This window comes from Gopherus evgoodei, chromosome 9, assembly GCF_007399415.2.
Source record: "Gopherus evgoodei ecotype Sinaloan lineage chromosome 9, rGopEvg1_v1.p, whole genome shotgun sequence".
NCBI classification, from domain to species: Eukaryota; Metazoa; Chordata; order Testudines; family Testudinidae; genus Gopherus; species Gopherus evgoodei.
In genome coordinates this window covers 81,771,869-81,843,957 of record NC_044330.1, presented here as the reverse complement: position 1 = coordinate 81,843,957, position 72,089 = coordinate 81,771,869, and the positions used below count along the sequence as shown (strand labels likewise).

Genomic DNA, 72,089 nt, shown 5'->3' with positions numbered 1-72,089 from the left:
TAAATGCAAACCAGGAAATAACTTATCAATATTGCAAATAAAAAATGAAATTGAAATAGGAAATTCTAACATCCAGCATATAGGCCACATCTGCTGGCATTCAAGTGAATAAGAATTCTGCCATTGGCTTTGCAAGGAGCCAGGATAGGCTATTGCTTAATAGCTGGCCCAGTCCCCCTCTGCACTCGCTAACACTTCCTTATGAGGTGTAGCAGCTGGTATGCTCCCCCTATGCTCTAGGAAGCTCACAATGCAGCTTCCTGCTGATCCTGCTGGGGCAGTACAGCCAGGGCCGGCTCCAGGCACCAGCGAAGGAAGCAGGTGCTTGGGGCGGCCAATGGAAAGGAGAATCATGTCCGGGTCTTTGGCGGCGGGTCCCTCAGTCCCTTCCTCTTTAAGCTGCTGCCGAAGTGCCACCAAAGAGGAAGAAAAGGAGTGAAGGACCTGCTGCTGAATTGCCACAGAAGAATGAAACGACGCGATTGAGCTGCCACCGAAGTGCCACCTATTGGCTTTATCGTTGTTTTTTTTTCCGCTTCTCCACTTGGGGTGGGAAAAAAGCTGGAGCCGGCCCTAGGTACAGATCTCCACCTCCTCTAGCACAGGGCTGTGGGTTTCAAGGCCTTCTTTCAGAAGGCAGAGTGGATTGTAACATCTGTGCTCCAGACAGATAACATTTCCCTCCTTAGTGCTAGCAACTATTTTTCTTCACCATACCCTCTGTGAGGAGAGAGGCCCCAGATTATGCACTGTTTGTATGCTGCCTCAGGCCCTGCAATAAGCCCAGAGACCTTCTGCTTCTGACCAATAAAGCTAAGGCACTCGGCATTGTGAGACTGAGCCTTCTTCTCCTCACATCCTTGTCACAAACTAGATGTTTTTCCAGAACTGTGCACAAGCCATGGCTCTTTCCATCAGTGCAGTGAGGTCTTTCTTCGTACAGGTCTCCCCAAGGAGTCGTCAAGTGACCAGATGCTCCATGGTCTGCACTTCACCACACTAGCGTCTATTTTTGTCATTAGAGTAGACCCATTTGATCTTATTAGTCTTTGATCTACCAGTTTGTATGTAGGCAAAGGACTGAGCCAAGATTTTTAAAAAATGAGTGCCTACAGCTGGTGTCATAAATCCATTTCAAATGTACTCTGACCTCAGTGACGTCTATGGGGCACCCAACACCCCCGAGAATCCAGGCACTCTTTTTAGCACCTACATATTGTAGTTCCTTTTGACCAGAGAAGCTAGCCAAAAATTTAGGATCTTGTAGATTTTTCCAGTTAGGAAGAGAAAGAGAAATTTAGTGATAGGTATTTCTATGAAGCAGTTTGGTTTATTTACATGCAAAAAGTCCTGTTGCCCTAAACACAGTAGGAAGCAAGCAGCAGGAAATGGTTCCTTTGCTCACTGTTCCCAGCCTCTTTCAGCCAGAACTCGATATCAAAAAAGCTTTCTCTCCTAGCTCTGTCTCAGGGTCACATTAACAGCCTTCTGTTACTGTCTGCTTGTCATTTCCTCACTGCCTCTGTCTCTCTGTGGGACTTCAGCTCGTGTTCTCTCTCTTCCACATGCACACATAGACCAAAATGGTTCCACCAATCAAAACTGCAGCTGCCCCTGCAACTGAAACCCCTTGGACCACATAATCCAATTTCTATTCAGCTTTTCCATCTGCCTCTGTTTGACTGCTACAGCCAGCATTTCAGCCACCTGATTACAATGGCTTCTCTACCCAAAACAAGTTATAATTCAATCCATAATAAAACATATTTAGGTGTCTAATTTTGGGTTCCTATCTTTGCAAGTTTTGGCCTTGGCCTTTAGCACACTGTCTTGTGGTCCATCTGATCCAGCAGTGGGTGAACAAAGCTACTTAACATGGAGACGTTCTTCAGTGGTGTATTTAACATGTGTGCTGCTCTTTTGGAATGAAAGAATCAGGTGCTCTTTTGGGGATCCTCACTCTTCTAGCCACTCCCACCTCTTTTTGAAACACAGTTGGTTTCAGCAGAACATCCTCCCAGAATTTTCTAGGACAATATTTCTTTGTATTTCCCTGCTTATTACCTAGGTTTTCCAGCCTTGCTTAAGTCTTTTTTCCTTGAACCACTTCCCATACAAACATTTGGCCTTCAAATTTTCCCCTGCATATTCTCTCCTTACAGAATCAGAAAGAAAAATCCTAGCAGCAGGATAGCATGGAGATTAAATCCTGAGCACAAGGGGGCTTGAAACATTTTTCTTTGATAGGCAGAAGAGGTTTGGTAATAATGATTCATTTTCTAATCACAGGAAAGAAATTTGGAGGCCTCATGACCAAGAGGTTGAAAATGGATTTGCCTTGAAGCAGGTGAAAACATGAAAGAATGATTTGAAAGTAATTTGTACTCTAAAAAAAATCAAAACATACATGGAGTGAAAGTAAAGCATTTTGCCTGCTTTATTTCCAGTAATTGTACTCGGTCACTTTCAATCTAATGGTTTTTATTTTGACAGCCACATGCCAACATTAGATGCCTGTTCAGCCTATAGATTTTAATCCCGTCTACTTTCTTAAAATAGAATACACCTGTGTGAAAAGCATTTTTCTAAAAGACATTCCTAATCTGGACTGTATTTTTGATTGTTTGTGCTAGTGATTACACAATGGCATGACATGTTGCCTGGGATTGATTAAAGCATTTCTTTTGATCAGTGTAGTGGACTGAAACAGCTATTTATTACTGAAAAAATCTTCAAGAGCTTTGGGATTGTTGTTGAGTCTGAATTTGCCCAGATTATTTCATCCACTTTTAGAGACTGAGAAAAAATTTAAATTTCCCTTGGTGTCTATTCTTTGCCATTGCAATACTGTTTTAAAACTACCATACCAATGATATTAACCTCACAATCAGATTATGCAGGCTGGTTTACAAATATATTGACCTCAAAACTGCCACCAAGAAAGATTTCATTGATTAAATATAAGGTCACCAAGTTTGAACCCATGGGACCAGATCATCAGGTGATCTAAATTAGCATTGCACTGGAGCTGTCAGTTTCCTTCAGTTGAGGAATTGGGTACAGAATCAGGCCCAACCTGATTAGTAGCACAAATATATGTAATTATTTTAATAAATGGAATTCCTTTGAATATCTTGTACAAAAAGTTCTTAAACTTAGCTGGGTGTGACACAAAGAAAGAAAAATGCTGTTGTCTAACTCTCACATAGAAGATACAATTCCTCACAACCAACTGAAAAGGGATTACATTACTTATTTGCTTTCAGTGTGCCATGTTTATGGTATGTAACAAAGTATTTTTTCAGTATTCCAGCACAGACTTTTATCCCAAAATTACGACATCAATGAATTTTTATAACCAAATTCAATTGTACAGAGATTATAAACTGTGTTATTTTCCAGAAACATATTCTTATTAAATGGTTCAAAACCACTGCATATTTCAAACTTGCTATATTTTAAATATGTAAGACACCAGCTAAGAACAGTTTATTAGTTTTATAATTTGACACCAACATTATCTTGTTACAAAAACTGGCAACCTTTGAATACAATTTTTTTTATTCTTGTTTAGTCTCTTACTAAAAAGGCTTTCCAATATAGATATTTTAATTGCACGAATATTTTTTAATAAAATCCTATAATTAAGTGTTGGCAAGATTGTACGGGAAAACATTGACAGCATAATTCTTTAGGTTACATTCGGCACATTCACACAGCTGTGACCAATAACTCTGCTGTCTTTATTATTCTCCTATGATATGAAATTAAAATGAACTGGAAATGTTTATGCCTTAAATGGCATGCAACAAATTAAACAGATAATGCAAGCTAAGGTTTTACTTTAAAACATACAGTTTCCCATCCAGCAGAGCTGAACTGTAACTTAATACAAGCTTTTCCCAGTCAGCAGAGATCGCTGTTCTGTCGAAAGCTTCAGACCCGCAACAATATCTTCATTAAAGGGGAATTACTTCCATCTTACCATTCCCAGGTGCCACTGAAAATAAAGCTTTGTTTCATGTGGCCAGTTTCAATCACTAAGTTTACATCAGCAGATTCTTTTGCTCCCTGAAACTTTATGGATAAATCTATTTTGGTTCTTGTTTGCTTCCTTTTAGAATTTTCCCTGCAGCATGTTTATAAGCTGCATATTAATTCTTTGGTCATGGCTTTGGTATATTTTACTGCTTTAAAAAAAGACCCCATCACATTTAATCATCTCAACGCAACATTCTTTTTGCTTGTTTGCACCAATCGATAAATTGAACTAAATCAAATTATCTAAGGTTGTTAATTCTGCAGCATATAAGTGCTCTATTTCCAACATGTGCACCTGACATATATTTTCCTTGAAATCGGATACTTCTCCTTCAACAGACACATGCCAATCAACACAGCTACATGAGGAAATACCATAACTGCATCAAGAAGACTTGCTGACATGTGTCTGCAAATTGATCTTCAAGATGTACTAAGTCTCTGGGGTGAAGCCATGTGGAAAAAAGAACAAGAATGGCAGGAGTTAAAATTTGTTAAATTTTATTTCAAACATCCCTAACAGATCAAACTAGCACAGCCCATGCACACTATTCTAGTTAGGGGGTCAGGAGTATAAAGAACTAGTATACAGTGAATGTATTAAATGTAGGTTTCAAAGTAGCAGCCGTGTTAGTCTGTATCCGCAAAAAGAACAGGAGTACTTGTGGCACCTTAGAGACTAACAAATTTATTTGAGCATAAGCTTTCGTGGGCTACAGCAGTCTCTAAGGTGCCACAAGTACTCCTGTTCTTTTTGTATTAAATGTAATAAGTTTGCAATAAAAAGCATTAATGAACTACCTCCTCAGCTGGTGTAAATCAGCATGACACCATTGACTTTAGTGGACCGGTCCGTTAGCATTGCTATTTAACTATATGCCTGAACTAGACGAATTAACACTTCCTTGTCCTGTGGTGTTCACTGAATCTCTTGTACAGGAGAAGAGAGCATTAAAAAGGGTTAGGGTAGCCATAACATGTAGGACGCTCAGACAAAACACATAGATCAGCTATATAATACCTGTAATTTAATTTGTATTGTATTTTATTGACCAAAATCACTGACACTTAATTTCCAACAACACTTGGTGGGTGCTAAACAGTTTTGTGTATATTCCCAGCATTAACTAATTAGTCCTGCACTCCAAAATTGAAATGTAGAATGTACTATGCCAATCTCAGTAAAGTAGAATTTTTACTATCATTGTATTCTAATCTCTTACCCAGTCCTGCAGTCCACTCTCTAGTTTACTGAAGTTTTGCCTGAGTAGTCCCAAGGGCTTTCTGGTTCCTTACTGCAGTTTGCCATTGTTATGTGATTTTTACCACATGCTGCTCTTTGACTGTCACCATCAATACTTAGAAAAACCTGTCCTTTTTGTCCTTTTCCATTTGGCAAACTGTTTTTCCTCACCCCTGCTCTGGTGTCTAATGAAGCTGGAACTAATAAGACTTTGTTCACTAGTACGATTTAAAATATATTAGCATGAGTCCAAGAACAGTGCTTGTTAAGTAGCTGGTACAGAAGAACCAGCAATGGGCTTAAATAACAGGGTTTCTGTAATAATTTTACAAAACTGCCAACAATGGGCCAATGCTCTCATCTCTGGATGGGGCTGTAGTGGAGTAAAAATAGATACAACACAGGCTGGAGGAACAGGGACTCTGCTGACAGCTCCTTCCTCCCCAGAACCAAACAGATGCCCCTTCTTTTATTGTTGTTTGTATTACAATGGTGTCAAACAGCCCAACCAGGTCTGGCCTCCCCTGTGCAGTGTGACATACATACACATAGTTAGAGACAACTCTTCAGTCACTCTGCACAATCAGAGCTTTAAGGGATTTAGAGGGCCTGATTCTCTACTACCATACTCCTAGCATAGTTATTTACAACTGTGTAAAGTGAGTGCAAAGCTTAGAGGAAAGATCCAGGTAGCAATATTAACAACATGTAGATTAGAAGAAAAGATGATTTTATTTTGAAATTAAGCCACAAAACAGTGTAGAGTTAAAAAATTTTAAAGATCTGCTGGCTATATCATATCTCTTTATGCACATGTAGATAAATGACCAGTGGAATTGCCTGTTACTGGCAAAAACATGGACCATAGGAAACATCATTCTACATGCTTTAAGAGTGCTTCAGATTGTTTTCTGGGGGATAAAAGATGTCCCTTTTCCTAATAATAATAATAAATATAAAGAATCCCAACAGATTTCTATAACAAATGGCTGGAGGGCCTGATGAAAACAGCTGTGTATTAAAGACTCAGACATAGGAAGAAGTCTGAAAAATTTAATTCCATTTGGGAACTCTAAAAAAAACACCCAACCAAACCCAAAAACCTATAGTCATCTAGAATGAAATACACTCCCATTAGTGGCAGGTGAACTACTCCTCAGCCTGACTCAGGAGACTACCAATCTTGAGACAATGTGTTTTTATTCCCCTACACAAAGCTAACCTCTCATTGGCCTTTCAGCAAACTTCACATGAAAAAATAAAACCGTGTAAGGACTTGGGAAGGAGGAAGAGATATAGAAGAAAAAACAAGAACCAGCTATGTTAGAAAAGAAAGAAAGAGCTGGCTAGCTGCCCACCCTCAAGCACCCCACAACTCATCAGAAATGCTAAATTACAGCCAGCCTCCAAAGGCTGCTTTTATACAACTGTACTGGAATCACCTGATCCCTAGTCCCTTAAAGTAACCAGGCCACAGGTGGATGCGTTTGTGAAAATCCTTTTTCTCAGAGCTCTCTGCGTTCCCTCATAAAGCTCCATCAAGTGAGTGAATTCAAAACACTAGCTAAAGTACCCTACACATCTGAGAATTATATGTCTCTAACAAAATGACCATGGATACTGACTGTGGCAAACGCAGGTGAACCTCTCCACCCCCCCGGAAAACAATTAAAATACAGCTACTGAAATATGCACAATTTTATTATGTAAATAGCTGGAAGGACCTAATACTTATGGCCTTTCAAGAGTACTGCTTGAAATGGACTTTTGTGTCATTTGCAGAGTTTTGTCTCATGCTAAAATTAAAAAAAAAAACACATTAAATGTGTTTGCATAGCTAACCTCTGGGGTTTTTTTTGTTTGGTTGGGTTTTTTTGCTACTATTCCTTCAAAAAGAGATGTACACCTGGTATTCTGACTAAATTAATGTAAAGCTAAAAAAAAAAATTATAGGGCCAGACTGTGTATCTTCTCCCCCTTATTAGTTGATTAAGTAACTCTCACAAGTCCCATTGAAACTGGTGGCTCCCCCATACAATCTGGCCCCATGGTGTATTAATATCTAATATATATTTATCTTATGAATAAAATAAATATTTTTTGATCATAAGCACTTTTTTTTTTTCTCAACTAAGTTAGGCATTTGTTATTAAAGTTTTCTGAAGATAAACATTGAAGTAAATTATCACTAAAATATTGCATGTATCAGAGAATAATGATGATTAACAGTGATGGATAATAAGTATGGTATCATCTAACTACATCTGAGAAGTTATACAACAGCAAAATTCAATGTGTTTGTTAAAAGAGTTTAACTGGGATCTCAAGATTTGTAACTATTTTCCTTGATCTTGAATAAAAAGCTTGAAATAGCCGTCTATTGATTTAGCATAAAAATGTTGAATTTCTTTGCAGGGTTGTCACTTTTCATAACACAAAAAGCCAAAGATGTATAGTTCTCTGATTTTGAATGCTTTTCAAATACAGATCTTGAGGCAGTTGGTAAGAAACACAATAGTCTCAAATTATCATTATGGTGAAAGTAAGGATTGCCTGAAGCTGACATGTAATAGGGTTGGAACTTTCACCAGTGGATTTTGTTTATGTTTTTCACAGCTTGTATTTTGGGATATTAGGCTAAGAAATATCAGAAAAATAATTAATATCAGATGTGCAAGCATAAAAACCCAAATGAATGCTTAGAGTGTATTTCTCTGAGCTGTCTTTCATTTCTTTTATATAGTAGCTTGTGTATGATTAGAAAGGGGAACCCTCTACACTGTCTTGATAAGGCATCTTTGTGTGTAGCTTTTAGATCTGGAATTGAGATTTAAGCAAGAATTTTGTTTCCCTCTGTGCAGCAGGATTGCCACCTGCTTGTTCAGTCTCTAACCAAACAGTGTGGGTTTCAGGACTGCTCCTTTGGAGGTCAATGACCTACAGTAAAGGATTGCCATTTGTTCCGTTTGTTTTTCCAGTAACCTATAGACACTGATAACGGGGGATCTCATTTTAAAAATGTTATCCAACATTTTCAGTGTAACAATTTGTCTCTCTCTCTTTTTTTTAATCTTGGCAATGGGATGCAGTTCTGCGGCAACAGAAGCAACTAGGGTAGATACAATTAATACAGAAGAGCAGATATGGAGGGGGCAATCAAAATTCTAATAAATTACAGTTCCTTTATAAATCAGATCATCTCGTTTACCCTCATGAGCATGTGTCTGGTTTGGAAATAGCCATGGGCAATGCAGATGGTTTGATTTGAGCTAGGGTAACCAGATGTCCCAATTTTATAGGGACAGTCCCAATTTTGGGGTCTTTTTCTTACATAGGCTCCTATTACCTCCCATGCCCTGTCCGGATTTTTCACATTTGCTGTCTGGTCACCCTAATTTCAGCCTGTCACCCAAATACACATACATTTTCTGGTAATCTTACCTCACCAGCACCTGAATAACAAGTTAGGCATTCAGTATCACCACTAAATACCTATAAGTAGCTCTCCAGGACATTCTTTTACTGTTCCAACTATGTTGCCAAAGTCACTGATAAATAATTGTATGAATAGCAACTACTCTTTACTGTTTGTACTATGTTTACACAATAAATCTAGGGCTTGGGCCATTCTTAACTAGTGCCTGCGGTAGGCTAAGTCCAGTACTGTCAGAGTATGTAAGGCACAGTGTGATGCAGGGCTTGTTTCAGAGCCATGGAGGAGAAATGTTTCAGACAGGACTATTGCTCAATATGCTATGTCAGGCATGTGACTGAAAATGTTGACAACCTGTCCAAAATATTTTTAATGATGTGGACATGACAGGCTTCCTCCTCTTTGTTTTTCTCCTTTCCACTTCTTTCCTTTGTGATAAACAATATCTAACACAATAAGTCCCCAGTCTAGCTGGCTTATAGGCACGCCTGTATCATAAATGTTAACTAATAAGCAGCATAACTTTCTTCTACAGGCAGGATGCTTCAGCACTTTCTCCTACTCTTCCTGAAGCTGAGGAGTGCAATCTGATTCTATCCTGTGTTTCCCTCAGTTATGAGAGAGAAAAAGGAAAATATATGGTGGCAATAATAAAAAAATATCATTACCCTTCTCCACAATAGGTTCAGTACTTGAATCAAGGCCACGCCCTTTATCTTCCCTTTGATTGTCTATCTTTCCTTGATTGTCTATTGGTCCTGCTTCACGTGTTATAAAGGGTTATGTTTCAGCAGGTTTAAAGTTGCCACATGGCCTGCAGGCTCTTTTCAGGGCCACACTACCTCCTGAGTCTCAAAGAGGCAGGAAGAAGTTTCAGAGACTGAGAATACAGCCAGGCTAGGTTACAGCAGCATCAGTACTGTGCTTAATTTCGACTACATCTTTCATAGTTAAATAGATTATCCCCAACCCTGCCTTACTCCTCAATTAAATACTCCACTCCACAGCCATGTAAAAGCTAGCTTTGGCTGGAAGTAGGCAGTCAAGTAAAACATCCGTGGAAGTGCTTTGTTTTTTGTTATATCTGAACCATCTTTCTGGTGTTTCAGTAGTTTGGTGGAGCAGGAAGAATGGTCTTTAATATATTGGTGGGGGGTTTTTAGACTGGTGATCATCAACATTTTCCAAAAGAGGTTCTGCTTGTAAAAGGTATCTTAAAAAAATGTGCTACAATTCAGGTATATTATCCCAAAGTCCAGGAAATCCTTGCTATGTTAGACATATTAGTGACTTTGGGGCTATATATTAATGACTTTGGGGCTTTTCCAGCTAGGAATAAATAGTCTTCTACATGGAACAGTGTACACACACAAACACACACACCTCTTTCAGGAGAGTCCATCAGCATGCTCTTCCTTCTCGCACTCACCTCTCCAGATTTCAGATACTTCTCCTTGCTTCTCCCATAGCAAAAGAGGCCAAGTTTTTAATCAAACAAAAACCATCATCTTCGCTGAATAACCTATTTAGGTTAATGTACACGGAGAGCTGAAATAGATGGACATGCTCATTAAAAAACAAAACTCTGCCCTGTTTGACTCTGAGAAGCCCAGACCTGTGGAACAGAAAGAACTTTTCATGGCTTTAGAGATAACAGGCCTGATTTTCTGTTCTGTCCTTGTCCATTTATGCTGCCAGGAAAGATGGTTGGAAAGAGTCTCCAGGGAATGCTATGTAAGAAGGATTTCCCCCCACTGCCACAGAGCTGGTGGAGTAGCTCCTACCACCACTTTCATTCTCAATCTCCCTAGAACATGTCAAATGCTTTGTAGGCCATTTCATGCAGATTACTTGGGAAACAATCAAACAATGGATACCTGCCACAAAGCACACTAAATACTGTACTGACAACAGCAACAAAGCAGGACGTTGTTTCTGAGGGGGCTCAGTGGGTTCCTAACTTAGTGATGAATGCATAAAAGCTTAAAGTATGTAGGACACACAAAGATAGAACTGAGGCCAGATTTCCTTCTAGAGGAAAATCTCAATATGTGTTTTGGTGGCTAAATTGCTGTTCTTTAAAGCCATCCCCTCTCTCATGTGAATGAATTAGGAATAAAGTTATAATGTTCCTGGTTAGAAATTCTTCTGTTAATGAGGCTTTGTATCGATTAGATCAGGTCCCCATTATGAGCCTGGTTCTGTCAAGTGCTGCACGCTCTCAACAGGGATTCATCTCAGACCCCTTTTCTCTTCCTTGCAGAAGATATTGTGGTTCATTTTCTGGGAAGAGAAGGCCTGAAAAATGGCTGACACTCCACATCATACTGGCTGCCAACTGAGCTTTGAAAGCATTAGCATTTCAGTAGACTATTATTAAATAGTCACCACCATACTCTGACATTTGGGAGCAAAAGTCTCAAGGACTTCATCTGTTCTTTGGCCTACTCTTGTAGTGGATTAAAGTAGCAGTAACAACACACCTTATTTAGCTCGTGGATTTGTAACATGTACCACACAGAACTGAATTCAGAAAATAGGAACAGGACAGATCAGTGAACAGATTTGAGTATCAAATGTTAAAAGTGCAGCAGAGGCTAAGCTGTACATTTGCCTAATGATTTTATGATTGTCTTTGTTCTATTCTCTATAGTAGTGAGGATCTAGCCAGTAGTCTATTTTTATATAGCTTAGAATTTTTTTTAGCTGGCTTTATTTACTTTACAGTTGAAATACATCCTAAATGTGAAATGCTAGATGAACAATTCAAACTGCACTCTCTCTGTGTTAAATACAAATGATCCAGGACTGGTCTGGAGAATGCAATTCCTCTCTTTTGGCCGGACAGCAACAGGATACAATGGCAAGGCACAAACACTCTTGGCTTGATAGGCTGCTGTTATATTTTGACTAGGACAAAGTCAAAAAGTTTTTTTGACAAGTCTAAAAGTTCTCACTTGTTAACTGCCTGAAATATCAGCTGAAACCCCAGAGATTTGGTCAGTTTGAGGCAGACAGGATCTCCTAAATGGAATCCACATTGGAACCATCAGCCTTTTGGTAATGCTCTGCCCCTATGAGATCTGTTGAAAATCTGCTAACAAATTAATGGTCTGAAAGGTTAAGTGACAGTTTGGCAAACATGTGTCAGGGAGGGGAGGCACATGGCCAATGAATGCCCTTCTGACACACAGCCTGCGGGGGGCAAGTAGGGCAGCATCAAATTGCAGGCTTTGGGGCCCGTTCAAGTAACCAGAAGAAAAACAGCTTAACATGTGGTAGACTATCTACAGGGAGGGAAACAGCTAATAAAAAGTCTGTAGAGAATCAGCTGAAACACCTTTTCTGGTCAGATCTCGATACGGTTACGATAATAAACACATTCTGTACTTGGTTTGCTGCTCATGCTACTTGAATTGCTGATGATACACAGACATTTTTTGAGGAAAATCATTATGGAAGACGTCATTAGGAATAAAGTGTAATTTCAAAAAGTGCTTCCTGGAAAAGATTTCCTCTGAAATTTCCTGTTCAGAACTCTGCTCTGTGTTCATCTGTGCTTAGCCATGCCCTCTGCCAAAGATGGAGAATTTACAGTTCTCACAACTCACATAAGATATTTGACTTCCTGCTCAAATGAAAACATCTAGCTGTTTACATGACATCCTTTCGTTTAGAAAGCATTTACACTGATTTGTATGAAGGTTTTGGAAGACTGAGACTACTGCATAGAAGATATGAACAGAGAGAGAGGCAGGTTCTGCAAGGATGTTTTCTCTGAAGTAAGGACTTTAGGATTTGAGCTATACATAATATTGGCCCTGATCCTGTTCCCATTTAAGTAAATGGCAAAATTCCCAATAACTTCAGTGAAAAAGCAAGATTTGATTTGACTGATCTTACTTTAACTGAAACATAGATGAACAGAATACAAACTACAATTTACTCTAAGCTATTTAATGTAAAAATATATCGAATTTCATGGTTTGGAACAAAGAAAACCATAGTAATTATCTAACTTGAGCTTTGAGAACATTCATTCTTTTTATGGGGATGCAGGAAAATGCTGTTATCACTTAATCTCATAAAAGCAGGACAACTTCCCAAAGCCATTTTCGCTAATGATTTTCATATTTTATTATTAGAAACACTCTATCCAATAATTTTATCTAAACCCCTGGACAATGGACAAGACTAAAACCATAATGGGGGGCTTTTGAAAGGCTCTGATCTTCCTTACTTCCTCTAAATTGGAGGCTATTCAACAGCCAGAACCAAAAGGTCCCAATCTGAGCTACAGGAAATGGTTCCTTCTGAAACTGGAAAGAGCTCTGTACAGCCTGCCAAATGTCCACAGCATGTTTTGAAGGCAAATTCTGTCTTGGCTACCTTCCATTTTTGGAACTAGCAGTGGGGCTGAACTTTACCAAAGGGATTAGATGCATTCACTTCACAGAGGTGTCCAGACATGAAAAAGGGGAGTGATGAAAACTGATTGTCACTGTTTGAATCCTTATCTTTTTTCAGTTTGGCTTTCATTCATTCTGTAACTTCTTTCATCTTAGGAAGAGAGACGAAAGGTTGACTCACCAAAGAAGAAAGGCCTCTGCACTACTCTACACTGTGATTTAAGTTTGAGATATTTATAACATTTGGTTAATTTTATTGCCAATGAATCTGATTTTGTTTTAAAATAGAAGTAAGTTTGTTTTGATCTCAGTGTTCGTTAGTGATGTCTGAGCACTGATGTTCTCCATTTATTCACTGTAAAGATGGCAGCAGTGCAGGCTTCCCTCATGTTGCCCAATTACTAGGCCTCAACTCTGACCTGGAGATGTCACCACTAGTGGTGAAGTGAGACACAACGCATTAGCTATGCATGTTCAGTCCTTGGCTTGTATGTGACCTGAACCAAGAGAATCAACACATATCACACTTCAGGTGGTAATGTTGACGTTCAGTTACTATCAACCTGGGTCAAATTTAAAGCAGTATCCTAGTGGTAAGAGCCTTCATTCCCTGTTGTCAATCAACTTCTCCACAATATTCTCTCCAGGTTATTGTTAAGCAACATTGTGAACTAGACTCCATGCTTTTCTCTGCCCAGTATAATTTTCATTATAATTTGCATATTAATCATCTTCAAAACTACAATTGCTATACAACATATCACCAAGTTTTGAGTTGTTTTTTTTAATGCTCAAAATAACTGGAAAGTGGTGGGAAATGTTTTTTACCTCCCATAAATGAATCCTTTGAGGAGTAAGCTACACTTCACTTCTGATTGAAAGCATCCACACAGGGATTTAATGTGCTTTAACATCACACCTTTAGTTAATTTGTCTTGACTTTCCTGGGTGTTCCCATGTAGACCAGCCCTCAGGGTAACTAAGAAAAAGGCCCACAGATTACCGGGCCATCTGGCTACCCTGTCATGAAACTAAGACTTTGCCTATACTAGCACTTTTGTGGGGCGGGGTGTGAAAAAAAACACATACCCTTGATCGACACAAGTTTCACTGGCAAAAGTGCTGGTGTGGACAGTGCTATGTTGGCAAGAGAGGTTCTCCTACCAACACAGTTAACACCGCTCACTGGAGGTGGTTTAATTATGCCAGCGGGAGAGCTCTCTCCCACTGGCAAAGAGCAGCTACAGGGGAGAACGTACAGCAGCAGAGTTGTAACAGTACAGCTGTGCCACTGTAGGGTCCGTAGTGTAGACATAGCCTTAGTAGAGAAATTCAACAAGTTCTACAAAAACACAGTCCTTTGGGAATTTCTGCTGAATGAAGATGGAGGAATGAAATAGTAGTTTAGGTCCCAATCGACCTAGCACAGTGCCTACCAGCAATGGCTCTATGCTGTTCCACACAGTCATAAACAGTTTACATCAGATCTTCGCTAGTGTAAATTGGCACAGCTCCATTAAGATCAGCTGAAATCAGTGGAGCACCATCAATTTACGCCAGCTGAGGATCTGGCCCTAAATTATTCCACAACATAATGTATTAAAATAATAAAAACATCCAAAAAGTGATTTTTTTACATGAGAAAGTTAAGCAAATATATAATTTTAATTTAAAAAAAAGCTCACAACAACACCCAGCACAGAGCCATGTATCAATTTGTACATTTTTTCTGCATCATCAAAATTTTAGAGGAGCCTTAAACATATTTAAGGAACTTCCCCATGACTCATTGGTGCCCTTATAACTATATATTCTGCAAAAACTAAAGCCAAGGCTTGACATTAGCCATTTTTCTACTATCATTTTATTGAAAGTATTTTCCTTATTTTTCCCCTTTTTTCTTGCACTTCATAATCCCATTTAAAATACCAGCTAAGAGCATCACTCTCCATTGTTATTACTTGGCCAGGCCAGCAGTGGTGCAAGAGATGGAGCTGCTACCTACAGTACCTTTCAAATATCTCCTCTCCTGGTCAATAAGCAGGCTTTCAGAAATGATCTTGAATTTTCTTCTGAGAAGTGCTATTTGCTGCTAAGATCCCACTGGCATTAAAGCAGTCAAACTCTCAGTGTGTTGTATAAACTTTGCTTCAGTATTTCAGGGTGTTGTGAATGATGTCAATTAAGGCAGTGGTCTTGTAATAGATTTATACCCAGACACTAGCTAATTCCTATAAAATAAAGGTTATGTTTAATAATACAAGCTGTAGGATTTTTTCCAGGGCAATTTAAATGACTATCCCACAAGCAATGTTTAATTAGCACCTTCACAATTGCAGCATAAATCTCACCAGTGCGAGAAGGAAGCAAACTGTAGAGTAAGCTGTCAGCAGCTCACTATGATCTGACAGAGCCCAACAAATGCTTTCCACATTCTGACCCTAGCCGTCAATCAACGTGCAGTAAGAAAACACACTTCTTACACAACTGTCATCTGTTCTGCAGACATCAACATTTGGCTATAATTTTTACTCGCTGTCATTTATCATTATTTTGGAAATAAGAGACGGTGAGGCATTTTGCATGCAGTACATTTTGCTGCATAGCGAATATTAATCTTACACAGTAAAGCAGAATGGAAGATGATAGGAGGAGATTTCCAAAGGCACAAAATAGGAGTAAGGCTCCCAGCTTTCTACGCCAAACTAAACATCCTAAGGCTACAACTGGTCCTGCCACTCCCAGGTACTCACCTGAATTCAGGGTGTAATACTATATTTCAGTTACAGTATAAAATTCTACTTTTATGATTGAGAAATCATTTCAGTTTTATATGGTTAGCTAACAAACATCTGTCAGTGTATTAACTAAAATAAACACAAACATCCATGTATAACTATGATTTGTCTATTGGGTGACTGACTCAATTATATGGTTGCATGCTCATAGGCGCTGACTCCAGGGCTGGAGCACCCATGGAAAAAAATTAGCAGGTGCTTAGCACCGATGGCAGTTAGTTCCCCGCCAGCACCTCCCACTGGTGGCCCCACTAATCAACTCCTCCCCGTCGCTCCCAGTGCCTCCTGCCCACTATGATTAGCTGTTCCATAGCAGGAAGGAGATGCTGAGGGGCAGGAAGGAAGAGCAGGGATGGGGCACACTCAGGAAGTGGGTGGAACTGGGTGGGAAGAGGTGGGGTGGAAGTGAGAGCTTGGGGGGAGGGCTAGAGTGGGGGCAAGGTCTTCGGCTGACCAGGGGTTGAGCACCCCAGGCAAAGGAAAAAGCCAGCACTGTGCATGGCACTGAAACGATATACTAAGGGACCTATTTCAAGTCAAGTGTACCCACAACTGCATGAAACAAGTCCCCCACCCTCCTTTGAACAAACATGCTTTCTGGTTTATGAATTCCTTCAACTACCACAAAAAGCCTATCATGTGCCCAATTAAAATCTTTCTATCCAAATTAAGGTTGTAGTTCTCTTAAAGTGGCTTTAGCTTTAGATCACAACAGCATAGATAATTTCTTCACTATGAGAAAGGTTTAAAGTCAGTGCACTAATACTGTATTACAAAGGAAGCTCTTCATTTGAAACAGTATTAGAGATATATCCAACTCTACAGAAATAGTTTAAGTAGTCACCCCTCCACTATGCTCTCCAGCGGTATACCACATAAATTTAAAGTACACCAACAGTGCAATTTTAAAAAGATATTATTCTTAAATCAACCTCTGCTATGCAGTATGGAGCTGATCCAGCAAAGCACTCAAGTATGTGAGTAAATTTAAGCACGATATGAGTCATCCCATTGCCCGTAATGGGACAACTCTCCTACTGATGTGCTTTGTTGGGCAAATCCCAGCCCCAGTGTGACTGGCTGGACCTCTGTGACTTGGCTGGAGTTGCATCTACTTACACCAAGACTGAATTGGCCTGATTCACTTACACATATGATTTAGGATCTCATCTCCTGAAGGATTTCTAAATGCTTTCCAAATACATACCCATCACTGAACCATTATTCCCTTCTGGAGTGCAATATGGGAACCATACAAAGCCACTGCACAACAGCGTAGTAGAATAGCTATCTAATTACAACCGTAGAAGAAGATTTAGCTCAGTGGCCCTTAGGAAATATTGCTACAGTATTCTATAGTAATTGCCCACAAGACAGCACTATCGCTATTATAAGAAATAGTGCTTTGGACCATTAAAGTAGAAGCTGAAAAACAGCACAACCAGCAGCACAGAGCCTGTAATACTACATGAGAGCATTTGTGTAGTACTAGCTCAGAAAAAATAGTCACCAACATTATTGTTCACAACATAGGGATTTTCTTAAAGGATCCCATCAAGGGACTGACTGGATGCTAACATAGTTCTTACGTGGCTTGTTGTACAATGTGTACACAAGTCAAAGAGTCAAATAAGCTGACACTAATTTTGGAACACACATCTGCTACCAGTTTGGCTGATGATGTGTCATATCCAAAACGTGATTGTTTGTATGAACGGAGGGGTGGATATTTTATTACTATCTTTAGGATGGGATGTTTAGGCTACATCTACACTAGCACTTTTGTCGATAAAACTTTTGCTGGTCAGGGGTGTGAAAAAAACCACCCCCGTGACTGACATAAGTTTCACTGACAGAAGCATCAATGTAGATAGCAAGCACTATGTCAGTGGGAGATGCTCTCCTGCCAACATAGCTACCACCACTCATTGGGGGTGGTTTAATTAAGCCATTGGCAGAGCTCTCTCCCATTGGCATAGAATGGCTACATGGATTTCTTACACTGGGTGCAGCTGCAGTGGTACAGCTGTGCCGCTGTGAGATCTCCACTGTGGACCTAGCCTCAGACTATGGGCCAATGTAAAGATCATGTGTGACTAAGCGAGCCTTTTGGCACCCACCCACCCACTCCTTCATTTACTTTGGTCTTGGAAATTCAATGTTGTTTGAAAACACATATTATATTGATCATTTATATCACCATAGGATCAACAATTTGTGCATCTCATTGTGGTAGGCACCATACAGTACATAACAATCCCTCCCCCAACAAGTTTTCATTCAAGCATTGTTGGTGCACACAGCAGACATGGTGGCATTAGAGGAGGGTGTTTTGGCAGTCCCCCTCTCTCTTTCCGTCTACAGGCCTGATCCAACTTCCCAAGTAAACTGGAAAGACTTTCATTAACTTCAGTGGCATTAGCTCAGGTGCTATGCACCTAATAAAGGTGACTTAATTTAGTTTAATGGGTAAGGTGAAGGTCTATGTAGTATTGGCACAGTCATTAGGAAACCCATAACAACAATAAAAGAGCTGATCATACCTAACCAATACAATCCTGTCAGTGTAATTTCTCACACATTTTCTTTATTCATTTTCCTATCTTCTAAAGGGGAACAGAAATTACAGGCAAACAAACTAACAAAACCCAAGCAACAAAAATCAGCTTCACATAAGCCAGGTACCATCACCTAAAATACAAAGTCTTTAGCATGGGATTGGTCCTATCACCCGACAACTCATATCTAAAAAGAAGAAAATCATATTGCCAAATATACTAAAAATGAGTGGAAACGAGTTGAATTGCTTTGTTGAGTTTAGTGAGCCTTCAAATATAGGAGTGTTTGGATACCATTAGGGTTGGATTAAGACTAAATATAACTCAAATCAATAAAAAAAATTATTGGGGTGATGCTGTGGTAAAATAATTAGGGATGCCTTCTTCCAAGCACAGGATCCAGATTTTCTGACCCTTTCAGTCTTCCTTGAATCTACTATGGGATGCTTTGGGGATAGATAGGCCCCTACATTAATCACATATTCATGTGCCACTTACCGACTAGTGGTGGTTTACTCAGATAGTATGCCTTAGACTAACAGAGTATCACTGCTGAATATTCTATAGTTAACAAGAAGACACCGAATAGTGCACACGTTGCTTTGTCTGCATCAATCTATTTACATTGTAATTTTTCAACCGCTTTTAACGGCTGGTTCAGCTGGAAGTAACTAGTTGTATAAATTGAACCCACATTTCTCACTTTTGTGTGCTGGAAGAGTTGTGGCATGTTTTGCCCCAGGCTAGATAGCACCTAAAAAATACATGAAATCTTACTGAGGACCCACTTCCAATATCTTCTGCCTGTGCTCACTTATAGCCTTCCTTTAAACTCCAATATTGGATGGGCTTCAAGGGGGCGGTATGTTCTAAATTGTATTCTGAAGCACAGATGTCAACAGTGCATGAACTCATGCTGCTGGGAAGATAGGATTTAGTTGGACTAATAATATTGGGACCCAGGGGCTGAGTGTTGTAACACCTAACTTTTAGGCCCCTAGAAATTCACAGGAAGAATACTGCGATCCACAAAGCGTGAGTTAGGCACCAGGCTCCCCATGCAATGAATGGGGAGAGACAGGCAACTAAGAATACGATCCACAGGTCTGAGCCACTGCAGGGAGGTGCCTTTCTCTGCTTGCTATCCACAAAATGGGAACGCCTCTTCTGAAGTCTGATGGCTTAGATGCCTAAGTCATTCCTTGCTAGACTGAGTTAAGTGCTTGCCTCACACCACACAACAGGCTGGTGACGGTGGTAGTGGTCACCTTATAACTTTTATCCCAGTGGTTAGAGCACTTACCTGAGATATCAGAGATCCCTGTTCAAATCCTTTCTCTCCCTCTGCTTGAAGCGGGAATTAAACCTGGGTTTCCCACATCCTAAGTGAGTGCTCTAACCACTGGGATAAAAGTTCTACGGTGGGCACCATTGAGACACTTCCGGGGGCACTCAGGTACCACCTACTTCCAGTGGGAGGAAGTCTTGCTTGTACCAGCTGGGTGTTAGCTCCCTAACACAACCAGCCTGGCCTCAACTCAAGCACTGCCCTCTGGGCTACACCAGCCCAGTAGTTCCCTGCAGGTTGACAATAGATGCACTCCAGCCCAGGGCCGACGCTATCATTTAGGCAGCCTAGGCAATTGCCTAGGGCGCCAGGATTATGGCGGGGGCAGCATTTTGCCGGGGGGGTGGCAGGCAGCTCTGGTTGACCTGCCGCAGGCATGCCTGCAGAGGGTCCGTTGATCTGCAGCTCTGGTAAAGCTGCTGCAGTCATGCCTGCGGATGGTCGGCTGCTCCCACAGCTCCGGTGGACCTCCCGCAGGCATGCCTGCGGCAGCTCCACCAGAGCCACAGACCAGTGGACCCTCCACAGGAATGCCTGCGGCAGCTCCACCAAAGCTGTGGGATCAGCGCGGGGGGCGGGGGCGAAATGACCGTGCGCCCAGGGCACGAGAAACCCTGGCGCCGATCCTGTTCCGGTCCCTGAGGCCTTTCAAAAAGTCCCTGGGATACTGCATATCCAGCCCCTGACCACTGGATATCCACAGAAATCCCAGCTCCTCTTTTTGCAGGACTTACTAGTTAAACTCCTGGAGCCCCAAACCTTTCCTTCACCACATATTACTGATAGGTCACTTAATATCCTTGCTCACAGGCTGTGTCAGATCATCCCGACACCATTCCCTGAACAGCCTGATTTGAATAAAGTTTCTTGGCAGGGCTCTACCTTATGTTTAGGGGAATTCAAAAGTGGCAAAAAAGCTTTGCACAAATTAGGCAGGGTGAGAAATATTGAATGCATATGTTTTCCCCAGCAAAGGGAGAATGGAATTTGGAGGGAAATGTCTCTTTTCCACTGGAAAAAGGAAGTGTTGAATTATTTAACTACATCCATGTTAACCTGTCTTTTCCTAAGCTACCAAAGAGACTGGTCTCATCTACACTTTTGGCACTGTGTCTTCAAGAAATCGAAATTCCTTCTTTTCTTCAGACCTCAGGAAAAGGTAACCCAGGAGTAAATCCTCCACAAGGAGGCCTGAGGCCTGCACTGGTGAGATAGCACTTATTGTTCACACTTCAGTAGACATTCTGAACCTAAGCATGTATTTCCTGTGCAGACTGTTCTGTAATTTATGAAGCTGAGGTTGTTAGAGGTAATCCCAACATTTGGAAGAGCTAGCCTGGGCCTCTTGATTTACTTGTATAGCATAAACAATATACCCAGTCCTGCATCATAAAAATAAAGACAGTCCTTGCCAGGAACAATTTACTGTCTAGGGGGACACCTATAGAAGGTGGGACTTGCTGGGAAACCAAAAAAGAAGGAATGACATAGAAGACAAAAACATACAAGGCCCGATTCAGCTCTTACTCATACACCATTGACCTCAAGGCAGTTATCTATATAATTTGGTCCACAGTCTAACAGGTATCTCTTACTGACATTTGATTACACAAGTAATTAAACTAAATATTTAAGGAACTGGGATTACATTAGTTATTAGTCCAGTTCACAGATATGGAGCCAGTTTGAAAAGTAACGTCAATTTGTCTCAACTTTATTTGAGAAGGATAAAGGCCAGGATGAAAAGGCAATAGCTGAAAGGAGAACTGTGACAATTTTGAAGAAAATTCCCTCAATGCATTTAGCCTTTCTTCTGCTCATGCAGTATCCATTAACAGATTGCATTTGAGGAAATTTTCATTATTTAATTAATAACTCTTCAATATTTATTCTGCAGATGGATCATGAATATCCAAAATTTAAGCTATATTCCTTCTTTGGGATTGGCCAGAGAAGTCACATGGTGTTATTTCTGTTCCCTGATTAGATGAGCACACTGGCATCCCAGCACAAAATATTTGCTCATGTAAATTTATCATTCAGCTACTGCAAATACACATGCACAAATCTGAAATTCCTTTGTGCATGTTTTTGGCCAGTAAAACAGATTAACTTAAATGAACAGAAAGAAGAGAGTCAAATAAGCACAAAGCAAATTTATTAAAAAAATTAGAATAGTCACTGACCAATAAAAATGGAAAATGGCCAGACCTTTGCAACCAAATCTAGATGGTGGATCATTTCTGCCCTTAGTTATAGCCACGCAACCCCAGTGATTTTTGTGGAGTTGGGGATGCATAGGTGCAGCTAAGAGTAGAATCTGGTCCAATATCTATTAACATGAACACAAAAAGCTTTGTGTTAACTTTACTTCTAAACTAATCTACTTGGTCTCAGTATTTCTAATGCACCTATCACCATATTATTTAAGTGCCAGGAACTTTATTCTAAAAAAAGACCAAGTGTGGTGTGCACGTAATCTGGTAGTTTATAGCTAATGCAGTTTTGGACTCCATAAAACCAATTGTACAATACATTTCCAAAGTTTTAGGCACAAAGCTTGCAAACTGTTGACACAATTCCCATTTAAGTCAATGGGAGGTTTGACATTGACAACCTCATAGTGTCTTCACTGAAGTCAGGAAATCAAAAGATTTGGGATGAAATATATTCCAGATAATTTAAATGTCCAAAATGGTCTTCTTCCACTGATGGGTCTGTCTTCTCAATGACCTGTCTTTACTTTCTCTTGCTAGGTATAAAATCTGATATGTTGGTGTTGCACTCCTATAGCAAAAATATGTGTCATGTGTCATTGCTGCAAGACTCTGTGCACAGCCTGAAAGACTGGAGGAATAGTGCTACTGCTTCTTTAACCCTGAAAAGATAACACACAGAGTTAAATGCTTTCCAGGACCTTTGGAAATAATATGGGACCTGTAGATGGAGGTTTAAGGCAACACTACCATTTGCCCAGCGACTTAAATATCAAGTGAGCTAACCTATTTATCACAAGTGAATTACACCAAATCAACAGCGTAACACACTAAGTATGCTCAACTAGGACCTCTAGGTGCTATGATAATACAAATGAGAAATAATCGATAACCTTGCAGACAGTTTGTCCTTGTGAACTATCTATGCACTGGAATTTTGCTACATACAATGATAAGCTGTTAGATTTGATACAATGACAGCCAATACAGCTATTTATCTAATAGGCAACAAAGTGACATGTGTTTGCAGGATCAAGCCCAAACAATACAAATTTATCGGACTCTTGTAGAATCATAGGACTAGAAGGGACCTCAGGAAGTCATCTAGTCCAGTCCCCTGCACTCATGGGCAGGACTAAGTATAGAAAAGTCTGACAGGTTGTCATTTTCTGTTTAATATAACATAGAAAAAATGTAACAAAACCAGAGAACACAACACATTTTTTCTCTCCTATAGAATCTAAAGGATAGTTTTAAAAAACAAACAAAACCCCCCAAAAACACAAAACCCCACAAGAAAGGCTATCATTTTAGTAAATTCTTTAGGTTTGAGATTAATTTCTATAAAACCTTATGGGTTTCATCCCTATGAAATTCTATAGATTCTTTCTCTAAAAGCTATTAGGCCAACCTAAGGGGGACTCATGCAAATTATGTGTGCCAAAGCCATATTTTAATGGAGGGGATGATAATAGAAAGGGGTGCAGGGGTAGATCTAGGAGGTATGTGGCAAATCAGTGATCCATAACTTCTACCCCGCCCCTTAAAACAGCTTTCTGCAGTTCCAAGGAGAAAGGACCCATGAGGAAGGTTGTAGGGTGACAACATAGTTGGGGTTTTGTGGGAACCCAGTTCTGAGTGCAAAGGCAAAGGAGAAGCCTGCATGCCCCCTTTTTGGTGCACATTTAGCCTGAAGCAGAATTTGACCCCATGCATGTAACAATTTTATAAAAAGGATTTTTTTAAAAAAAGTTGGTATTTATTTGTAGAGTTGGTCAGAAAATAGCAGTTGTTTCCCCTGTGAAATTTTTCAGTCAAAATTGGATTTTTTTAATAGAAAAAGTGCTGAAAACATACAAAATTTCCATTTTCACTTGAGAATTTTCAGCCTTTAGTTTTCTAACAAAAACTGAAAATTTGAGAAAAGCAATTTGTGCAAAAAATTCTATTCAATCAACACCTAAATTAGCCATCTAAATTTTTTTTGACAGAAAGTTTTCAGCCAGTGCTACTAATTTCCAACACATCTATAAATAATGCATGAGTTAGAAATTGATCAAGGGATTTGGCAAAGGTAAGGTAAAGATTATAAAAAATAAAAACAGAACAAAAATCAGTATTAGAGAGTCATAGCTCATGATGTCTTTTTTCCAATTTAGTAGCACCTTACCCCACAAATAGACTCACTGACTGGAGTGGGATCACTCAGTTAAGGCACTCTTCAATGTAAGGGTACTAGAAATAATCATACATTCATGATGCTAAAAATGTAATATTAAGGCTAGATTGCTGTTGTGCTCTGTTACTTTTGTTTCCTATTTTGTTTCTCACATTAGCTTTGACTCCTCTGGCTTTTATCAGTTTGTGTCACAAACCCAAAGTTCCAAAAATGGTTATTTTTTTGTGTATTTAATTGTTCTTTCAATAGCATCTGTGTCCCATTACATGCTTAGCTGAGTAGTGCACAGAATCATGTTGCAGTGAGGCAAAGGTCAGAGTAATCACCATCTCCTTATTCGTAAAAGGTGGATTATTCAGATAACAAACAGCCATCCAAAGAGATGTGAACAATTTTTCTGAGGAGCTACAGAAAGGATTGTCATTGTACCAATCGGCAGAAAAGGCAATTTATTCCAACTGGCTCTTTGCTACCTATACATCTGTAACTAAAATAAAAGGCCAGCAGATGTTATTTCTTGCAGTTTGGTCCTTCACGGACATGGGACTGGTACCTCACAACTGTATCTCACTTTTAATATACTGCCTAGCATCAATCAAGCAGTTTGGAAGCATCCTATATCAGTTCTGCAAAACAGAACTTAAATGATTTACTGTCAGATTCTTTCAGCTCCTGTTAGGCTCCTGTTTTTCTTTTATGTGTGGTAGCAGAGGTCAGCAGCAGTAAGAATGTATGCTTTCACTTTGTCTCACATTTGCTGCTGTCATTCTAATCCTGCCCAGGTCCCCAAGGAGCAACAGGATGTGTTCATGCTCACAACCTTATATGCTAATTGATTTTAGGGAACCCATTAATCAGTTTAATTTAGTAGATCACCACTAGGTTGCTGTTCATTGTCAAAGGTAATTAAATTAAACTCCAGAAGTGTGACTAACTATTCACCCCAAATATGTTTTACCAGCTGCCTTGCAGCAACGTCCCCATCCTATTGTGACTGTGAACCAATCCTACCATAATATATGACAAGTCATATACCATAGTTAACTAATATATACAGACAACAGCTTTATAATGATACTGGAAAACTACTTTCTGGAGTTCAACTACTTTCTGGAGTATGTAATAAAATTCCATGTCTACACATAGACAGTTACAGCGGAGAATAAAGCCTCAGAAAAACATGAAAGGCTAGCAAATGTTATGATAGCTGAATTAACTGTGTGCCTACAAATTATATCCTTTAAAAGAATCAAAGTTGCATTTTTAAAGCCTCTGGAAATATATGGTATCTCCTTAGGCACATTTTAAAATAGTATCTGATCTTATAAATATTTGGCTCTGAGTTTATTGTAAAGTTGCCCAACATGAATTTCTCTCAACAGGTGAACGTTTTGTAAACAAGATATTAAAGCACCTGTGAAATGATGTTTCTATTAAAGAAGGAAAAAAATTAAATGGCTTTCTGAATACCTTCTGGCTACAAATCATGTTTTTGACATTTCCATGTCTGTTTTGCATCAGTCACATCATATATGGCTTGGCAGGAATTAAATGCTTCACCAGTGACTCCATACTAAGACATGAGACAAAAACAGAGAGTCTGCCTAAGAATATTAAAGAAAAACAATCTGAAAACCTCAGGTAAACAAAACACACATCCCCTAGCCTTTCACCTTCGGAGACCTAGATTCACATCCCACTTGGTCACAAGCAAACAGGGAGCCTATCGTCTCTTGGACTCATACTAGTGGAGATTTTATTCACTATAAGACTGCTGTACAGGTTAGTATAACTGACAGTTTCTGCTCATGGGGACCCTGTAGTGACAAGGACATAATAGGCTGGGAATGAGCTGCTTTGGCACCATTCTGTGAGAAGACTTTCAGTTAATCACCTGCAGCTGGCCAGGTTACCCTCCTAATTCTATTTAGGTGCACAGTTGCTGAGTACCCAACACCTCCTATATGCTGGTGCTTAAAACCCCAATTTTACAATTTGTTCCATATGGGCAAACCGGTGCAGCACAAGACTTCCACCTGGAGTAGGGGGTTGCTTGTGTGGAATTAATTGCAGAATCAGAGTCTAAATATGTATTAGAAGACTAGTTTAGGAAGCCTTTTTGAAAAATCTTGGCCAGTAAGATTCAAGTCAGTGTTATTTGTTCATTCCTTAAAACACATGCTTACTGGCTTTCCTGAATAGGGGCATTCTCCTGAACTGAGGCCTTTAGGAATGGAACTATTTAAAATATTCACTTCTGGAAAAACTGTGCAAAATCATATTTTCATCATTTTAATGAAAACCTCAGATTTCACTGTTTCCTATGAAATTGAGAAGCAGTTTTACAAGACAGCTACCTTGCCTTGGAAAGCTGAAATCTGCACCCAAAATGGTGGTATTTTCTGCAAAATGGTGACATTTCACTTGAGGCAAGCTTGCAAAACAATTGTTCTAAGATGGAAGTTTGCCATTTTTTGCTCAGGTCATTCTGTCTTCACTCGTGGAAATGGGCCCAAAATTCACACATTTTCACAAACAAGTCAGCTTCCACACACAGAATTTCACAGCACTAAATGGATGGACTTGCACAGCTCTCTATAGGAGCAAAAAAAGCATGAGCCACGTTGTCACAATCTTGCAATCATTCTCGGTCTGATTTTATACCCACAATCTTATTAATCTATATATAATACTTCATACAATGGAGACCTCAAAGCACTCTACAATAATAAGCCTCATAATACCCACTCAAAAGGGCAGACTGGCACAAAGGTTAAGTGATGCGCTTGTTACAAAACAAGCTAAAAGTGGAACTGAGGGTGGCCTGTGTCCTAATCTTCATGTTCTGAAATACCCGTTTATCTGTAATCCCCCTGCCTTCCAGGTCTTTAGTTTTCATTCCATTATTTCCTTATCACTTCCTATCTGGCTTTTCACCTCCGTTCTTCAGCCTCTGAACAGAACAGCTCATTACTGGGTGAGGAGCTTGAGAGAGCAGAGGTAACATCCACCTTACCCCCGCCCCTTTTTTTTTCCCCTCTTCATAGACTACTCACTGCCTAATCACTGATGAGTTGAAAGGAAAAGTGCATAACGCTGAACTTGTCTTTTCATGGTACAAATTTGCCTTCTTCTAAGGGTATCAAAGAATGAAGCCAATCTTAAATCAGTACTGGTCTTGGTGTACAGTAAACTCTTGAGATTTTAGTGAGAATATTGTTCTCATTTTAAGCTCACACTAGTTTCTTTTTCTTTAATATATAAACGTAACCCTTTTATCTTTGCAGACCAATGTGATTTTTCTTTTTGGGATATTTCTAAATGTCATTTTGCATTGAGTAGATCTAATAATTATATGGTATTAGACAATTATGGCAGTGTAAGCGGATAATCAATTACTTTGATATGTAGTTTCTGACAAAGATCAGACTTTTGTTATTGAATATCCTCCTCCTTTCTTCTGGCATTAATAAATTAAGGCACCTGCTGTACAAATCAATAAAGTCTGGAAAATCATCACTTAAGTGCTGAAAACAATGCCCATTGGAAAAAAAGTGAACAGGTATGCAATCTACATGGGACTTTAAAAGAGATTATATTTGTCAAGTTATTGGAGGAAAGGTTGACTTTGCCTTTATGGACTTCGTCAACTTCCAGGTCATATCAATTAGTTACAGCATTCTCCTGTAGACTGGAACAAATTGGCAACACTTATGATGGAAATGTCTGCTTTTCCTATGAGTTTCAAATCAAATGTTAGGACTTTATACGGATAATTGAAACTTTCCGGAAATAACTGATTTTAGGTAATGAAACCTAATTATCATTCCAGCAGTAACCTGTTTTGCAGCAACTGATGAAAAATTCCCTCACTGCACTGATAAGAGCTAAGTGAATACCTACACAGAAAATATAAATCCCCATCTAAAATTTTGAAAATAATTTAAAAAAAATTAAGAAAACATTGAAAGTTCTTTTGAGTGCTTTCTTAATATTCCCTATCCCACGGCTGCCCTGTTCTAATATAACCTCAAAATGTTTGCTCATAGAATTCCATAATTAGTAAGAATTATATCAAGTGGAAAAGTATAGTCCTATCGTATCCCTTTGATGTCATTTTTATGTTTCAGAGTTTTGCAAAACGATTGTTCATCCTAATATAGATCTGGATCTTCCCAACAGAAACCCACTTGTTTTGATTAAAAGTCTATAGTAGTGAAATATTGTCATAATCAGAAATAATTATTTTGATGTAAGGAAAGGCTGAAAATGGACTCTGACCATATGCAAGACAAAATGTAGTTACGTACCTGAAAAGAATGGTCCACAGCCATAAGAAAAAGCACTTTGTAAAATATGGGTACAGTTTGTCGCTCTGGTGCTTTTAAGAGCCTAAGGCCCATTGGCTTTCTATCTTTAAACTGTATGTCATTGCTGATTCAGCATGACTTGCTTAATAAAGAAGAGTAAAGGTCAAACTAAAGCCTGTTAAACTCAGTTATTGCATCTCCCTCCAAGTTAAAAAGGTCCAATTGACAATTGAAATTAGTTGCAGATTGCCCAGATAGGTCCTTTCCTTTATTTGAATGGTAATGGAGAGCTGCTTCGATACAAGCAAGGCCACTGACCCTTTCTGTGGTCTTACTGAAAAAAAATATATCAGTTGACAAAAATAAAAAGTATCGCACAGCTCACTCCATGGAGCTAAAACTAAACCTTTGCATGTGATAAATGCAAACACTAAAGAACAAATACATGTATAGACTTGAAGAGCACTTGAACAACAGCAAATGGGCACATTCTACCTCCAACTAGTTTTAAATGAAAAATCTATTTTAACATAAGTGACACTTTCAAGCAAGAATATAATGATGCTTGCAGGATATACCATTGACTCAGCAAGCATGCATGCATATTTCCTTACATAATAAACATTGTCTTAAATGTATTGTCACATGTTAAGAGGATAAATTAGAGGGAAGCCAAAATATATTTCTAACCAGCTCTGATCTGCATATTATTTAACCAAAGATTACACTTCAACAAATTCCATCGGCCCCTTCCTACCAGAAATATTGAGACCTCCAAGGAAACAGCAAGGAAAAAACCAAAAATTTAACCTTGGATAAAACATTTTAAACAAAATACTTAAAGCATTATGCAACATATTTGCAGTTTGCATTTTGTATATTTTGGTGTTAATTGAAGAAAGTGTAACTGCCTGTTTAACTGATACTACATGCATCTGACGAAGTAGGTATTCACCTACGAAAGCTCATGCTCCAAAACCTCTGTTAGTCTATAAGGTGCCACAGGAGTCTTTGCTGCTGCTACTATCAAGTAAGTTATGGCCCAAAGTTGATGTACAGTAGCTTTAACTGGTAAGAAACTGGTGGACAATGCACTCTGAACCGTTTGTCTTTACTTTAAGATAACCATTGGTGCAGGACCCATGACAAAATCAAAATCTTAGGCTCCCTCTACTGGTGCTTAAGCAACAAAGAAAAGAAAAGTTAAAATAAAAGCCAATTGCTTAGAGACAGACACACCCCACCAATGCTGAAAAAAAAAATCAAGCATAAATGGGAAGGCCTTTTTTCTTTGTTGTGGTGATGGTTTTTCTCAACTACATTCTCTTTTAAGTGTGCCTGCTCACAAGTGTTAGCAAATAATGCTTCAGCATTTGTGCTTCAGACAATATATTTTACACCAAGAATTTCCACAGCCCCATACAACTAGCCCTGGAACTCTAAAGATGGAGGACAGAGAAGGAACTAGCCCAGATACACACACAGGGACATAACAATGCCCAGCACATCACCTCCTTTTGGGCCCTAGAAACATCACTGGGGTAACAATGGATCCATAAAGGCTGGGATCCATAAAGGCTTAGGCACATATGCTCCATTACAATGAATGGAGAGACAGGTGCCTAAGAATAGCAAAGAATTCTGTAGCACCTTATAGACTAACAGACATTTTGGAGCATGAGCTTTCGTGGGTGAATACCCACTTCGTCAGATGCATGTAGTGGAAATTTCCAGGGGCAAGGTATGTGTGTGTGTGTGTGTGTGTGTGTGTGTGTGTGTGTGTGTATATATATATATATATATATATATATATATATATGCATGCAAGCAAGCTAGAGATAATGAGGTTAGTTCAATCAGGGAGGATGAGGCCCTGTTCTAGCAGCTGAGGTGTGAAAACCAAGGGAGGAGAAACTGTTTTGTAGTTGGCAAGCCATTCACAGTCTTTGTTTAATCCTGAGCTGACGGTGTCCAAATTTGCAGATGAACTGAAGCTCAGCAGTTTCTCTTTGAAGTCTGGTCCTGAAGTTTTTTTGCTGCAGGATGGCCACTGACCAGACCTCAAAGAGAAACTGCTGAGCCTCATTATCTCTAACTTGCTTGCATATATATATAAAGCGCATGCTCCAAAATGTCTGTTAGTCTATAAAGTGCTACAGGAATCTTTGCTGCTTTTACAGATCCAGACTAACACGGCTACCCCTCTGATACTAGGTGCCTAAGATGTGAACCACAAAAAGCCAGCATGCTAAGTGGGGAACCACCTAAATTAACCAATGGGAGATGCTAATGAGGGGTGTGTCCTGAACCCTGCCCCTCTAAAAAGTTGGTGTCCGAGTGTGGACTGCAGGGTGGCACTTATCTCCCGTTACAATCCACAATCAGGAATGCTTTCTGGAACCCTTGATGACGAGATGAAGAATTTATTCCAACTATCAATATCAGCTCAAGTTTGTTTCCTGCTATGTGTTCCCACTATAAATTTCTTTCTTGCAACAGAAATAAAAGGCCTTTTATTGGATGTTTGAATCTCCCATGCAAAACAGCACCAAAATAAAACTAAGCCCTACAAAAACCTCAATAAATATGCCTAATTCTATTATATGAAAAAAAATCTTGCTTTAACTTAAATTGAGTTTTAAGCTCTTCCAAGGACTCATTAGAAATAGAAAGTCCACTAGCACTAAACAAATACTACTGCTAAACATTTCTGGATCCACATCCTTTCAGCTTACTAGGAGATAAGGAATAATGCCATTTTCCCAACATAGGCCGAACTTCTATACACAGAAGATGCTAAATATAAGGCTGGGCTGAAATCCTGACCCTACGACGTGAATGAAGTTTTGACATTAAGGTCAGTGGGGCCAGGATTTCATTCTAGGCATTGAAAATACACACTCATTGCTCAAATCAGCAAAGCATGCACACTTCAGACAACTGGACCATAATTCAGCAGCATCAATGCTAAATGGTGATCTGAATCATCCTTCAGGTCTACTTACTTGTTGTGAATTGCTTTGGAAAAAAATGACATTGGGAAGACTCTGCTAAGCATTTTGGAAAGTTATCTAGTACAGCTCTTTGGAGGACTTCAGAGCCATAAACTGTTCATCTGTTATCTGTGTTCATCCTAGCAAAAAAAAATATTTAATGGCTGCTACCTGTAGTTAAAATCATTTCTTATCCACCGTTGAAAAGCTACAGAAAGCTAAACACATTCACTCCACAAGGTAAAATTGCAGCATGCTCAAATAGTGAAATCAGAGAATGTGTTACTTGCTTCCTAGGTAACCTAAGAAAAGCCAGGCAGCCAGGAGAAGTTTATTAGCAGCAACAGACTAAAGAGATTTAATAGTGGGGTTTAATGCAGGCAGAATAGGTGTGAAGAACTGACTGATTCCTGGGATCCAAACCAACTGCTGAGCAGCTGATAAATGTAATGGATTTAAGATGTCATTCTGAAGAAACTGAAAACCTATTTAGCTCATTGTGATTCGTCTTTCCTACACTTTGTCTGCTTATCCACAGACATGATGGGCACAATGTAAGAACTTAGATATAATGCACCTTGTGTTCAGCTGTCAATATCTTGTTTGGGACTTGTGGACTGTTTTAATTCCTCCCAGATATACAGTTATCCCAAACATACTTTCAAGGCTATTTTAATTTTTCAAAGCAGCTTTCTTGAATGAGGAAGACAATGAGAGGTAATAGCGCAAGTCCAATAGAACATTTTCATATGTACTGTACACTGTTAGGTGAAAGACTTGACAATATCTTCCAAAACACAAATTTTCAGGACATTTTGTTTAATAAAATTATTAGTCCTGGTGTAGTTCAAAAAAGAGCAGCAGACTGCTACCGACATTCAGCCTTCACATTATTTCACACTAAACTGATCTTGTTTGATAAATTGGTAAATGTGTCGACTGCAAAAAACACTAGGAAACCCAATATAGTTTTAACTCCTGAAGTTAATTTCATGCTGATGAAAGGTGCCAGATTTAAAGACCTAATCCCTCTGTTAGAGACAGAACAGTTAGAAAACAGGTAGCTGCAGTGCAGTGGCCAGCATGCCAGGAAATTTTTTCTGGAGGGGTCACTTTTATGACTGATAATAGTCAGCATAATCAGCTAGTGGCCTTTTTGAGATTACCACTATGGTCATTACTGGCAATTTTTTTGTGAACACATGGCTAGTTCAACCAAAAGCTGCATTGAGCTCAACAAGTCATTTTACATGAAGGGAAAAACAGCCATCAAATAATGATGTTTGGCCATTATAGACCTGAGAGAGAGAAGAGTCTCTATATGGCATTTTCCACTTCCTACCCACACAAACCACATCTTTAGTTCCTACAACTTTGCTGGGGGAAGATGTTTACATGTTTAGTAGGAGTGCATAAAAATTATAATGTTGAAGGTCACTCATTTTCCAATCTGGGATATCTTAAAAAAAAAAATTTATTTCATTACTGAAAGTAGCAAATAAAGTTAAAGGCTACCAGATTAAAAACCATCAGTTTCCTATTTTAATTATTCATATTGGAGGCATCACAGTTTGATAAATATATACAATGCATTAACATTCCAGCAAGTGGACACACATCAAAATAATAACCATTAGACAGTCAAAATAATTTATTCATGGAAAATAAAGATAAATCCATATTCCAGGAATATTTTCCCTGCTTTGATCTCTACCTTAACAACCTAGGACTATAAACTATACTTTATACAGATGACAAAGAGGACTGTTTTAATAAGATGAACATAACACTTGGTGGACTATCTCAAAGTAAGTAAACTTTTGGTGTTATAGCAAATACATCCCAAGAAACCTATGGATCCAAAGAAACCTATGAATCCAAGATTGTTGCTTTGACCAACAGCAGTTTACCTTATTGCATGCAGTTTTAACTATTCTTTGCTGAAATATAACCTTATTCTCAGTGAAGAATATTTTGTATGAATGCCAAATGCTGAGTTACGTATCATTTTGTGAAAGCCTCTAATTGTACTTGGAATGCCTTTGTTATTTAAACAATTTCATGAATGGATTGGGTTTTCAGTATAGGGTTATTTATATATTTACAGAGAAATCCTGTTTGAATTATGTAAAGATTTTTGCAACATTAGAAAGACCGCAGCTATGTGACACCCTGCACATCTGTCAGTTAAAGGCTACTTCTAAAATCTAAAACTTCACTATTGCTTACTGTATGTAGGGGCGTCACTACAATACAAGAAGCTGCACAGTAATTAGGAGCTTGTGTAATTTTTTTTTGGCACAAATCATTGTTTGCATAACATCACAGGTAGTTCTAACTAAAAAATTTATAATTATTTCTCTGAATTAGGACTGTATGAAGAGTTTGATACTTCTGACAACATTAGATTGAAGTTCATAGTAAGAAAGAAAATATTTGAATTGGTTTACTTTTAAAGTAGATAGTAAAATCTAAAATAAGCTACCAGCTATCAGCAAAAACATTAAATGTGTGTTGGTGTTACATCTGCAAAACTCAGTCCATATTCTTATAGAATATAAGGATGACAGTTAAAAAATTTTTACACGGGTGCCTTAACATAATATGGAGTCACTTTTCTTAACTAATATACATGTATCAAATAATCTAGACAAAAATTTTATTCCTCCTGTACTGAAGTGATGGTACTATACAAGTTCCCAGTTCGGTGAAAACAGCTTTTGGTAGCTAATTTTTAACTAGCCCATTAAGTTGTTCTGCAAGTAATGTAGTTTTAAAAGATCAAAAAAACAGATTCAAGTCCAACTATATGTTTTAATATGGTTATTAACAAAGACAACACGTCCGTGTATTCTATGAATTTTGCTGTGTAAGCAAGTAACCGCAACCATCATCTGAATTGCATGCATCAGTTGCCCTATTGTACATGTTTTTCATAATTTTTAAAAACCCACTTTATAATTTAAAATATTATATATCATGTTAGTGTTCAGCTTTTCCTTCACCTAGAATGAGCCAACATTATAGTTGACTGAGAATTGTAGCTTGGTTCTGTGAAAAGATAATTGCAAAAATATATCCCCAACTTCAAAATGTACTGTACAGACCTAGAAAACATTAAAAGGCTGTGATACCTTGAATTTCTTAATGTATTTAGAAAGGACAGCAAGCCAAAAGTGAAGTATCATATAGTACAAATATTAGACATCCAGGGCATACTGCATACAGGATAAGATGTATACAGTGGGAATGCTTCGGAAGCATATACAGGGATCCGCAGTTTTGATTACTTAAGTTAAACTTGATCACGTAGGCGGGCCAGTCTCTGTGACAGCTCATCCTGCAGAATGTCAGAATAAACAGTTATAGTCATTTCTACGTATTAGTTTTAAAGAAGATAAATGCAAACACACGTGTACTATCCAAGGTCACACCACAAACACAACAATAAATAAGACACAAGCAAGAGCCAGATAAGAATTTGCATTTCTAGGAGACAAGTGCTAATTGACTCCACTGTAACTGAGTCATTGGGTTGCATCCTCAAATGAACTGAGCTCAAACTGAAGTTGAAGCAGAATGGTGGCTCTACACCACCTTGTACCTCTGCCATTCCCAGAACCAGCCAATGGCCAAATCAGACCTTAGTGCAAGCTGGAACTGTCCTCTAACATACTCTGGCTAAACTGGTTCCCTAAAGGATCATTCACCAATGCAAGATCACTGAAGTACATTATTCTAAAAGCTAAGCCCCTCAAATCTTCTTCCGCTGGAGCAGGGGGTGTAACAGCCAATGCCAGTTTTACCTTTGATGAGGATCTGCCCAGGGCCAGAAAATTCCGAGCTGCTCATTCAGAGCTAGTTTAAGGCCCCTTTTCACTGCTTCAGAAGCGTAGGGGACCTTAGCAAGAGAAGAGGACCTGACCCAGTATATACATTGGATGACCCAGTTAGTGAACAGAGGAAAAGTTAAAAGTACGTGCACAGCTGGTAGACTCATTAAAACACAAATACACACCCCTTATGCCTGCAAGCAAACCTTGTTTTACTTACAGACTGCATTTCTTTTTATAAAAATAAAACTAATTTATTACAAGGCCCTAGAAGTTTGCAAATACATTTCAATTTTAAATATCACATATAACAATAACTCTTCTACATAAATGTGATAATGATCTATTAGAAAAACTACAAAGCAGTATTTACCTGCTCCTGCTGAAGCAACACTGTGCCAACAGAACCTGTTTGCCCCTGGGGTAGTTCCATGTTCAGATCAAGGCTACAATTAAAAACAGAAGACAAATATATATCACAAAAATAAATACAGCGACAGATCACAGCAGGGGTACAATAGTTGAAAAATGGTGTTCTATATAGCGTGTGGCCAGTGTCTCAAGCACACCCTGATACTTTGTACTCCAATTAATTAGCCAAGCTTGATCAGGAAAGTGGGGTTATCACCAAGCAAAGAGTTTGTCTAACAGTAATAATTGCTAGGACAATTAGCAAAATTTCTGTTTACTGGGGATGCTTTTGGATAGTACCAGTGGGTTAAGCAGGGCTTCAGACTGGTGATAAGGCCATCAAATTCTACATCACAGTTTTAATACAAATCTGTCAAATAAAAGCAACCCAGCAGCAGTAGTAGTATGGTGCACTAATTCTCCATCCCTCTGTTATCCCCAGAAAAGCCCAGTCCAGCAGCAGGGATACTGTTTTCATTCCCATAGGGCAGTGCATTTATGGCAACAAAGCAGTAACACCAGCTCTTGTCTTACAAAGATGACATGAAAGGGGAATAATAGGAACATAGGGCAAAGGACTGGAAGGGACCTCCTGGGTCATCAAGTCCAATCCCCTGCTATCACTGGCACTTTTCTCAACTGAAATTAAACACATTTACGAAGGATGGATGGATGGACGGACAAGCAGAGTTGACTGATTGCCTGACTGCACTATCCTGGCTCGATCATTTTTTAGTATTAAGCCAGATGTCCCTCACTGCCTTTTTAAAGGCTGAGAGAACAACACTATTAAACATCTGTATTTCAATATAGTGCAGCCTTGTCCTCACTCATTGCTATTGTAAGATCACTATAAAGAAATGGATCACGCTGAGACAGTTAAAACCTATTCATACATACATTAAGTGCACTCTAAATTAAGTTTAATTACTACAGCATGGTCCATTCTGTAAAGTGCTTTTTATGACAGAAATGAGCTGTTCTAGTTCTAGACTTTAGCATAAAAATCATGCCAAAACTACACGGTGGTTTATGGACCTCTATCCATTTTCACTCATGAAGATTTTGAGCCATGGTATCAGAGGTGAAAGTCAGCATATAGACAGCCACTGGCTATTTAGCTCCCCAGACTAGCACATTTAAGTGAGGGAAATCTGATAATTAATTAAAATCAAGTATAAGAGCCAGATTCGACTTCCGTTAAGGTACACAAATATTACTACTCTTCAATAATTTTTATATTATACTCACCCTGCTTCATCCGCCATTTCCTGTAGAAGCGTATCCACTTGGTTCTAGAATAGGAAATCAAAACTGAATCAGTTTCTGTTATTGTATTTAATACAAGATTAACCATATGATTTGCAATAAGCAAAATGCTACTGTCTTAATAAAATGATTTAGGGCTTGTCTACATCAGAAAGTTGCAGCGCTGGTGAGGGAGTTACAGCGCTGCAACTTTGAAGGTGTACACATCTGCAGGGCATCACCAGCGCTGCAACTCCCTGTTTGCAGCGCTGGCCGTACTCCCGTTTTGTCTCGGGTGTAGAGGATCCAGCGCTGGTGATCCAGCGCTGGTAATCCAATGTAGACACTTACCAGCGCTTTTCTTGACCTCCGTGGAAGGAGGAAGCCTCTGGTAATCAAGCTGGTCTCCTTCCCCGGCTTGCTCTCTCGTTCCCGGAACCCCGAGCAAGCAGGTCTCCTTCCTTGCGGTTTGCAGGGTGGTTCGGGGAACACGAGAGCAAACCGCGGCGAAGCTGGTCTCCTTTCCCGGTTTGCTCTCGCGTTCCCGGAACCCCCCTTGAAACCGCCCAACAGCGCTGCAGTGTGGCCACATCTAACACCACTTGCAGCGCTGGTTGTTGTAAGTGTGGCCACTCTGCAGCGCTGGCCCTATACAGCTGTACTAATACAGCTGTAACAACCAGCGCTGCAAAATTGTAGATGTAGACATGGCCTTAGAAAGGAGCTTCTGTGGATTTTTGAACATTTACAGTCTTCACCACCAGAGGAGCTATAGGAATTCAGAATACAAGGAGCACATCTCATACTATGGCTGCCATGCAAATCAGTTCTCCAAATTCAATTACTGATCCGTAATATTTCCAAATATGATTGAGTCTAATCCTGTCTGTACAAATCACATCTACTTGAATATCACAACTATAGAAATGTTACTATAGTCATCACTATTATGAAACAATTCCTTTATCAGGACACAGGAAGCATCTTCCCCATCATCAGACTTCTTTATATAATCCTTCGAACAAAAACTTTTTTACTCTTTTGGAACTATGTTTTTTTAATTGTGATATAGCTGACGGTGGTGTGTCTTTTGACTAAAAATGTTTATTAAAAGTTAGTCAAAAGTTCCATAAATTTCAACAGAGAGGCAGAAAATTGTATGCTATACCACCAATCAAACACATTAGGTGTAAGAGGGGAGCTTAAGACCGTATACATAACATGTACATTTTTTATCAGAGCATTTAGCAGCTCAAACTATTCTTTTGGTCACAAGGTAGCATGTAAATATTTCTCACATTAAACTAAGAATGCCCAACTCCTGTTATAGCTTTCAAAAGACAAAGTATAGAAGAGAAAATCTCTTTGTACAGTGAGTAACATGGTATTTTATTTGCTGCAATATCAGTTATTCTTACCTGTGGTGTTGTTAACGTAGTAGTATTACTCATTGTGTCTTCCATCTGTGCTGTCTGAACATCTAGTGTTTCAAACTGGTGCTCAAATTTGTCCATTAAGGCAGATATCTGCAGACAAACAAATACTGTCAAAGCAAAAGTATAAAACTGAATGTATACCTCTGAATTCCAAATAATTAATGTATGTCTACCTTTCCAGGTTCATGCTCTTCAATGTAGCATCCATAGATTTAACTACTCCTGCCATTGATTTTGTTACCTAAAAAGATAAAGTAAAAGATATAAACCAATATATAAACAAAATCACATAATAAACGATCATTAGTTTGGTTAACCACTCCTGTTTTTAAGTAAACTTGTCTGTTCTCATCTCTGTCCAAAAAACTTTTACAATTCTTTAACAGTAGTGTCACACAGCTGTTTTCAGGTCTATCAGCTTTTTACTATAAACCCTGCTTTCAGAAGTTACAGTTTAGCTGTAAAAAACCAAAAAGCTCTGGGCTGAATCTCTAGAAATAAAGACATTTCACAAATCATAGGGAACTGAAATCTATATAGCATTTTTTGAGTTATGATTGTAGGAATAACTGGGGCCAAGTATGCTACCCTAGTTGTGAGTAACTGTGAGAAAGTGGATAAAAATTCAGAACATGTCAACAGCGTATAACAAATGAATTTTGAGGGTAAAAGGGAGACCAACAAACTGAATTAGCCTCAACAAAGAGGCCTACTAATATAACTCAAGCTCTGTGTTAAATTCATACTTAGTAAATATGAAACCAAAAGGACCCAAGTTGTTGTGTTGGAAATTAGGTCTAATTGGTGAACACAAATAGTAAGAGGATCGGCCAGGGATCAGCAACCTTTTGCACATCCCTCGGCCCGTGCTGCTTCCCACAGACCCATTGGCCTGGAGCGGTGAACCGCAACCAGTGAGAGCCCTGATTGGCTGAACCTGTGGATGTGGCAGGTAAACAAACTGGTGCGGCCGGCCAGAGGGCTCACCCTAGCAAAGGTTGCCAATCCCTGGTATAGGCTATTCTATCCACTGATTCCTATTGGGTCCTCAAAGAGAGACCTGGGAACATGAGGGATGTAGATGCTGACTGACAAGACGAGAGAAGGGGAAGGAGTGAGCTTTATCATCATAGCTGATACTCCCACGGTCTCCTGGAACCCCAGGATTCATTGTCATACCACTGGGCTTTCACTGTTCTGACTGGAAAATGTCCTGATCACACCAGGCCCAAGAGAGAGGGACCCAGATGACACTGTCACCTCTACTATCTCCAGCTAACTTCCAAATGCCACCTGGGATGTGAGACTGTCACCCCTTACCTCCTGACTCCTTTTCCTTCTCCACCCTATTTCTTCTCTTTCCTAGCCTTCTTTTTTCCTTCTGACTGATAAGATTCTGGTTTAGCTGGCCAAGACTGTACATTTCACAACACTGCTGTCAGTCTGTGACCAGAAAGAATCAGCTAAATGTGATGCCCTAAACAGCCCATTGCTGGTACAAGTTTGCCAGGTCTTGATAAGACCTTCGGCTGTGCATGTTTTTCCAGCAATGGAGGATGCAAGCAAAAGTCAACACCAGAGACAGAAGCTACAGTATCTATCTTAACATTTTGTTTTCTCTGTGTGTATTTGTCCTGTTGTGTCTTAAAGGAAGCAGGATCAGATTAACAGCAGCAACAGCACCAGGACCCTCTCAACTAAAGGTATGTTTACACTACCCACGTTACAGTGCTGCCACAGCGGTGCCATGATGTGGACAGTGTAGACACGCTTTATCGCTGGGGGAGAGCTCTCCCGGTGATTAAAAACCTAACCCGAAAGAGCAGTGGCAGCTTTATCACTGGGAGCTATGTTTTTTCACACCCTTGAATGTCAAAAGTTTTAGTGCTGAAAGTGGCTGTCTAAACACAGCCTAAATTCTCTTTTCCCTAAAAAGGAGAGTTATTACCGTCTTTAATATCACCTAAAAGACTATCCAACAAAGAGGGTTTTTTCCTTTCAAAAACTCTCTCCAGACACAGGGAAAGGAAACAAGGCACATTAAAATAAAAATCTTACTTAATACTACATTTCAAATGCTTCAACTGATTTTCCTACTTGTCTGTATCTTTTACAATATTTTTTTTTTTTTTTTTAATGTAATGGTGTGTCTGCCATGGTATTAAGCAGGCTGAGGTCTCTGTATGCCAAACTCTGTTTAACATTGTTTAATGTTGGACAGTTACAAAGTCATATTAACACCTTTAAATCTTTGAGCCCATATAGTCTTATCTAAACTAATACAACAGGACGCAATAAACACAAGACCACCACAACAAGCCCAGGAATCTTTACAAAACTAAGTTTTAAAGAAGCTTTTCAGGCCTTTGATCTGCAATAATAATCTCATGTTCCTTTTCTTCCAAAGATAACTGTTACATACTTCAGTGCAGATGAAATAATTCTTATATATTTGAAGTGTAGCCACTTCTGGAGTACTTAACAGTGAAGAGGAACACTGTACAACAGTTAGAAAAAACAAAAACAGCATATGACTGAAACTGCACAGGGAACATGGTATGTTTACCTTAGGTATTTCTAAGCCACTTATTTCCAACAGTATAAACCAGGAACAACCTCACTACTTCTTACCATAGCATCTTTACTGACCATAGATGCTCAAGATCTCCATTTTATTTCTCATCTTAAAGACAGCCCATTTTCTAGCATCATTGTAAGGAACGGATTCAGTATGGAGAGGTAAGAAATCAATTTAATTTGCTTCCTACAGTACCTACAATTTCCTTGGATCTCCCAGCCAAATGCTATCTAATAAGATCGTAACTAAAGTAACAGAATTGCAGAAATATCCTTGACAGTCTATTTAACAATGCAGTCACTAGACAGGTCATTTTGAGCTGAGACCATAAAGGTAAGCGTACTAGTGTCTAAAAGATTCTGAACTATTGTTACATATCTGTTTTGCAGACGCTATAGTACAGAAGTGGGCAAACTTTTTGGCCCGAGGCGACATCTAGGTGGGGAAATTGCATGCAGGGCCATGAATGTAGGGCTGGGGCAGCGGGTTGGGGTGTGGAAGGGGGTGCAGCGTTGCAGGAAGGGCTCGGGGCAAGCAGTTGGGGTGGAGGAGGGAGTATGGAGTGCAAGAGGGGGCTCAGGGCAGGGGGTTGGGGTGCAGGAGGGATGCAAGCAGGGGGCTCAAGGCAGGGGTGCAGCAGGAAGTGCAGGGTGTGGGAGGCGGTTTGTAGTGTGCAAGAAGGGGCTCAGGGCAAGGGGTTGGTGTGCAGGAGGCGGTGTAGTGTGCAAGAAGGGGCTCAGGGCAAGGGGTTGGGGTGCAGGAGGGGTGTCGGGTGCAGCAGGTGGCTCAAGGCAAGGGGTTGGGGTGCAGGAGGGATGTGGGGTGCGGCAGGGTGCTCGGGGAAAGGGGTTGGAGCGTGAGGTGCAGGAGGAGCGGCTCCAGGGTGGCAGCGGCACGCAGCAGGGCTAAGGCTCCCTGCCTGCCCTGGCCCCGTGCCACTCCGGGAAGCAGCCGGCTCCATGTCCCTGTGGCCCCTGGGGAGGCAGAGGGCTCTGTGCGCTGCCCTCGCCTGTGGGTACATCCCCCAAAGCTCCCATTGGCCGCAGTCCCGTTCCCGGCCAATGGGAGCTGCAGGGGGTGGGGGGCAGTCGGTGCCTTTAGGCAAGGGCAGTGCACAGAGCCCTCTGCTTCCCCCAGGGGCTGCAGGGAAATGGAGCCAGCCGCTTCCCAGAGTGGCACAGGGCCAGGGCAGGCCTCCCCCAGTGGCTGCAGGGACATGGTGCTGGTCACTTTCTGGAGCAGAGCGGGGCCCGCGGCGCCACAGGGGTGGCAATCCTACAGGCTGGATCCAAAGCCCTGACGGGCCGGATTCGGCCCATAGTTTGCCCACCTCTGCTACAGTAGATTGAAACAGAAATACTTTCTATATGCCTTTTTGGAAACCCACAAGAAATCAATTTATTAAGTGTATCTACTTGTAAAATGGAAGGGACAGTTATCTTTAAAAATTTGTGACACAAGACATTGATTTAAATTAGGACACATTGGTTAGCTAACAAGAAACATTTGTTTCCCTAAGTATAGGAGAAACATGCAACAGCACCAATACCATATGAAGGATGGTGGCATTAATCCAACTAATTAATTCATAACTCTCACAAGCCAATGCTTCATACACAACTTAGTTTACTGCGGGCCACAACTGAAGCCTGTCAGGCCATCCCAGTAAGCTTACTAATTCATTGTTTTAGGGATAGAATTAAGACAGTTTAAGGAGAATTAGAGGCCTTATCTAGCTGGAGAGTTTATACATGGAAGTATGAAAACATGCTTACCTTGCCCATTGTTACTGCAGTTTGAACTCTTGCTGCTACTGCATCTACCCTGGCACTCATGCGCAAGAAATTGATTGCCTGATTCTTTTGTCGGATTGCGTTTTCTGCATGTATTCTTGCAACTTCAGTATTACCCTTCTGGATTGCCTGTTTAAATAAAAGCAAACTATTGCTAACCCTTCTTAGCAGTAATTACCCAGCAACAGTAAGCCCTTCAAAAAAATTAGACTTGCAAAACAAGTGAACTCTAGGTCCAATTCAACTCCATTGAAGTCAATGGAAAGATTGTAATTGATCTGGATGTGAACTAGATGGCATCTTCTATGCATAAGAAAGTATGCCTGAAACTTTCAGCTACTCCCAAAAGCATCAATATCAGTAAGTCTACAGATGTATTATGGAGTAGCATTCTGGATTTATATGCTCACAAATATCTAACCTTTCAAACACATTAAGAACCCAGTTTTTAATCAAATTCATACTTTTAGTACTACTAAAACAAATAACTCAGAAGGAATATGTATACCTCATTACAGTATCTTTCTGTTCATGAAATCAGAACAAAAAGTATCCCTCTCTCATTGTGTATATGGTGGATGCTGCTTAACAGCAATCCATATACAGTATTAATTTTTGTTTAATAGCAACATTTTGCCAGGAAACCAACCACATCCCATTGATTTTAAGGTTAATAGGATTTGGATAGTGGCAACAGGCAGGTCATTTGGTAACAACTTTGTTTTTTTGGAAGAAAGACCCTGGCTGCAGGCAGGTTATGGGGCAAGGGAAGCCCCATAAACCTGCCTGTGACCAGGGACCCGCTGCCCACACTGAAGGTAAAGGGCTGCAGGACCCATATCCACATTGCAATGGGATCTCCTGTCATTGTGGGCTGAGAGGGGATGCTGCAGGCAAGGTAGAAGCAGATGCTGGGCTTTTCATGGAGAGTGGGGGTGCTCAGGTCCCCTAGAGTGGTATGGTTCCTTCGCCTGCATGCTCTGATCGCACCCTGCTCTCAGCACATCCCAGGAGCTTCCTTTCCCGGGCTGTAGCCTGAAAGCCAGGTTTTCATGGCTGCAGCACAGAACGAAGCTCTGGGAATGCTGAGCACCAGCTACAGGCAGGCTTGTGAAGCTGCAGGCAAAGGTTGTTTGCCCCAATGCTTCCTTCCCTAGGTGCAGCCTCACAAACATGCCTTTCGCTTATTGGCCACTCTTGGATAACAATAAGTTGCTAAAAGCAGAACCCACTGCTATATGAAGTGCTTTAGATATTCAAAGAAATGCAAAACCACATTAATCCTGTCATTATAACCCAACATTACAGGTTAACTTAACACTGTTCTTTTAGTTATGAGAAAACTGATGCAGAGAAATTCAAAGGCAGAGCTGGAAGTCAAGTTACTGGCTCCCATAATCCATGTACCTGTGTCAAACAGGGAAATGAAAGTCTCTGCTGGAGATGAAAAAAGTCTCCCAGTAACAACAACAAAAAGCCAGTCCAGCAGCAATGAAATAGGAAGCTGGATTCTATTCCTATTATTCTCATAGATCAACAGACTGATTAAATTCAGACTGAAAGATCAAGTTCTGCCCTCAGTTATAACCATATAATCTGCATTGAAGAAGAAGAATTAGTAAGCAAATCTATTACTAATAATGAGTCAGAGACTTTAGAAAACACTAAAAAATCTTCCTCTTTGAAAGGCCTTTCCACCATATTCACAGTCAATTTTGAAGAAAAAGTTATGAAACATTCCATTTCAGTGTTAATATGTACAATATTTTAAGAATATAAAAAATACCATGACAAAGGGCATGTCTACAGTACAATCTAATTGACGTAGGCTAGATTGACTTACAGCCACCGCAATAATTACTTACAGCCAACAGCCAATGTAAGGATGCAGTGTCTACAGACACCATGTCACTAAAGACACTGATATAAGCCTCTTGTGGAGGTGGAGTTATGATGTCAATGTAGTAGGCAATTAGGCTTGTCTCCCTATCGGCAGGCAGTGATCGATCCAGCGGCGGTTGATTTATCGTGTTTCATATAGACACGATAAATCGACGGCATGAGCACTCTCCCGTCAACTCCGCTACTCCACCAGAACAAAGAGCGCAAGCAGAGTTGACGAGAGCGTCAGCTGTGTACTTACAGCAGTGAAAGCACTACGGTAAGTAGATCTAAGTACGTCGACTTTAGCTACGCTATTCACGTAGCTGAACTTGTGTATTTTTGATCACTCCGCACGGTTAGTGTAGACAAGCCCTTACATCAGTGGCAGTAAGGCTGCAGTGTAGACATGACATAATTAGGTTGACATAAGCTGCCTTATGTCGACCTAACTGTGTAATGTAGACCAGGTCACAGTCACAAATGTGTTACGGTCAATAGGACATACTATGTTGCCAATCTACATAGATTTCCTGTTTTATTACAATGCACACAGGAAAACCATTACAAAATACAAGTTAAGGACCCTGCCTAGCATAAAATAGAAAAATTAAGTATATACACACAACCTAGTTTCGTTAGTACCTTCTTAATTTTAGTCTTTTCAATCTTTTCTTCTTATCACATTTTTTTGCATTCCTGCTGAGCTCTTTGGCAGCAAACTTCAAGTTAAACAGGTGTTCTGCAATGCATATTAAGGATCTACAAAATACTAGCAATACTTAAAATATGAACATGTCGCTTTCGTTGGATTAGTAGCCCCACTACATGCATACTGTATTTCCTTCGGCAAATTTTAATATTGGTAGTTCAGCCATTTTAATTTGCAAGAAACAAATTGAGCAGATACAGTTTTTTTGTTTTTTTTTAAATTTTACATAACCCATGTTCTTTTGTCATCTTAAGCTTAAAACCATAGTTTGGACACTTTTTTTAAAAAACAAGGTCAGAACCAAAATTAGCTTACTTTGATGAAAGACCCAATTCAAGTAGTTAAAAGGAATAAAAATGCTGGTCTTTAGAACATATGCACTACAGGTAGGGTGATTCTGAAGTCCTGGGAATCTGAAGAGAATGATAGTTATATCATGGACTTCAAAGGGAGCAGTCTCATCGCAATGCTAAGCGCTTCTGAAAATTCCATCCCTAGCACTCACACAGCATCTATATAGTTTTAACTTTAAAACTCTACTAAGATGCTACCTCCTGCTCCAAGGAATGCTATGGTGCCACAAACCCACACAGAAAAATCAAGGGTTCAGCTTAAAATTATGGCAAAATTAAGATGAAAAGCAAAGCTACCATGACATTCTTTTTCAGATCACCCATCTCCCTATCAGGTAGGGAGAAAAATGAGAAATCTTACCCACCATGTGTGCTATAACACCTGGCCGTGACAAGGTGAGGCTTTAGACATCCTTCAGTTATAAATTCTTTACTCTTACTAGATGACAATGGATCATTTTGTCACACGTGCTGTTTAGTGGAATAGCATTGCCCTTAAGTACACTACTAACCAAATATCAAAAATTCACCACATGTAAATAAGAAATTGTTCTCTGTCATAAATAAATGTTTACATAAGTCCCTGGAAAGATGAATATTTTTCCTTTTAGGAGGCAAAGAATTATTTTGCTGAAATCATGTGTGCATTATTTCTATGTAATTCTTCACCCTAACATCCACTCATCAGTTGGCACACTGATCACTAGTGAACAATCTTTTCTTTGTTAATAGGAAACGTTTAACTGACTAAACATTAATGCAATGATAATTCTCTGCAGAAATGCAGAATTTTTTTTTCCTAAATCAACACTCTAGTCTCTGGCTTGTGCATCAAGTTCCATAGCTGACCCTGGCTTGAAGGTGAATAGGAAAAAACATTTAAACAACTGACTTCATCATGATGCCTCATTTTTGTAACAGAGGTGTATAAGTTTGGTGTGCAAGGCCATATAGTGTCATTGTACCCTCACACATTTAAAGTTTGAGCATTATGGGAATATTGATTAAATCATAAATCAATTTAAAGGTGAGCTGCAAAGGAAAAATGATAGCTGTACTTTTTTGTTTGTTTCTAATGTGTAAAAAAGGCCTGAAAAATTTCTCCACCAAAAAAGCATTGTTTGTTTTTACATTAGCATTTTAGGTCCTGACAAGGCTGGAAGACAGACACCACAAGAGAATGAAAATAGTGGGAACAAAAAGAGAAGAGAGATTTAATCAGGAGAATGTAACATAAGCTAGACTGAATTTGCCTAGGAACTGATAATAGGCTTTGAAGTATTTCAGCTACAGATTGCCAACTGCAATCCAGCTCCAGGTCAATGATCAGAATGACCATGTAAAGTATTACATCACTTCCTTAAATCAATGGCTTGAGTCCATTGTGACACACACTAGGATTTATTTTTAAACTTCCTCAATTACTCACAATGTTTCTACGTTAGATAGCACAATACATCATCTGTTGCCTCACAGATCTTTCATGCCATGGCACACTTACTCCAACCTTTAAATGTACCTGTCTCAATATAGGATAACTCAAGTGAAATCAAACTACTTCTTATATTCACCATAATTTATTTAGAAACCTGTTCAAACATTTCATCTTATCAACATCCTTAGAACTACCGATGAGGATACAGCTGAGCCAAACATACAGAAAAAAAGCATTAAAGGTAAGATCATTTTATACATCAGGGAAAAAGTTTATTCTGTTTTTGTTTATAAAGGACGTTAAGTATGATTTCTTATCATTACCAGGAAAGGGAAAAAAGGGCCAATTCTTAGCTCCTGCCACTGCCTCAAAGACACATGATCCATCCAGCTAACAATTCCTGTTGTGTGGGGAAAACCCCAATTGATCAATGTCACCCCTGTCACAGACTCTGGCATAGGGGCATAACCAGAGTGCTATGGCATTTCAGCTATTCCTGGCTGGCAGAACAGCCCTTTGGTGCTGCTGGCAGCCAGGTGCAAGTTTGCTCCAAGGACTGAACTGGCATCCCCCAGCCCAACCAGGATTGGGGGAATGCTGCTCTCCCTGTCCCTCCACTAAGATACAGTGCCAAGTGGATACTGATCAGATATTACATAAAACAAGTCAGACTTGGAATGGAACAGGAGTCTGAAGAATAGCATGATCAAATGGATGAGAGACTTTAGATATAAGAAATCTCTACAGACACATTATAAAATGAAGATAAAAATATATATTCTTGTAAACAAAATAACTTTCACCCTCTTCACATCCACTGCTAAGAAAGGTGGGGAGGACTCGGGGGGGGGGGGTGAGGGGACATATACTGCTAGAGAAAGAGAGTTTTCTATTAGCCCTGCAGCAATAACTTGATGTTAGCCATCTGGAAGCTAAGTTTTGGCAGAAAACACTTATGTCATTCATAAATACAGGGAAAAAATTCCAAGTCCTTCCTTCTCCCATCTAGCAGGTTTATTTTCCTTGCAAAAATGGAATATTCACTTCTTCTTTCCACCTATAATCTATATTAGGGCTGTTCAATAATCAGTTAACTCATGCGATTCACTGAAAAGTTAATTGCCATACAAAAATTAATTGCAGTTTTAATCGTATTGTTCAATAATAGAACAATTGAAATTTATAAAATACTTTTAGATGTGCGTCTACATTTCAAATACATTGATTTCAATTACACCACAGAATACAAAGGTACTGTAACTCCTCACTTAACGTTGTAGTTATGTTCCTGAAAACTGAGACTTTAAGCGAAACGATGTTAAGCGAATCCAATTTCCCCATAAGAACTAATGTAAATATGGGGGGTTAGGTTCCAGGCAATTTTTTTCACCAGACAAAAAACTATATTATATAGATATACACATATTATACGTTTTAAACAAACAATTTTATACTGTTCACAGCTATGATGACTGTGAAGCTTGGTTGAGGAGGTAAAGTTAAAGGGTGGAAGAAGGAGGGATATTTCCCAGGGAAAGCCTTGCTGCTAAATGATGAACTAGCATTCGGCTGAGCCCTCAAGGGTTAACACACTGTTATTACTGTAGCCTCTCACACAAGGCAGCACGAACAGGAGGGAGGGGAGACAGCATAGCAGACAGAGACAGACACACGTGTGTCTGTGAGAGAGAGAGAGAGAGAGAAAGAGGCACACCACCCCTTTAAAGTAAGCTGACCCACTCTTGTGTCTTTTTAAGTGGATCAGGAAGTTAAGAGAGCCCCAGGCTCTCTCTGTCTCTCTCCATGTGTCCCCTCCCTGCTCTATATGGAGAAGGGGTAAGCAGGGTGCAAGAGCAGGGGGAAGAGGGACACCCTGACATTAGCCCCCCCGGCCCTCTTTCCTTCCCTGGACAGGAGTCTCTGGGAGCAGCTCCAAGGCAGCGGGCAGGAGCAACACATGGCAGTGGGGGGAGGGACAGCTGAACTGCCCAGCAATTGATAGCCTGCTGGGCGGCTTCAACACAGGGAACGTAGGGGAGCAGGGAGCTGATAGAAGGAACTGATGGGGGGCTGCCAGTCCACCCTGGCTACAAGCCCCAACCAGCTAGCTGCAACGGGCTGCTCTAGCAGCAAGCAGTGGACAAAGCAGGCAGCTGCCAAACGACCTTAGTAGGGAGCACTGCACAACTTTAAACGAGCATGTTCCCTAATTGATCAGCAATAACAACAACATTAACCGGGATGACTTTAAGTGAGGAGTTACTGTTTTATATTTATTTATATATTTATTTATAATTTATATTATTTTTTATTACAAATATTTGCACTGTAAAAATGATAAACAAAAGAGATAGTATTTTCAATTCACCTCATACAAGTACTGTAGTGCAGTCTCTTTATCGTGAAAGTGCAAATTGCAAATGTAGATTTATTTTTTTTGTTACATCAACTACACTCAAAAACAAAACAATGCAAAATTTCAGAGCCTACAAGTCCACTCAGTCCTACTTATCCTTCAGCCAATCTCTAAGACAAACACGTTTGTTTACATTTATGGGAGATAATGCTGCCCACTCCTTGTTTATAATGTCTCCAGAAAATGACAACAGGAATTTGCATGTGATTTTTGTAGCCAGCACTGCAAGATATTTACATGTCAGATATGCTAAACCAGTGGTTCTCAAACTTTTGTACTGGTGACCCCTTTCACATAGCAAGACTCTGAGTGCGACCTCCCCCCCCCTTATAAATTAAAAACACGTTTTTATATATTTAACACCATTATAAATGCTGGAGGCAAAGTGGGGTTTAGGCTGGAGGCTGACAGCTCACGACCATCCCCTGTAATAACCCTGTGACACCCTGAGGGGTCCCGACCCCTAGTTTGAGAACCCCTGTGCTAAACATTCATATGCCCCTACATGCTCTGGCCACCATTCCAGAGGACATGCTTCCATGCTGATGATGCTTGTTAAAAAAATGCTTTAATTAAATTTGTGACTGAACTCCTTGTGAGAGAATTGTATGTCTCTGGCTCTATTTTACCCACATTCTGCTATATATTTCATGTTATAGCAGTCTTGGACGATGACTCAGCACACGATGTTCGATTTTAAGAACACTTTCACTGCAGATTTAACAAAATGCAAAGAAGGTACTAATGTGAGGTTTCTAAAGACAGCTACAGCACTCGACCCAAGGTTTAAGAATCTGAAGTGCCTTCCAAAATCTGAGAGGGATGAGGTGTGGAGCATGCTTTCAGAAGTCTTAAAAGAGCAACACTCCGATGAGGAAACTACAGAACCCGAACCACTAAAAATAAAATCAACCTTCTGCTGGTGGCATCTGACTCAGATGATGAAAATGAACATTTGTCGGTCCACACTGCTTTGAATTGTTATCAAGCAGAACCAGTCAACAGCATGGACACATCCTCTGCAATGGTGACTGAAGCATGAAGGGACATATGAATCTTTAGTGCATCTGGCAGGTAAATATCTTGTGATGACAGCTACGATCGTGCTGTGAGGACACCTGTTCTCACTTTCAGGTGACATTGTGAACAAGAAGCGGGCAGCATTATCTCCTGCAAATGTAAACAAACTTGTTTGTCTGAACATGAAATAGAACTGAGTAGACCTGGAGGCTTTAAAGTTTTACATTGTTTTATTTTTGAATGCAGTTATTTTTTGTACATAATTCTACATTTGTAAATTCAACTTTCATGATAAAGAGACTGCACTACAGTACCTGTATTAGGTGAACTGAAAAATACTATTTCTTTTGTTTTTTTACAGTGCAAATAGTTGTAATAAAAACAATATAAAGTGAGCACTGTACTTTGTATTCTGTTATAATTGAAATCAATATTTGAAAATGTAGAAAACATCCAAAAATATTTAAATAAATGGTATTCTATTATTGTTTAAACAGTACGATTTTTTTAATAGCACGATTAATCACAATTAATTTTTTTAATCGCTTGACAGCCTAACTTTGTATGCAAGAATAGAACAACACAATTTCTGTTGTGATACTAACAGAAAATGAACAGTTTACAATTAAAACATTGTCTTCATCATGTCTTACAATAAAGGAAATTACCAGTTTCTACTATTGATCATTTCAAGATTCTTCTAGTTTCCCACATGATCTAAGATCAAAACAAAACTGGATGAAACACTCCACCCTGAGCACTTGCTATTACATCCACCCTGTATCACATGCCTCCAGCAGGCCTGGTGTGGTAAAAGGAGAAGGTTGGAGCCCATGTCAAGGCTTGAATGAATATTTTGATTTCATGCTGAAATAAAACACTGGGCTATAGGAACCCAGAAGTGGTCACAGGGTTCAGGCCGCTCCCTGCAATGCAGCCAGTCCCTCTTCGGGGTGGGAGAAGTTGACAGTCTAGCCAATGGCAGCGCTCAGTACCAGCCCATCGCCTGTCTGGTGAGGAAGGGGTTTGGTGTGTCTGTCACTCAGTGGAGTCCTTACAGTCAACAACAGTGACAGGCTCCAACTCAAAGGGAGGAGTGGGCAGCCTCCCCCGCGATGGGGCCCTTTCCCCCGAGGGGGCTCGCCCAGCTGTCGGGGGGAGGGGGAGATGGGCCCTTCCTCCCCCCAGGGGGCTCGCCCAGCTGTCGGGGGGAGGGGGAGATGGGCCCTTCCTCCCCCGAGGGGGCTCGCCCAGCTCTCGGGGAGGAGGGTGTCTCCACCTTGCGGGGGCCCCGTGTGAAGCAGGGCCGGGGCTGCAGACACTCGGGGGACCCTCCCCGCCACGTCTCGCTCTGCCCGGGCGCGCTGCCCTTCAGCCCAAAGGATACTCTCCATGCTGGACATGGCGGCGGCTCCTCAGGCCCGACCCGGCCGGCGAAGGCAGACGCTCTGGATCGGAACTCAGCGCGACCCGGCTCTCGGGTGTTGTTGGGAGTCGACTTCCGCCTTCCCCTCCCCGAGCTGCGTCTCGCGCAGGGAGGGCGGGACCTGGCGCCGGAGCCCTGGGGTGGAGGGAACGTGCGCGCCACCGCGGCGGGAGGGCGCGGAGCGGAGATCCCCGGATGAGACGGGGGTGATGGTGCCGTGCTGGGGTTGGGGGCGCGCGACGCCCCACCCCCCACTGCCTGGGCTGTCGGGACACACAGACGCTGTTTCCCCGCCCCCCAGTCCTAGCCGGCATCCCCGCATCCCCAGTGGTCTATCTTGACACACTAGGGTGTTCCCAGTGCTGGAAGAATTTGTATAACGGGGGTGCTGAGAGCCCTTGAACCAAACTGGAAACCCTGTATATGATAGAAACCAGGCCAGAAGTGAGGTAGCACCCCCCCCCCCACTTCCAATACCTGGGTGTCCTCGGGCCTGATACACCCCCCACCCCAGCTCTGTCCCCACACCTCCACCCCCTTCAGCCCTGACTGACAGATGCCAAAGTCCGGTCTCTGCAGGAGTTAATACAGCATATGATGAAACTTCAGGACACCCCACTCACCCACACTGCAACCTTCCCCTCTATCCCAGCTCACACATAGGGAGGGGGCACACAGACACCCTGAATAACTAAGTAGAGCAAGGTTGCAGAGGTGCAGCTCCCACCTCATGCTAGATCCCCTTTTTTCAGGTCACTTCAAGCACTGAACACCTACACCCGCTCCCCATTCTTCTTTCCCTTACCGAAGGTCTCTTCCTCAACTATAGCCTGAATTAGGGAAGGGAATAGGGATTGCCTCTAGTCAGCCTTTCATCTAATACTAATTGTAGCCCCACTTTATCTGGCAAGTCCTCCCGGTGAGGCATCAAGCTGCCTGGCAGTGGAAATCAACTCACTGATGTAATGGGCCTCTTCCATTTCTCATGTCATTACCTAAAGTAGGAATCCGTACAGGTTCCATGCTAAGCTCTTGGGGCTTGATCCTGCAAGCTACTGAACATTCAGGATTAGAAGTGGGTGACAATTTCCATCCAAACATTTTTCCACAGAAAAATGCAGATTTGGGTTGACAAACATTTTGTGAATTCATGTCACGTTCACTCAATTAATTGTAGTCAATCAGTGCCTCTAAAGTTTAGTTTTGACAGATTTTGTTTGTTTCAGTCAAAATGACTTCATTTTAAAATTTACTTCAATTTTACTAAAAATGTTTTTAAAAGCTCAAAATTAAAATGTTAATTTCAGGTCTAATCCAATGTTTTGTTTGACCTGACCCTGTTTTTTCCAACTTTTCAGTTTGCTTAGTATGTTTATTTCAGGTTGACCCAAAACTTTTTTTATTTTACAGAACTACCAGCTCTAGTCAATATCCAATCCACCAAAGCACTTAAGCATTTGCTTAATTTTAAGGCAATGGGACTTTTTATGTACCTAAAGGCAGATGGATGCTTAAGTGCTTCACAGGATCAGACCCTGAGTGCTCAGCACATTGCAGGGTCTAATCCACAGGAGTTCTATTGTAACATGGATAACAGTAGGCATATGGTATGTTGTGCCGAGTTAGTTTTAATGTGATGGTTCTTTCTAAGTATGCCATTCAGTACCATTAGAAAACATACCATCTTTCTGCCCTTACTTCTGTTCTTATCTACCTTACATTTAAAAATAATGGCTTTACTCATTTTGTTTATTTATGAAGCTAGTTAAATTAATAGATACACACTTTAAATCAAAAACAGTTTAGCTCTAATGTCTTGTGACCCTTGTGGTGCCCCATAGAGCCAGAGAACAGCCACTGGCATACTTTGTGGAATAAGATGTCAGTAACCTTTAAAGGGGAGTGGGGGAGAAAACACGCACACACACACACACACTTGACTAAATGTGCATAGGAAATACTTATTCAAAAAGTTTCTACTGAGATCAATGTGGGTTTTTTTTTTATGAATTGTATAGTATTATAAATGTAAACGGTGCTTCCCAGAAACAACAACAAAATTAGAGGGTCTCCATCTGAGGAAGTTGCAATCTAAAACACCTATACTGCAGACACGTATGCCTGGGCTTAGAATTATACATCCATGTCAGTGGGACTACTGTGAGTATGCAAAGATAAAATTCAGGGATACTGATTTACACTAGTTGAGAATTTGACCTATAATTTTTCACAGTATCAGAGAGGCATTTACAAAAGTAAAACTTTTATTTGTTTTGCTAGAAGACCATATAAAGGTAACCAGTAAAAGTATACATTTTTCCTCTGGAAAAAGAATTAGCTGAACAAATTTTGACTAAATTATATAAACTAATTTCTAGATAAAGAACCTCTAAGTTTCGGCTTAGAACAGTTTTGATTGGCGATAAAGTGTTGAATATTGATTTTTCTCATGGAAGTGTTATGTGTAACAGTAATGTAAATATGACTGACTATTCAGAGAGCATGCATGCATGATCAACCAATATTTTTTTATTCCTTGGTGAGTATAAAATAACTTCCTATCTGCAAAAGAAAAGGTTTTCTAAATTCTAATTGATTTAGGCAAAGATTTTAAGCACATACTTAACTTAAACAGGTGAACAATCCCACTGAAATCAATGGGATTACTCACAAGCTTAAAATTAAGCATGTATTTAAGTACTTTGCTAAATTGGGGCCTACACCATTAGTGTATTTTTTTTTTTTTTGCTATAGCTATTTTATATAGATAAGGAGACTGCACTCAACTGCATATATATATATATGAATGATAAGGATAGCACAGTCAAAGGGCATTTGTATTGGTTTTCTTACCTATATGTTTTTCTTTATTCTCCTAATTTTATTTGCTGTCTTATGTATTATTTGTTTTCAGGATATGGTGTTGTTTCATTTGAAATGTAATATCTTTTTATAATGCCTTTTTAGTAGTAACTTTTTAAAAAAAAATGATGACAATAACAAGAAATTCTGATATGCAGGGGAAAATATGTTGAAAGCTTAAAACAATAAATGTCTGCTGCTGCCAATAGCTAACAGAACAGAACAGTTATAATACAAATGCAGTGGAACACAATATATGTAACTGACTGAAGTTAACCATAAACAATTTTGTACATATACTGAAGATGGACAGCTTCACTGGTCATGTTGCTGTAAAATAAATCCCACATCATCATTTTCTCTAGCCATGGAGTTCTTGCATTTGAGCAGATTTACCATTTTTGCAATTTTCTACAATGTGATTTGAATATCCTGGGAAAATAGCATCTAAAGTAGACATATTTATAACAGATGAACAAATTCCTCAAAAAATTGTTTGTGAATATTTGTTTGAATAATGTTTTGAATTCTTTTTGGCTGTGTTCACTCCTCTTTGTATTTGCTTTCCATGAACATATTTCCCAGCAGAAAGGTCTGTGGAAACAGTGGGCCAAATTTTCTGATTTTGTAAAAAGGTACACTTCCATTAAAGTCAATGGAGCTTCACCAATTTACCCCAGCAGAGAATCTGATTCAATGAATTTTAGCTGAATATCAATGAATATTCCTGGAAAGTGAAGTTTATGTACAAAATGTGAATATTTGCATCAGAAAGCTTATTATGAGAGTTATGGTCATCTGTACAGGGACCAGAAATAATACTATGTGACCTGTATAGGTCCAATATAACTAGCCAACACTGAATTTGATTATCACATGTTCATATCTACAAATCAAGAATTGCCAGTTGAAATTATTCAGTGAATAAATATGAATAAAGAATAAGACTCCAATCCTATAAACTGCTCTGTGAAGATGCATACGCAGAGTCCAGTTGAAGTCATTCTCCTGGAGCAAGTTGTGGGATCAAGTCCTTTATTTGCAAAAAAAAAGAAAAAAAAAAGAAAGAAAAAAAAACAGTTTCTCTCGACAACAAAAGGAACATTCACTGAACACATTCATTGCACATTACTTTCTCGTTCTTAATAGGTAAGTGACCATCCAGAGATCCCAAAACCACATGCCTGCAAAACTCCCAGAACAGAAGCTACTTAGAATATCTTCCTAGCCTTTAAAAATGCTGCCAGTATCTATATACTACTTTCAATGTTCACCATGTCTGCTCATAGTCACCTTGTCCAACTATCCTGATGAAACCATTGGGTCAGTTCAAAAATGGAAACTAGCATAACAGATAGCAGGCAAGTAATCATAAATGGATTCTGTAAATATACTACAGAAGCAAATAAGATTAATAAAATTATTGTTAATAGACTTGAGACAATGCAGGGTGTTCTGGCTTTACTGACTTCAGTGGAGTCAGGATTTTATCTAATGCTCAGCTGGCACAAATTGTCATAGCTTCATTGATGTCAGTTGAGCTATGACAATTTGGATAAATTGAGTATCTGGCACCAGACTTGTATGAAAGACCTTTACTTTAAAACGTTACATTCTCTTTCAAGTTAGATAGTAGTTTCAGGATTTTACTGCATCAAGAAGAAGGAAATCAAGGGCTATGCTTAGGATGAACAGGCACACCACACGATTAACTTTCCATACATGGGGCTTGATCTGACGCTCACTAAAGTAAATGGAAAAGCTGTTGACTCTAATGGAGCAGGAGCAGGACCATGAGTCAAATGGTATCACTATAATGGCAACTGACAAAAACTGTATATCCATCAGATTAGTCAAAAAGTTAATTCAAGTTTTGCAGGTTTGATTGTTTCTTCAGAAGTATAGCTAATCAAAAAATATTGCTAATACATGTAAACATTTTATTGGGTTGCTTGAAATGGAAAGAACCAATGGGAGTTCTTATGCTCACTCACTAGTTCTTGCAGGTACTAGTTTGTAAAATCATGAAAAACTATTTTGGTAAATTATGACAAAATGGAGTTATTTTCTTGAGTTGTCTTTCAGAATTTCAAGATATTAGGGTGATTCAGGGTCTTCTGAAGTTATATGTTTACTTAAATGTTTAAGTGCTATGGACATTTTAGCATATACAGTGCTTTCTATTTTGGAAACTTCAAAAAAATGAAGTAATTCTGATATTCCTCCATCCCTTCTCTCAGTTTTCAGTTTTTATTGACAATACAATTTATTTTATGTACATATGAATTGTGACTTCTTTTGTGTTATTATGAGTGCTATGAACAAAAAATAAATAAATACAGTAATACTTCAATTTGGATGTTATCTGCTTGGTAATTTTGAGAAACAAAATTGACAAACTAGGCTGCATTAGAGGATGAATTAGAATAAAGAATTCAATTAAAGAATTCCTGAAGAACCACGTTGGACAACTAGAGTAGAAGTATTCAGTTTCCTAAAGTGATAAAGGTTTAGCCAGGCCTGTCATTTTACCCCACATGCTCTGAAATGGTGGTGGTTTTCAGGATATAAACTAATGTAGCAAGAGTTAAAATGTTCCTAGAATAAACACAACTAGTTTCATTTAAAGTGCTGAGGTATGAAAATAAAGCAACAAAAATATTAAACTTCAGGTATGAAAACTCCAGCTTTAATTCAGTTATAAAAGTGACAGCTTTTAAAAACTCCCAGAGAGCAACTAGCTGTCCATATTATGTTCTAGGAAAGTAACCACCATGCTTTTAAGCTATCATTCAACTCTCAAGAATACTATTAATACAAAAGATGTGAAGGCAAGGAGTTGGATTTGAATCATATACTTGGCAGAAGGTCTACGATTCCTTACCTGTAAGGTATCCGAAAAACAGAGGCGAAATATGTTTCCCTTTTCTTCTTACTCTTTACATAAAATAAGTATTATTATTGTTTAGATCAGCTGACCTAGACCTCAACTATCAAGTTTTTCTTTGTTTTCTTATAAAGACAATGGTTTGACAAGCTGGTTTTCTCCACCTTTGTTTGCTCTCCCTCTCCTACTTTCCCCTGTTCATTCCCCCTTTCTCCCTAATGTCTCTCATCTCATAGGCCTAGTCTACACTACGCATTTATACCGATTTTAGCAGCGTTAAACCGATTTAACGCTGCACCCGTCCACACAACGAGGCCCTTTATATCGATATAAAGGGCTCTTTAAACCGGTTTCTGTACTCCTCCCCGACAAGAGGAGTAGCGCTGAAATCGGTATTACCATATCGGATTAGGGTTAGTGTGGCTGCAAATCTACAGTATTGGCCTCCGGGCGGTATCCCACAGTGCACCATTGTGACTGCTCTGGACAGCAATCTGAACTTGGATGCACTGGCCAGGTAGACAGGAAAAGCCCCGTGAACTTTTGAATTTCATTTTCTGTTTGCCCAGCGTGGAGTTCTGATCAGCACTGGTGGTGATGCAGTCCCAAATACAAAAAGGGCTCTAACATGGACCGTACGGGAGATACTGGATCTGATTGCTGTATGGGGAGGCAAATCTGTTCTATCAGAGCTCCGTTCCAGAAGACGAAATGCCAGAGCATTTGAAAAAATCTCCAGACAGAGGCCACAGCAGGGACTCAGCATAGTGCTGCGTGACAAGCGTAACGGAAAGCCAAAGAATCAAATGGACGCTCCTGGAGGGAGGGAGGGGGTACTGAGGACTCCAGCTATCCCACAGTCCCCGCAGTCTCCAAAAAGTATTTACATTATTGGCTGAGCTCCAAATGCCTGTAGAGTCAAACACATTGTTCGGGGTGGTTCAGGGTATAGCTCGTCAATTTACTCCCCCTTCCCCGCCCATGAAAGAAAAGGGAAAAAAATCGTTTCTTGACTTTTTTATATGTCACCCTATGTCTACTGCATGCTGCTGGTAGATACGGTGCTGGGGCAATGAACAGCAGCACCCTCTCCCCTCCCCTCCTCAGTGGCAGATGGTACAATGTGACTGCTATCCATCATCATCATCCGCCCATGAGTGCTCCTGGCTGGCCTCAGCTGAGGTCGGCCGGGGGCGCCTGGGTAAAAATAGGAATGACTCCCGGTCATTCCCAGTAGATGGTACAGAACAGCTGGTAACCATCTTTGTCATAGCAACGGGGGACTGAGCTCCATCAGCCCCCTCCTTTCATGTCTAAAGAAAAGATTTTGTACTGCCTGGACTATCATAGCAGTGGGATGCTGGGCTCCTCTCCCCCACACCGTTTAATATCCTGCCTGGACCATCATAGCAGCTGGAGGCTGCCTCCCCCTCATTTTATCTCACTAACAAGTCAATGTTTCTTATTCCTGCATTATTTATTACTTCATCACACAAATGGTGGGGGGACACTGCAACAGTAGCCGAGGAGGGTTGGGGGAGCAGGGAAGCAATGGGTGGGGTTGTTGCAGGGGCACCCCCTAGAATGGCATGCAGCTCATCATTTCCACGGGAGCGGCTGTCCTCTCTGGTACACTGGTTCTCTAGCACACTTGCCCCATATTCTAGGCAGGACTGACTCTATTTTTAGATAAACCATAAAGGAGGGAATGACCCCCTGGGTCATTCCCATTTTTGTCTTTGCACCCCCGACCGACCTCAGCCAGGAGCACCCATGACAGCAGCAGACGGTACAGAACGACTGATAACCATCATCTCATCGCCAATTTACAATGGCATGGCAGATGGTACAGAACAACTGATAACCGTCTCTGCTATCTTGCAAAGGCAAATGAATGCTGCTGTGTAGCACTGCAGTACTGCCTCTGTCAGTGGCATCCAGTACACATACAGTGACAGTGACAAAAGGCAAAACGGGCTCCATGGTTGCCATGCTATGGCATCTGCCAGGGCAATCCAGGGGAAAAAGGGCGTGAAATGATTGTCTGCCATTGCTTTCACGGAGGAAGGAATGACTGATGACATTTACCCAGAATCACCCGCGACACTATTTTTGCACCATCATGCATTGGGATCTCAACCCAGAATTCCAATGGGCGGCGGAGACTGCGGGAACTATGGGATAGCTACGGGATAGCTACCCACAGTACAATGCTCCAGAAATCGACGCTAGCCTCGGTACATGGATGCACACCATCAAATTATTGTGCTTTGTGTGGCCGTGTGCATTCGACTTTATACAATCTGTTTTACAAAACCGATTTATGTAAAATGGGAATAATCCTGTAGTGTAGACGTACCCAAACTTTCTCTTTGACACTCTTCTTTCCTTTCTTCATCTGTATTCTCTACCCTTTTACCATCCTCCCTCATCTCTTCTTGTAACCCCACAGGCTCCAACTGGATATAAATTCATAATATTATAATGTTCATTGTTGCTTGTTTTTTGGCAAGCTGAACCATACAAAGCAGAGTATGAAAAATAACACTGGTCTACAATTTTTGAGAAGTCGTCTGCTTCAGAGATAAAATGTGATATTTATTATGTATTTTGATGTGCTGAATTCAAATATGACAATTAAAACAACTGATTGGCCACTGTTTCTAAGATATTTAAGTTTTTACATTTTATGTCTATGTATATTGTGTAGATAGTAGAGTTTTAATCATAAATTGTAAACCTAGGTCTTTTCATGTGTTTATGGGTGCTTTACATGATAATAGTTCACCTGTCCTGTTTATGTAACACTTTAAAAATCAACAAAAGGGTCATATAAATAAAATTTATTATGAAACAAAAGGCAAAAAACTATTATGTACATAGTTTAGTCCTATTCAATGTCTACTCGGCGCTTCTTGGCTTGTCTCTTGTATTCCTTAAATGGAGCATCTCTTGTCAAGATCCAGCAATAGTCTGCAAGCACTGATGGGCTCCATTTGCCCTGATAGCCTGCCAGGAGATTCCACTGCTGTAGTCTGGAGCCCAACAGCTCTGCCTTACTCTTGGGTAGTTCCAAATCCCTGACAAGATCATTCAGTTCACCTTGGGTTAGGAGGTGTGGTTCAGAGGAGGAGGATGGGAGAAAATGGGTGTCCTGTGACATTGATGGTTCAGGACCAGAAGTTTCATCCTCTTCCTCTTCCTCGTCTGACTCAAGTGAGAATGATTCTGGTGCATCAGGAACCGGCAGTCCTTCTCCGTGGGGTACTGGGCGTATAGCTGATGGAATGTTTGGATAATGCACAGTCCACTTTTTCTTCTTTGACACACCTTTCCCAACTGGAGGCACCATGCAGAAGTAACAATAGCTGGTATGATCTCTTGGCTCTCTCCAAATCATTGGCATTGCAAAAGGCATAGATTTCCTTTTCCTGTTCAACCACTGGCAAAGATTTGTTGCACAAGTGTTGCAGCATATGTGTGGGGCCCACCTCTTGTCCTGATCTCCAATTTTGCAGCCAAAAGAAAGGTGATAGGCTTTCTTAACCATAGTGGTTATACTGCACTTTTGTGATGCAAAAGTCACTTCACCACAAACATAGCAGAAGTTATCTGCACTGTTCACACAAGTACGAGGCATCTCTGCTCACTTTGGCTAAACAGAAATGTGTCCCTTTGCAAAATCAAACACTGACAAATAAGAGAGCATGACACTGTATGATTTCTAGAGCTGATATAGGGCAATTTGTTCAGCACAGTGATGTAAGCTTCGTTATGATTGCATCATCCATGACTTCTAGGAATAACATGATGCAATTCATATCATGTATGATGCAATACCAGCTTCAGATTGCATCATTCATTGTTTTGCCTAAAAAGCAAGTACTGTCCAAACCCAGTCATAGATTTATTCATGGATCCAGTCAAAGATGTATTTTAGTCATTTCTGGTTTAAATTGAGATCCCTTCCCTTTATAACTCACTTATCCTCTGCCATTCCCAAGTCAAGGGTTGTATATACTGACCCAATAGCATATCTTGAAAACTAGAGCCAATCAACAATTTTAAGCATCATTTTCGTTCTCAGTGACCCAATATTAGTAAAGTTGGACTACATTTATTTCAGAAGCATTTTGGCTGTAGAGCAGTGTAATTAGTGTTTACCTGGTGCCTTTCATTTGAGGATTTCAAAGCACACTATATAGATGGGTTTAACAAGGAGCTTACCTTTGAGTGGGAGAGCCTGGGGCTAAACTAGTTCTGATTACAAGATGAGTCTCACCTGAGGGGAATCAGGTAATTCAAGTATAAAAGGCAAGAGGAAGCTGCATAGAAAAGGTGTGGTTGAAAAAGGGTTGTTGAAACTGTCAGAGTCAAGAAGGGAATGCTCAGAAGCCAGAGATGCTGTAGTTGGCTGAAGAAGTTGTTGCAGGAAGCAGGAAGCTCCTGCAAAGAGATTGAACTGTGACCCAGCTCTGGAAAAGAGGACTGGGACCCCCCTGCACCCCGCCAACTGAGGGGAGAGACACTGAAATGGGATTAGGGCCTGGAGTACCAGTGTGGACTGCATAACCTGAGATGTTTTAATATTCTTTTGGATTGTGTGGAGTTTAAGGAGCCCTGTGAAGGAGAAGACAGGACTGGGTAACTGCAGAGGCACCCTTGGGATGATGAGAGGATGCAATGAGTGTTCTCACCATGCTGCATAGGTTGTTATCCTCATTTTATATAAAGAGAAACTGCGGCACGCATCTGTTAAACAAGTTGGTGGAGGTCACACACTAAGCAAGAGAAAAAAACTGGGAATAAAATCCCAGAATACTGGGATTTAGAAACAGATATGCAGTCTGTTAGACTCACAGCAAACAAATCATACATGTGCACTGTTTCCTATTAATAGGTCCAATTTTGCAGTTTCTACTCCAGCAAAAGTGCCGCTGTATTAAATGTTTTTTCCTTAATGCATAAGGCTGCATTATCAGGACGAGTACACACATGCATTGTTTTGTCTACTGTGACTCTAACAGCAGATTGCAAAGAGGAGAGAATTGATTTGAATTACAATAATTAATCAAAAAAAGAACAGGAGTACTTGTGGCACCTTAGAGACTAACAAATTTATTTCAGCATAAGCTTTCGTGGGTAACAGCTCACTTCTTTGGATGCATAATTAATCATACAATTAAATTGTCGTTCATATCAGTCATGCATGAAGAACTAAAGAAAGTGAATATGGAAAAAGAAAACTGGATGGATTCAAACCAGCAGACTAGTGGAATAAGCATACATATAATATAGACACCCCTGAAAACTCAGGGGGAACATTGTGGAAATCATTGTGATGATTAAGACATACCATTTTCCTGCCAGTGGCTGAATAAAAGTAATATAAGGCTTCATGTCAAGTTGTACTGAACATCCATAAATAACAAGAAATTTAAATAATACAAACATTTGGAATAATGGTGTTTTTTTAAAATCAGCTCATTATAGCTTTTCAGAGGCAAAGAACTGGCTACATAAAGCTGAATTATTTTGGATATTTAAGTTAGTCAGACACTTTGGCCTCCTCAGTCTTCTCTAATAGGGAACATTGGCATGAGAAATTTCAATCTTTGCCCACTTCCTACTTGCTGTAATATTCATTACAACAGATGGTCTCTGAAAGAAATGCAGTTATACCTGAAAATTGCTTATGGTAGGAAACAATGAGGACACACCAGATATGTACCGAAAATGACTACAGGCCACAGAGCATGCAGTTCTGTTTAATAAAGTTAGTAGCTAAGTGCAACTGGTCTGGGCTGATAGCGGGGAAGTTATAGCACTCCACTTTTTGTACTCAGATAAACTGACTGTCTTAACTAGGTCGAGGCCTAACTATGTAGGCCCACCTTAGGGCCTCTTCTATGCATGGATCTGCAAGGGATGATACTGGGAAGAGTACATGTTGGAGTTTTACAGAGTTGCTTGCTAATGTTTGTTAAGTCTTGGAAAAAGCAGCTGTGAGAACAAAGATGCAGAACTGGGAAAATAAATTAGGGAACAGGAAAATCTGATCATGTGCTTTGAGGCAAATTGATCATGCAGGTGAGGTGTATTTTGGCAGAGATGGTAGTAATTTATTAACAAGCATCATAATTATTAAAAATCCCAAGGTGCCTACCACCAGCACTAAACTGTATTCCTTTAAAAAAAGGAAAAAGGAAAACTAGTCCTATAGATTTCCATTTAAAACTTCATGTAGCCAGCCAGAACACTGACGACAGCCCTCTTGACAAACAATGAATAGCTTTTCTTATAAGTGAAGTACTGTAAATACCTTTACATTCTGGTCCATAATCCTAACACAAACATGAATCACTTTGTTGCCCAACAGTTGACAGCCACGGGACTCCATTGACTTTAATATAACCTAATGGGTGTAACTGAGGGCAGAACTTGATCCTTAGAACCCAATCCTGCAAATACGACTAGAGAGAGGGCTTGATTCAAGGTTATCCTGTGGCACTTTGCCCCAGAAAACACACTCATCACAAGATGCCCTCTATGAAGGACACAGAGCCAGCTCTGCACCCCCTCAGCCCTCTTCTCACACTAGGACCCAGTGCAGAGAGCATTCCAGGGTGATCTGGAGAGGGCAAAAAGCAAGTGCACAGGGTAACATTTCTTAGCAATTCTGTGCCACAGCAACCACTCTTAAGGGCCACTGCAGTAGGGATACAAGTTAGAGCAACCTTCAGAACTTCCCAAGCCCAAGACAGTTCCCAAACTGGTACTCAATTCACAGCAGTCTCAGAATAGGGGGAAATACATCCGCCTCCCCCCCCCCCATATCAGTCCTAAAGCACCTGCAGGGCCAAATTACCCTGACAGTTCTTGCTAATGGGGTAATCGCACAGTGTTAAGGGTCAGTCCTGCAAACACTTACCAACATAACTAATTGAGAGCAACAGGGCTTCTCACATGAGTGAAGTCACTCACAGGCAAAAGTGTCTACAGGACAATTAGACTTGTTTGCCAATTTAAGAGTTTTTTCATTAGAAAATGCCGATTCATCAAAACCGAAACTGTTCCCAGGAAAAAAAATTGAAAATTGTCAAAACATCCTACTCTGACAATTTCTAAATGAAAACGTTCCATTTTTTCAGGTCAAAACATCTTTTCATTTAAAAAAATTAGTTACTTTATTTTTTAAGTTGTTAAAATATAAAGTTAATGAAGTGGTGAACTCTGAGCACTTTAAAGGATTGGTCCCTTAAAAATTAAGGGTCTGATCCTGCCCCATTGAGTCCAGTGGAGTTCTGTATTTGATTTTAAATATTAAAGACAATGAAATAAATTTGGGGTTTACAAAATCAATCACTTATGTGTAACATTTTCAAAAGCTGTTGAAAGTCAATGGCCCTTAGGCTCTTAAGTCACTTAGGGATGTTTGAAAAATTTACCTTAGATTTGTTAGTGCAAGCCTACCAATCATCATTCTAAGTCTACTATGTCAAAAATAGAATCATTCCCAGTAAAGCTATAGCTCATTTATTATCCCACATTACAACCGGGCATGTATAAACAGTTTAAAATGAAACTATGAGCTAGAGCACCAGTCTGGGAATAAAACAATCATGTAGTTCCCTGACGCAGAGGTGACTTCAAAAGGAGTGGGGAAAAATATATGTTTTCTTTTTTGGAAGGGGGTGACTGAAAGACTCTTTCTTCAAAAATATTTAAGGCTTTTTAAAAAAACATTAGTACTGCAGAACCTTAGAAGACTCTATGGACAACTGAACAACTTTAACGCTTATGACAAATAATAATATAAAACTTCATTAATTGAGAGGGGAAATGATTTTTCTACATAGTTATATTATATTAAAAGAAAGACCAGAGTTGATGTGGCTTGTCAGAAAGACCAACATGGAAAAAAGTGCAAAATAATTCTTTTAAAAAAGAAAATATGTAACTTCTTACATATGTTCATTCCTGGTCCTACAAGTCACCTGACAGTCTGTCAGTGAGGGGGGAATAAATCTCTGAACAGCATAATTTGGATGGACTAAAATGTCCATGAATGTTAAATTCTGAGCCCCACTGTGCCTGGCTTGGTAAGGCCAAGCAGGCACAAGGAACCTCTTCCATCACCTCCAGATATCCCACGCAAGGTCTGCATCCTAAATCCTAGTCCTTGCCCTCAGACACTGCTGTGCAACCACTTTAGAAGTCTAATCTCCACTTGCTGGCTATCTCTTGAATTAGAGGAAGGAGAACTTTGGCCTCAGTCTCCTCCATAATAGTCATTAGTGCTGGCCCTGTACAGCAGAGAGGGAGTGATGATCTTTTCCAAAGGGTGGCACACAGGCTGCACTCTAAGGCATTGCACCTTGGATGAACATAGTGCTCCCCAGAATTTCCCCAATAGCGACTCCTCTGTATTCATCATATTACTTCCACAGATCTCACTGTTGGAAACCAAGGCAAGCTTAATCCAGCCATAACCAGAGCAAAAATGAGACAAATCCAGCTCCATCCTCCTTGAGTGCAGAAGCTCCCAGGGCAGTGGAGCTGGCACATTACTGCAGTGCTGGAGTGGGGCTGGATGCATGGAGCAGGAGGGGTTGGGGCTTGGGTAGGTTAGGGGGATAGGCAAGGTTGGTAGATCTGCTCCCACCATATTTTCTCCATTCAGGGGATCATGTAATGGCCTACCAAAAAAAAAAAAAAAAGTTACTTCATCTATTAGGCTGAGCTAGCACTAGCCTCCATGGAACAACTCCATTGCTACTTCAAGAACTTCAGGGAGGATTTCTCCGCAGTGGCCAGGCCAGTGACTTGCACTGAGTGCTGGGCAAAGGGTTTGGCCTATATGTACAGAGTCCTGTTAATAACTATAATGATGTCAGTAAAATGCAAATTATCCATTAGCTATCAGTTGATCAAGTGATTAATAAATCAATATTTTAAACAGGAAAAAGCTATTGTTTCATGTCTTTTATTATACAAGTTAATTATTGATGGCCAGTTAACAGCTGAAGAGTTGAGAAGTAATTACAGTGCTAATGAAGCAGGTGCAGCAGTTACTTTTGTCTCCCTTCTTCGGAGCTACTGTTATAATTTCCCAGCTTGCTGTCTCCTCTGTTAATGTCAAGTGAAAGACACTGCAAATCTAGGCTGACTATAATTAGCCAATTTTAAAGTGTCAGTAAAAGTTAATTTCTAATCATTTATTTAACATTTCTTTTAAAAAAAAGTGGTGTGTATTTCTAAAATACATATTAAGACAGTTTAAACTGGTTTCTTCACAGAAATGGAATATTCCTGCAGTTAAGGTGCAGGACAGAGTCAAATGATCTGTGCTCTATTCCCAGAATTCTCAGGACCTGATTTCCAGAAATGCTGGGTTCCCTCAGCTCTTGTTGACTTCAGTTAGGAGTGGTGAGTACTCAGAGCCTCTGGAAAACCAAGCTCTAGAGATAAAATCAACAAAGGCACTTAAGCACCTAAATCCCATTTTTAGGCACCACCACTGCAATCCACAAAACTCCCGCTTGGCTACCGCCTAACCCTTTAGGCACCTAAACTCATTCAGCTCTTATGTTTTTGCATAAAAGGCACCTATATTCCTGCTGCTGCACATGCACACTATTGCCTCTCTCTGGTACGGTGTACTAAAATTGACATGTTGACACTTAGGATGAATGTTTATAATCTTATTACTTACTACTTCAAATTAGTTAATCCTTTGCATTTAAAAAAACAACAAAAGAATGACACACACACTCACTCCTAAAGATCTATTTTGGCAATTAAATGTTTCTACTAAAGGAAACTACAGATTTGTGATTATGTACAATACATACCATCAGTTGCTGGGATTTTTGACAAGTGAGAATTTTTATGACTCAGTCAAACAATCTCTTAGCTCCCCATAAAATAATCACCACATGAACAATATCTGAAAAGCTTTAGGACTGCTTTCAGTGAAATAAGGGAGCATTTGGGTTGTACTCTTTCAATTCAATATTTATTTTTGTATTGACAATGTGTCACAGAAGACAGCTGCACAGCACAGCTCAGCTCTCCTTTGCATCCTTAGGGTGAGTTACATATTGGGTTCAGTTCTCACTGATTCAGTGCCAGGCCTGTCCCTGTATTAATTAGAGAAGTTAAGGCTAGCGGAGAATCAGTGTAACAAAGCACTGCTGCTTCTGTCTCCCACACGATGCTCCCTACACCAGGGTTGGGGTGGCGAGCCTGCTGGTTGGGCAGGCTCCACCAGCATTATTGTAGAAGGGAGCTTGCCTCTGAAAGGGAAACTCTTCACTGGCCATTTCCCGCCATAATCTGGCCACTTTGCATTGCTTGAGAAGTGAAAAAGAGATCTGGGCCATTAAATTATGTCACAGAGAATATGCAGATGGGTCAGTGAATAGGAGAATGAGGCTTTCATCTATGTTACCTGTTCAAATCCAGCCCCATTCAGAAATGAATTAAAAGTTATTCTCATTGGTGGAAGATATGAGATGAACAGAGTTGTATAAACTTTTCATTTAAACTCATGTCCATCTGGCCTGCTTGCATTACAAATCTGAGCCCAGTTTGCTAAAAATTGCATGAACACAGACCTAGTTTATGCCTTTGTTTGAAGCTTAGTTTGCATGGGTTTTCACATGAAACTGGGCCTGTTTAGTTTTCAATCTGTGGGATTGATTAAAACTGAAAATCAAGGTGAAACTCCAAGTGTGAATCCATTGAACTGAAATCAAAACTGAAAGCTTGGTATGAACAATGCTTCTCAGGCCTTAGAACTGCCAATGTGAGACACATGCACTGAAATGTGTAAAAAGTGACCAAAATGTGGGCATGCATTTCATGTTGCACCATAATTGAAAGATTATATTAAAACTTTATTTACAGAGTGACAAAACAGCCTTAAGGCAGTTTTGCAATCTGTACCAAGTTAATTGCAACAGGTTGTGAGGGACAGCTGTTTACAGATTGCAGAGCTGGTTGAGTTGATTCAAGGTGAGAAAGCAGTCTTAAAACATATTTCAGACAAAAAAATACTGTTTATGGTGTGATGCAAAGAAATACACCTGTTTGAGTCATTTGGGAGGCCCTGCTAGAGGAGAGGTTCTTGTTCTGTGGGTGTCTCATGGGGCATCAGAGGAAGAAAGTCTGGAGGGGGACAGTAAGGACCTGCTGTAAGTGTCTCCAAAGTCAATTAGTACAGCCAACCCATTCAACCCAGTGACATGAAGTTAATTCCAGCTGCCTTGTCCCACATTATTGCTGACTGCCCTTCTCCCACCCCCAAAACTAAAATAGCCCCAACCCTTACTTTAGGGCTGGTGCAACTGTTGCACTGCACATTGTAGCCTGTGGACCTTCAATCTGCTGCTCCTCTCCAGGGAAATGGTGGAGAAGTTGGTCCTGCTACTACTGCAGTTTTTCTGGGCTCCTTGCTCAGCAATCCTCCTGAGACACAGAAGCCTGAATGGGAGGAAATAGAAAGCCCACCAGCTAGGCTGACCAGATAGCAAGTGTGAAAAATCAGGACGGGTTGGGAGATGGGGTAGGTAATAGGAGCCCATATAAGAAAAAGCCCCAAATATCAGGATTGTCCGTATAAAAATCAAGACATCTGGTCACGCTACCACCAGCTCAGAGACAGATCTTCTCATTCCTCCCTGCCCTCTCATGAATAAGTAGTCAATCTTTCTCCTACCTAAAAATATAATATCAGTTCCTGGGCAGCCCTCTTGTCTGGTGGAGAGATGGGGAAGAGAGAGATAGGAAGCCTTGGAGAGCTGCAACAACAGGAACATTTCCTCCCACCCTGCAGCCAGCCAGCATCCCTTCCTGGGGAACACAGGAGAGAATGCTGTGCATCAGAGAAAAACAGCAATGTAAGATGCCTTACAGTTGAGAGCTCTGAGCAGGAACCTCTGCAAATCACAACTGAGTTTTGCTCAGCTCTAGACATTAGCTGGTGGTTTCAACCTCTCAAAGTTACCATCACAATTGTCATTGGTTGGCACTTTTTTTTTTTTTTTGAACTCCAAACACCTGACAGCAGTGCAGGGAAGCCTGCAGTACTGTTACTCATGCTCTGCCAGCTCGGTGAATCAACAGAGGAATGTGCATCATTAGGGCTGTCAATCCAATACCTTTCACAAGTTAATTCACTTAACATGTTTTCCATATTTTAAATGCTATCTCAAAACTGATCAAAGTACAACAGAGTTTGTCAGGGTGGTTTCTTCAGTAAAAGATTATTTTTGCTGTTTGTCAGTCTTGACTATTCTTTTCAGTTGTGATTGCTACAGTAGTTCATATAACACAGTAAATTGTCACAAGATGCATGAAAATGTTTTTAAATACATGGATAGCCCTGAAGAGACAACCTACTGTATATGCTTTGCTGTTTTTCTGGGCCATTTCTCTATTAGAGATACCATATAATCTGGTCCAAGATTTTCCAGTTTGTAAATGTGGAAACCACTAATGTTCCTGTCTACTCAGAATGACTCATGAGTTGCTGATGTCATGCATAGGAGAGGGAAATGGGCTCTGAAGTCAGTGTGAGCATCACAGCTGCATACCTGTCAAGTCATATTGATTTTCCATTTGATTACAAATGGAGTCACCCAGGGCCAAGTCCTACCCTCACTTACATCTGATGGAACTCAATGACTCTAGTAGGGCTACACTGGACATGACTCAGAGCAACGTCTGTCCCCCAGCTACTAGCACATATGCTGCTCATATGGAGAGTTTTGTAAAGGACTGTCTTAATTCTTTTCTTCTCCTTACAAAATGGTAGCTGGCACATGGATTATTCAAATGGGAAACCTTGAAGTTTTTATCATAGGTACTTGTTCCAAATAAACACTAAGAGTCAACAATTAGTCAGTCCTTCAAATATCTTTTCCTCTGCTCTTCCTACTTTCTTCTTATACCCCTCCTCTTCTTTGACAATTGACTCTCCCTACCAATATCAATTTATCTCATTCCTTTTCCTTCTGAAAGAAAGAGGATGGAGGAGGATTGACAGGAATCAAGCAATGGATAGGTGTAGTCATCCATAGTGTTCCAAAGGTTATACTCTCTGCAGTGTTTTTATAGTGTTCCGCAATTAGAATGTTGTTACACACATTAGAACTTTGATCATTAAGGGGAGGGGCATGAACCTTCTCTCAGGTGACTTCATTATAGCTACCAATCTGCTCTCCACAGCCTCTTAGAACAGTTTTTAAATGTCTTTCTCCCTCTGTCATTTAATTCTGATATCCAATGAATGTATGTGACCATCTGGCACTCAAGAAAGCACTGTGTATGCACAATTGTTATTGGTTCATGCATTAAACCACAATGTTTACTTTGAACAATAGCAGGAAAAGAACAATTGGCATGGTGCCGATGAAAATGGTGCCTTGTACTGTGCAAATATTTTGGAGATCTTTTAAGAGGGGCTTATATCACCAGTCAAAGATTGTTCAGGTAGGACAGAGAAAGTTTGAAAGGATTCACGTGGGACTATTCATATTGCTGTAACAGAAGATTCTAGAGATACTATGCTATTAAGACAAATATGGATACATATTAAAGAATGCCCATCAGCAATGGATATATTTTGGTTATTCTACTTCTGACAGAATGTTCCACTGGTAGTTGTGAAGTTACACAGATTGACAGGTCTAAAAATCCCACCCCAGGGCATTTGAAAGTCCCACACAGCACAGTTTACAATTAAGGTTTCCTGACATTTATTATAAAAATCCTGTTTTCAGTTGCTTATAACTTTGCCAAACCTGTACTGTTTGGGATAAAGTTTCCTATGCTGGGAGTCTGCCTCAGGCCAAATTCTTTTGAAAAGTTTCAGCTAAAATGATTTAGTTGTTTCCAACAGGGTGATTAGAGAACAACAACGTTTTGCCCAATAAACCTTACCCTTTCAGTGAGAAGCTTTAGTGCCTCAAAACTCTGGAGCAGGGACTTGAAATTTGGCAGAGGGGTTGCCCTCATGTCATGGACATGACTTGTCATCCCTGGCCTGCCAGGGTGCCACTGTGGTATTGGGCACCGGAACTGACAGCAGGAAGACTTTCTTGTGCTCTCCATGCTCCCCCTGCTGGTGCTCAGACACCGTGGAAGCAGCTTGATTTGAACGTCAATGGGTGAAGAATGAGGGTAAAGGAGGGGGATAAGAACCAAGGCAAAGAGGGTTACGAGTGGGGGCTGAGAGGTGAGGACAGGTACAGGAGAACATAGAA

The 72,089-nt window shown here is 40.1% G+C and overlaps 1 protein-coding gene across 1 annotated transcript; it reads right to left on the bottom strand.

The window, feature by feature from the left end:
- Positions 1–33,047: 33,047 nt before the first annotated feature.
- On the bottom strand, positions 33,048–52,187 carry CHMP1B (charged multivesicular body protein 1B). The gene is given in 9 exon segments (XM_030575402.1): positions 33,048–34,868; positions 35,735–35,807; positions 37,024–37,067; positions 38,439–38,548; positions 38,631–38,697; positions 42,810–42,956; positions 45,354–45,388; positions 45,391–45,450; positions 52,032–52,187. Coding segments are annotated over 9 exon segments (597 nt in total). The 5' UTR covers positions 52,048–52,187; the 3' UTR covers positions 33,048–34,823.
- Between the last annotated feature and the right edge of the window lie 19,902 nt (positions 52,188–72,089).